This window comes from Physella acuta, unplaced genomic scaffold, assembly GCF_028476545.2.
Source record: "Physella acuta isolate Inbredline_101_S28 unplaced genomic scaffold, ASM2847654v3 ptg000434l, whole genome shotgun sequence".
In the NCBI taxonomy this organism is placed as follows: Eukaryota; Metazoa; Mollusca; class Gastropoda; family Physidae; genus Physella; species Physella acuta.
Genome location: NW_026731953.1, coordinates 1 through 72089, shown reverse-complemented (window position 1 = coordinate 72089; position 72089 = coordinate 1). Strand labels below are relative to the sequence as shown.

The following is a 72089-nucleotide window of genomic DNA, read 5'->3' as shown; positions in this document are numbered from 1 at the left end:
TGAATTATGGACTGATGAATGCCTGAACTCGTTTAAGCTCTTGAAAAAGGCTTTGACAGAGGCGCCGATATTGGGATACGCGGACTTTGACAAACCATTTCGGTTAGAAATCGACGCCAGCTCTAAAGGTCTGGGAGCTGTGCTATCACAACAACAAAAGCAAGGTTTCAGGGTTATTGCGTATGCCAGTCGAGCTCTGAAGGAATCAGAGAAGAACATGACAAATTACAGCGCCATGAAACTAGAACTTTTGACATTAAAATGGGCTGTGACTGAAAAATTCAGGGACTATCTATTAGGTGCTAAATGTGTGGTATACACTGACAATAACCCCTTGAGTCACCTAAAGACAGCAAAGTTGGGATCCATCGAACAGAGATGGGCAGCAGAATTGGCACTCTTTGACCTGCAGATAAAATATCGCCCGGGGCGGTCCAATGGCAATGCGGACGCTTTATCAAGGAATCCTTACGAGAGACCGGGTGATGAGGAAGAAACGCTGACAGGAATATGTGAGGTCAGAGCGTCAACAGATATCCCTCATGGGGTACAAGTGATGCAAAACGGGCAGACCGGGGTGGAGCACATATCCACAGAGCCCGGACATATGGACAGTAGTGATTTTAATTGCCTTAATCACAAAAAGATAAGAGATGCCCAGAGAACGGATAGTGGCTTACAACCGCTATTGAAATACGTCCAGGAACAAAAATTCCCAGGAAGAAGGGAAAGAGAACAATTTGGTCGAGAAACAAAGAAAATACTGAGTCAGTGGGACCGTCTCAGTATAAAGGATGGTGTTCTCATGCGGAGAATTCATGACCAAATTGATGGGACAATACACCAGGTGGTGGTGCCTGGACAGTTACGAGAAGAAGTGCTAAGGTTGGCACATGACAGGGCAGGACACCAGGGTCAGGACAGGACGCACAAAATATTACGACGGAGGTGTTACTGGCCCAATATGGAAATGGAGGTCAAACGCCATTGTGAGGCTTGTGTGAGGTGTCAGCATGCGAAAATGCCAGTTGTCAAAATGAGACAGCCATCAGGACACCTACTAGCGACAAAACCACTAGAGATGGTGGCTATGGACTTTACGTCGTTGGAGCAATCATCGAATGGGACGGAACATGTGTTGGTAATGACTGATGTATTCACCAAATGGACTGTGGCGGTGCCCACACGAGATCAGACTGCCAAAACAGTGGCAAAGGTCTTAATAGAACATTGGTTCATCAAATATGGCATACCAAGACAATTACACTCTGACCAAGGAAGGGCTTTCGAGTCAGAAGTAATTAACCAACTGTGCAGCCACTACGGGATCAACAAATCTAGAACAACCACATTTAATCCGAAAGGAAACGGACAGTGTGAACGGTTCAACCGCAGCATGCATGATTTGCTGCGTACCCTAGAACCTGAACAGAAAAAACGTTGGCCGGATTTTCTCCCAGAGTTGGTATATCTATACAACTGCACCCCCCATGCCACAACCGGCTTTTCGCCACACATGTTATTGTTCGGACAGGAGGCTCGACTCCCTCTTGACTTGTTCCTAGGAAAAAAGGAGAGTATGACTGGCTCATACACCGCACTGGAATATGTGAATGAACATATGAGAAGAATTAGAGAAATGTACAGGGTAGTACAGGAAAGACTAGAACATGAAGCACGGCGAAGGGAACCGCCGGTACAGACAAAGGACCCGCCACTCAAACTGAACGACAGGGTATTACTGCGTAGCCACCCGTTAGGCAGAAACAAAATCCACGATCTCTGGGGACAGGAGATATGGCAAGTCGTGGAGATGCCTAAAGTACCAGGTGGCCCCTTTAAGATAAGACCCATCGATCACGCCAAACCGGATCGGTGGGCGAATATTGCTCAATTAAAGAAATATTGGAATAGGCAAGAAGAGCAGTTACACACAGAGAAACCTAAGACAATTAGGGGACCGGAAGTTACAACGGAAATTCACATACCCATCCCGGAACCATATCACCATCAACAGAACAACCGCGATACACAAGTGGAGGATAACGGCAACAAAGAGGATCCCGTTCCTTCCAGAAGCAGAGAGACAGTAGACCATCAGATAAGTGGTCCGCGGAGAAGTTTGAGGAACAAAAGGAAGACGAAATTTTTTGTCAGCAACCATCAATTCTTTCATGGTCGCGCTGGTATGAGAACAGACGGTTCAAAAAGCTATAAAAGTGAACTGGTGAAGGCACCAAACGAAAAGGGTGGATGTGAATTCTAGAACTGTTTTGTGTCTCAGGAAGATGATGTAGACACAGTTGATATGTGAAATAGGTATAACTGTCAATCGTATACGGATGGGACGACGTGGACAGTGAGTGGAACAATAAAAATTTTTTTTACGATTGTGCGATTGACTTTGGAGGAGTGCACCTGCCAAGCGTTGTTTGTGGTTGAAAACACACAAAAAAAGGCAGGGGTGGATGTAACTAGGGTAGGCCTAGCTACTAGTTACAATCTGATGCAACTGATAACGAACGATAAGCCGCGACGCAGTATTACAGTCTGATGCAACTGATAGCAGGTGGCTTATTAAATCGGACTGATAACAATCTCAAAGCCAACGCGTGCTATTTTGGGAAACGGTACGAGGGGATTCAGACGGCCTGTCAACTTTGATTGATAGGATGCAGATGTTTTATTAATCGGACTGTACGTTAGAACTGCGCAACTAGTAGTCGGAGACATCGAGTACAAATATCGATTACGGATGAATACAAGTACGAATACGAGTACGAATACAAGGGATAAATAGGAGGGGACGGCTGAGCTCGCTCTCTTCCGATCGCTCGCTCTCTTCATCGCTCGCTTTAGATCAGTCAGTCTGTGTGACATATCAAGTTGGAGATAGAACGGGTTAGCCGTATTGTGTTAAGAAGGACGATAGACATGTGGATTCAGTTATATGAAGCCTAGTGAGGACTGTTAGGGGTCAGTTGATTCAGACTATTATTGTGAAGCATTCCTGTTGATTCATTGTGTTATTTTGAAACATTTCTTGATTCATGTAATAAAAGGATCAATAGCGAACCTGCATCTTCGAGTATTTCTACTGTAGTCGATGTTGTGTAGAATGAGTGGTTAAACTCGTTACATTTGGCACTACAGGCAAATAGTCTCGTAACATGTGGCGTTGCGAGCAGGGTAACTGTTCGCTCGTTACATATATATATATATCTTATATATAAAGTTCAATTCTGTATGTTTGTATGTAAAATGTTTGTCGTAGATTACAAAGGAATATAAGAAAAAACGAAAAAAATCGATACTTCGATGGATTTAAGTGATAGATTATTATAGTGCTCATGGTCTAAATTTATGAGTAAAAAATTACTATTGAAAGTCTTTAAAAACAATTTTCATTTTATATACTTAGAGTAATATTTTTTAATGATTAACATTACATTACATTAAATTTTTAAAAAAGTGTATCAACGTTTATAAAATTTCTAAAATTGTGTCTGAAATGTATTTGCATTTTGTCCTTTAGTTCTCATAACGTCCCTTGATTTGGAAAAGACAGTTACTTCCCTTTAAAAAACACATTAAATCGGGGGGAGAAACAATTTACTTTTTATTACTTTGTTTTGGTGTTAGGAAAAAAAAATTACATAATTAGCGGGGATTGATTAAGTGCAATGTCGTTGGTATTTTTAATACTGCCTTTTATTTATTAAACACAATGAACGTACTGTTTACTAATTATTTTTTTAAAATCAATAACAGTTAATAAGCCAGGTCCTACAAATCCTATATATTTCTTTCCATTTACGGATAAGCTTGGAGTATTACAATTTTGTTCACTAAATTGAAACAGGCGCGTCCGCCGGCGCCCCTCCACGGTTCGATTTGGCGCCCTGTGCTATCATTTGAGCGCTATGGTGCATAATTTCGTTTTCAACAGTGCGATAGACTATGAATAACAAAGATTACTGTAGTCTTTAAGTGAATCAAATCCGGCACCCCGACAGGGTGCTATTTGGCGCCCCGTTCCTTCCCGTGTTCGCTATGGTACCTACGTTCGCTTGAGTTCAAAAGTCTATGAATAAGTTGGGTACTATAGTCGTTTACTAAGTTGAATCGGGCGGTTACGCCGCACGTCGTGCTTGGTGCGATTTGGCGCCCCGGGCTAGACTGTGGACACTTTGAGTTTATCTTTGCGTTTGTGTTTTCTTTGTGTTTGAGTTTGGGTTTGCGTTTATGGTTGTGTTTGCGTTTGGATTTGAGTTTGGGTTTGTTTTCGTTTGCTTTTTTTCTTTGCGTTTGTGTTTTCGTTTGCTGTTTTTTTCTGTATCCGTTTGTATTTGTGTTTGTGTTATGTTTCCGTTTTTTTTTTGTGTGCTTTTGGTTTTGCTTGGTTGTGGTTGGGTTTGTGTTTGCTTTTGGCTTTGTTTACGTTTGCTTTTTTGTTTGCTTTACTGTTTGTGTTTTCTTTGTGTTAATGGTTGGGTTTGTCTTTGCGTTTATTTTTGTGTTTTCGTTTGTATTTGTTTTGTGTTAGTGTTATGATTGCGTTTTTTGTGTGTTTTGTGTTTTGGTTGGTTGTGGTTAGGGTGGGCAATACCGGGTAAATGCTGATTACTAAACACACAAGTTATGGTCCTTTACAGATAAGTTTTTCAGGGATGCCAGTGCATATAAATATATATATATTATATATATATATATATATATATATATATATATATATATATATAAATATATATATATATATATATATATATATATATATATATATATATATATATATATATATATATATATATATATATATATAATCAGTGGTATCTCAACGTACGAGTGCCTCGACCTACGGATGTTTTCGGTGGAGCTAAAGCTTACTTATAACATTCGAGCAAAATTTAAGATACGAGTAATATCAAGAGAGGGGTTTAACTATTCATGGAAAAGAGACATCCTAAAATAGTTGCAACTGATTGTGTTACGGAGATATTTAATGACATTAACCTAACTTTTTTCCAAATTATTCTGAAAGGGAGGAAAACACAATTCTCATTGGACAGGTTTATTTTAAAAGTAGGGAAACCGTGGCGAAACAAAAATATATAGTGCAATTGAAATTCAACTATTTTTTTGTTGAAGTTGAAGTTCCGTTAAGTTTAGAGATAAATACTGGCGTTAGAATGTAATGAGTAAGTACCAAAAGAGTTTACTATTAACAGTAAGCGAATGAAGTGAATCTCCTCCATCACACACTGGGCCTACATCACCACCAACATATTCAATAAGCTCAAGTCTGCTAATTTTCTAGGAAAATAAACTTTATCAATAAATCGGCAGCGATCTCCCCTAAAATTTCTCGAATATTCTTTTATAAAAAAAAACAGGGGACGGGAACTCGGGATATAGACAGGAATTTTAATCCATTTTAAATACTTAAACTTTTTAAAATAGAATAAAATCTCGTAGAAAAAAGAATTGCACACCTGTGAACGCCAAATAAAACGTGCATAATAGTGCGGAATATTATTAGTTTTCATTTACATTAGTTTTTTGAGAAATCGGAAATAGCGTAAATTAGTACTTCCAATCAACGGAAATTACTCAAAATTTGAAAGAAGGTAGAGAATTAGATCTTTTACTTGAAATTTCATTTTTCTATCTGAAATAGTACTCAAGTTATAGGCTTTTGAAAAATTCAAAGTAAAACAAGTACCACTTCCGGTTATCAGAAATCGCTCAAAAGTTTATACGGATCTACGATTTTGATAAAATATTTATATATGGAATTTCATCAACCTAGCTGTAACGGTACTCAAGTTATCGTGTTTACACACAGACAGACAGACAGACACACACACACACAGACAACGGACAGAATTGCAAAGTCCAGTTTTTACGACTCGATAACGCATAAAACGCCAAAATGTTTATATATTTGTATTTATAATTTTTGCCTGATTAAAATAAGTCCTCTATACTCCGGATGTGATGAAGAACTGAGGAGTAAAACGGTGAAAACTGTCAAAATTTCATGTTATTTTTGTGCACGATTACAATACTTTCTCTATTCTTCGTATATACGAGAAAGTAAAAAACCCATTAAAAACGTCTTAATAACATTCTTGTATGTAACGATTTACTAAAAGGGAGAAAATAATTTTTACTTTAAGTATATAATGATACACACCTATTTAAATAACAATAAAGAAAAACGTGAGTCACTATTTTATCTATTGGATTAATTTCAGAAGAGACCCAATTTTTTATTCAATTTATTCAATAACGGTTACAATAGTAGGCACGGAGTCCTTTTTCACATTGGCCGTTTAAAAATAAACAAATAAAACAACAATTTAATGACAGCATTTAGAAATAGCAAATGCGTAGTAAAGACATAGCAGTAACAATGCACTAAAAATGTAGAATAAAGAAATAATACTACATAGTTATAATGCAAAATGAGATAAAATAAGAATATAATTGATGAATGAGAAATGTTGCAATGAGTCAGAGAGGTCATTAATACAGTAATTGTTGTTTAAGTTTAGTTTTGAATATATTTTCAGATCTAGATAGTTTTATTTTATTAGGAAGATTGTTCCACAAATTAGAATCAGAGTAGGCGAAGCTATGTTTTTGGAAAAAAAGCTGTATATGGGATCGGTAAACTAAGCGACGATTTAATTTTGTGTTAAAAGAAAATAGGTCAGATAAGTAAGAGGGGGCTTTTTCTTGGAATATTTTATATAAAAAAATGCTTTAGTATATATTATCTTTTATTTAATGGAAGTATATTTTCTTTTTAGTTATTCAAATATTAGTGTATTATATATTTAAGAAAAATCATTTTTATTCTCCTGTTTAGTGCATTATTACATAAAAGCTTGTTATTAAGACGTTTTTTATGCATTTTTTTTCAACTGTTAATACAATAGTTTTATGACTAAAAGTTATTGCGCACCGAAATGAATATGATAATGCACGTATACAAGTGCGGAATATTAGTAGGTACTAATTTCAGAAAATGTTAATTAATTCATTAAACAAGTTAATTAAAAAGTCTTGTGACATTTAAGCGCAATTTCCTTATGTTATCTAAAAATAGCTCTGTTGTAGCGTAAATCAAGAGCAGGGTTAGTAAAACCATTGGTTAGTTATTAAAACGTTTTTTATTAATTTTTTTTCCAGTATTTTACATGTTTTATTTACAATAGAGTTACATGAATAAAAACCATTGCGCGCCTAGCTACCGAACGTGATGTCGCAGCCATTGAAGGTGATGGCGCAGCTATTGAACGTGATGACGCGTGTGGTGTGGTTGGATAAAAATGCCTACTAATTCGGTCCAAATTTTAATTAATTCAAAAACATTTTTGTGACCGAACGAAAGGATATTTTTAAAAACTTTCTTCGGCAATATTGTTCTAAATTATGGCAGGAATCGATTGGTACATGTTTCAAGTCGCTAAGTGGTCTGGTTGCCAAGATATGGGCCTAAAGCTGCATTTTTTCGAGGTTTTTCGGCTTTTCAGGGAAATTCATGAAAGAAACCCGGAATTTTTTTGGCCTATGTTCATCCTCGTAACTTGCTTAACATAATTGCTTTTGGAACTAGTCCTTGATATTGCTTCGTTGAGGAGGAGATACGACTTAAAGCTGCGGACACACATCCATCCATACATTCCCAGAAATGACGAGTTAATAAACGCAATTTTCCAGAATGGAAATTGAGCTAAAAAACTTAATAGACATTCAATTAAGTCAAATTTGATGTCAGATTGCATTGCCATCAGGTCTTAACTCTTGTGCCAAGTTTGAAACGAATCCGTCAGTTAGAAGTGCTCGAAATTTAAATCATCATCGTTCCTTTGTGACCCATAGGAGAGCAAATAGCTGCAATTACACATTTGCAGAGACTCGGTTTTGGGCTGCTCCCTTTATCTGTGCCCACGTGAGCATAGCGGTCTTTGCCTCTTCCTCTACCGTTTTTTCTCCGCGGTCTCTTTGGCCGACCAACTTTCCTTTTTCCCTGGAGATTCCAGTCCATAGCATGTTTTGCAATATTTTCTTTTCTTTTCTTTTTCTCTTCTTAGTGTGTGTCCAATCCAGTAATTTAAATAGTAGTGTATTATTATATCTTTATAGAAAATCATTTATTTTCTCCATTTTAGGGCATTATAATATAAAAGCTTATTAATAAAACGTTTTTAATGCATTTTTAGTACTTTAAAATGTATAGTTGAGTTGCATGACTAAAAACTATTACGCACCAAATGAACACGACATAGCGCATATACTAGTTCCCAATAGTAGGATAAGGCTACCTACTAATTTTAGAAAATGTTAATTAATTCGTAAAAAAGAATTGGTCATCCAATTAAATTAAAATGACTGTCATATTGCATTGTCATCGGGTCTTGACCCACGTGCCGAATTTCAGAGAAATTGGTTGGTTAGAAGTGCCGAATTTTAGCTCTCCCGTTTCTATCTAAGACAGATAGACCGACTTGGGAAACAAGTTAAATACAAGCTGGTAAAATCTAAATTAATTCTCTGCATTATCTTTTATTATATTATTAAAATAGCCGGCCAGGCCTGCACTGCTTTTCTGGAAAAACCTATCTGTAAAGGACCTTGACTTGTGTGTTTATTAAGCAGCATAATTATACCCGGCATTGCCCGGGTTTAAGAATATATTACTTTTCGAATTAACTCTTACCACAAAAACGAAAATCAAAACACGCAGCAAAAAAAGAAAAAGAACAACGCAAACATAACACAAACGCAAACACAAACCTAACCGCAAACATAGAAAACGCAAACGCAAATACTAATAGAAACACAAACGCAAACCAAAACGCAAACAATAGCTCAAAATAATAGTAACCTCTATCGCACTGTTTAGAACGAACGTATGCATCATAGCGCTCACAATATGGGCCAGGGCGCCAAATCGTACCCTGCCGGGGCGCCGGCGGATAAACCTGATTTAGTGAACGACTATAATATCCCCAGCTTGTCTGCAAAGATATAAATAAACATAGAGGATATTTATGAGCGGCTTCTAAACTGTTATTGATTAAAAATAATAATTAGTAAACAGTACGTTCAGTGTATAAAGTAAATAAAAGGTAGTATTTTAAATTTTCGTGCTTTACCTACCAAATTGCACTTATCGATACACGCAAATTATAATATATTAGTAATTTTTTTTCTAACACAAAAAACTAATAAAAGTATTAATTTCCGCGACGTAATGTTTTTTTAAGGGACGTAAAAAACAATGTTGTGATCTATCAAGGGAATTAATTAGCAATAAAGGGGAAAAAATGAAGTATTTTGTACACTATTTACATTTTTGTGAAGGACGATTTTCTTTGACTTAAGTTTTTTCCACGTGACGTCAATTAAAATATTTAGTTTGGAAAATAAATCTTCTTTTTACAAAACCATACACTTTATTCTTAAGCTATAAATTAAGATAATAAACACTTTAGGTGTATTACACTATGGCGATCAAGTCGAGTTTTTTTTTTTTTTATCTCTCTATTGTCAAGGGTCCGTCCACCCACTGTCCGCTGACACAGAGCCACAGAATCCGTTTGAGCTTTATAGATTAGAGAATATTTGTCATGTATAAATACATTTTTGTATTTAAAAAACACGTATCAAATACAACTGGGATGGCATTTTGGGTGCTGAAAAGGATTAATGGCATTTCAATTAATTTCAATAGGTAAAACTGCTTTGAGATACGAGCTCTTTGGCTATTTTGGTGTATATGTTATGTGAACAATTTTGGTGTAAATGTTATGTGAATATTTTTGGTGTATATGTTATTTGAACATTTTTGCATCTGTCAAACCAGGCAAAGAAGATGGCATCAAAAGCCCACCTGTTGATCTCTCTCACATGTCTGATGCTGATGATTGGCATTCTGTCTGGAGTCGGGGTCTACATATGGCAGAAGCACTTCAAGGACGAAGGAGGTGGACGCAGCGCTATCGTTTTTGGCAAGAACGAGAACATCCAGCTCGAGCTGACCAGAAGCGGGGTCGCCTTGAGCATGAAAGGTGATGTAGCAGACAAGCTGAGAGGTCAGCTGGCCATAGGCATGGACACGTCAGACGCGGTCAGCTGTCGTCATGAAGGGAAGGGGGGAGATGGTGGGCTTTGTATGGAGTGGAATTCGGGGTTGAAGCTCGAGATTGTATACAGATTCATCAGACTAGTGCGATATGATGTGGACTATGAATGTATGACCGTTACGTGGACGTCAACAGGAGACAAGCAAGAAACGCCTAAAGACTGCTATGACATGGCTGATTTCTACTGGTACGGTGGCTTTGAGCAGTCCTATCAGTTCTGGCCCATGAACAATCTAGAGATGAATTCGTCTCCATTCATCACTGGTGATACGTATGCCACGGATGCTTACGGCGGTGTTATAGAGGGCATTTTCCTGTCGTCTGCTGGAGTTGGCATCTATGTGGACGAGTTGTCCCCCTTGTACCTCGGGGTCAACGAAAAATCTTCGGAAATGTTGTGTCTCAGAGGGAAAGTCGGCAGCGACACTCCATTTTTCAGCATCCCAAAACCGTTTTTAAAATACGACGTCTGCCAGTCTCCAAACGTCCTTACGATGTGGCAAGGCATGTCCGAGTTATATTTTCCTAAGCCGCGAAGTGTCCCATCGGTCGACCTATTTCGCTCCCCCATCTGGTGCACATGGGCTACTTACAAGTCGGACATCAACGAGTCAACGGTTCTAGACTTTGCGGAACAAATTTCCGACCACGGATTCAACATCTCACAACTGGAGATCGACGACGACTGGACCCCACATTACGGAGACTTTAATTTTAGCACCAGCAAATTTCCTGATGCATCCGCCCTCATTGCGAAACTGAATGGAATGGGAATCCCTGTCACAGTTTGGATGCACCCTTTTTTCAACAATGACTCTGATGCTTTCCGTGAACTTTCTGGGGAAGGTTTTCTTATAAAAAATTTGAATTCGGACGATCCTCATTTGGTCAGTTGGTGGAAGGGGTCATTTGCGGGAGTCTTGGACTTTACCAACCCGAAAGCTGTCAGCTGGTATTTGGACAAAACTAAATACTTAAAGGACAAATACAACGTTGCGTCCTTCAAATTCGATGCCGGAGAAGTTCTTTGGATTCCAGGAACCTACAGGCTCAGCCAGTCTCTGGCCACGCCCAACTACATCACGAGACAATACAGCACCTTGACATTCATGGCTGACGACCAAAGACGCCAGGAATTGAGGGTGGGGTTTAGGAGTCAGGAGTCGAGTCTAATGGTTCGCATGCTGGACAGGGACAGCAACTGGAGCCACCGACTCGGCATCAAAACACTGATACCTTGTGCTCTGACCTTTGGGTTTATGGGCTACCCATTTGTTCTCCCGGACATGATTGGAGGCAACGCTTACGGAGGATTTCCAGACGCGGAGCTGTTTATCCGATGGCTGCAAGCCACGACTTTTATGCCCATCCTGCAGTTCTCCATCGTGCCGTGGATGTACAACGACACGTACGTGGATTTGGCTCGACAGTTGGTGAAGCTGCATGAAGACTACGCTGACAAGATCATCGAACTAGCCGAGAATGCGCGTAAGACAGGCGAACCGATCAACAGACCGCTGTGGTGGTTAGATCCATACGACGATCAGGCCCTGAGTACCGACACGGAGTTTCTTCTAGGGAGTGACGTCCTTGTGGCTCCGGTCCTTGACCAGGGGGCGGTGTCACGTGATATTTATCTCCCCGTGGGACGGTGGAAGGACGAGACGACGGGCAAGTTGTACGAGGGCAGGCAGTGGCTGAAGGACTACCCCGCGCCTCTAAATGTGTTGCCTTACTTCACACTGGTTAAATAACAGACTTGCAGTATGATTATGTTTACAAAAAATCATTCTGTTTTCTCCGTACCCCAGACCCCATCCCAGACCGAAAAGAAAGACATGTAGATAAGTTTTACATTAAAAAAAAATTACTACACCTATATTACTTTATTGAATCTATATGTATAATAAAACAAATAAAAAAAACCTTGGTCGCTCGTGAAATCTTTTACATATTTCAGCGACAAAAACTTTTACTAAAGAAAGCAAATACTCTTTATTTTCTTATTTTCAGTGCATTTAAAAGCTTGTTGCCATAAAGATTTTTATATGTGTTTTATTTTCTACTTTTTTTTTCTACTTTTTTTTAAACACTATCAGACAGCTCGGTTTAAAGCGTTTAGCAGTCTAGCTAGTTATCTTCTCTTTTGTTATTGGATATAGTAGTCTATCGATTAATTTAATTTTATCTCCCCTAGTGTCCAAACAATTTGTGCGCAAATTTCATTTTGCGCTTTTTTCTTTGTGCGCATTTTTTGTTTGCGCAAGTTTCTGTGTGCGCAACTTTCTGTTTGCGCTTTTTCCGTTGCGCATTTTTTGCGCTCTTTACCGTTGCGCATCTTTCTGGTCACTATAGAAAACAAATCCTATTGTTCTATAAAAATATAAGAACACTCAGAGAAAGGTTTCTGCTGGGAATTTATTTTGGAGAAGCTATGCCCCGGCAGGGTGCGATTTAGCGCCCTGAGCTCCCCACATCTGTTTTATAGAGCACAGTACGATAAAAAACATGGTGGCGCATGGCATAGGATAATTAAGCCGAACCAGGGGCAGCACCCGGCGCCCCTGAGGTAGTGTAGCGACGCCCCTGACACATGGGCTGTCGCCGAAGGGTGCTTACCACTACAAAGTGTGTCTACCTCACCATGACGGAGTGTGTTTACCTCACCATGACGGAGGGTGACTAAACTAAGGTAGAATCAAAACTTTTATATTTCAGGCAACGGGCGTCTGGTCTGTAGCGTGGACAAACCAGCGTCATAACAACTCAGATCCAGGTGTTTACATTCAAATAACGCAGGTTTTGAAAACAGCGTCAATCGTCTAAAAATACACAATTGGTAACGCATAGATGTAACCATGTTGAACTATTGCATCAGCCCCCAGCAGCGCACGGGACGGGATCGCTAGCTATAATCATTGCTCTTATCTAGCCTACGAGGGTGTTCTTAATGTAATTATTTTTTGAATGAAAATGATATCTACATTAGAGGCATCGGTGGTCTAGTGGTAGAATACTCGCCTGCCACGCGGGTGACCCGGGTTCGATTCCCGGTCGATGCAATTTTTTTTTTCGTGTTGGTATCATTGATACAAAATTATGCTTTGGTTTGCAACTAAACACTGATTACTTAGCTGACCAGATGTAAAAGCTTGTAAAATAATATTCCTTATTTAATCTAGACCTTGCTTACCATTCTATTTACTGTATCTCCCTTAGTATTCCAACCATCCATTTTAGATCACATTTGGAAAATTTAGGTTCAAAATCCTTGATCCACAGAAAGACTGAAATTCTGAACTAAATAAAACCTTGTAATAAGTGAAGTACAAATTCTTTTTCAAAACGGAAGTAAAATTGATAATCACACAAAAGTATAAAATAAAACTAATAAATCTAACGTTATAATAATAAGCTTATTAAATGCACTGAGAATGATAGTCCTCTCTTTAATAACATTGGTCGCTTGTAAATTTGTTACACATTTTAGCAGCAATGCTTTTCCTGAATGTAAAGTTATATTTCTGCGTTTAAAAAAAAAAAAAAACTTTATTAACATAAAGACTTCATTGACATTTTTTAAATTAAATATTTTTTAGTTGGAGCTAAAAAAGCATTTTTTTTTTGTCAGCAATGTAGTTAGCATTGTTGGTACCATTCTTTTATAGCTTTTTTTAAACATTCACTAGCTCTTTAAAAGGTTGAGATGGTTGTGAAGTACCTTGAGCTGGAAGGTGTGGTCTAGCAATAAAACACAAGCTAGTTAACCCAAAAATTTACAAGTTCTGCACATGTGTGAGATCAAAGGTTGTCTTCTCCAAGTGAGCCCCCACCCCCCTCTGATCTTAAGAGTGTTTCTAAACCTGTATCAGAGAGAGGGAAAGAATAGGCCATGGCTACCTAACTTACCAAGTCGAGATTTTTTAAGATGAAATTATCAATAGAATCTAAATATATTTTATGCCTAAACAGTCTTTCTCTGTCAGTCAGGCATGCAAATGTACATCATTCATGCCTGATGTTTACATTTTAAGCCTCCTCCCCCTCCCCCAATCAATATGACATTACAGCACCAATTTAAAGATTTTTTAAAATTTTTGTAATATGTGACAAAAAATAAAATAACTTATTTCAAAAGTTGTGAAAAACATTTAATTGATCAACATATATAAATATATATTTTTAAAAAATTGTAGATAAAAAGGAGGGCTTAGGGAATAATCACATTGACAAAAAAATGTTATAAAAAGAGAAACTTTTAAAACTAAAACTATAGGTGACCTTATATGATTTGACCATGCTGAAATATCAGATGTAAAATAATTGTTACAGTAATAGTTTTTAAAATAATGAATAGTGACAAGACAATGTGAACATGACGACGTGATGTTACACAAGAGATGTAACACAAGAGATGTGACACAAGAGATGTAACACAAGAGATGTGACGTAACACAAGAGATGTGATGTAACACAAGAGATGTGATGTTACACATGAGAAGAGATGTGACGTAACACAAGAGATGTGACGTAACACAAGAGATGTGACGTAACACAAGAGATGTGACGTAACACAAGAGATGTGACGTAACACAAGAGATGTGACGTAACACAAGAGATGTGACGTAACACAAGAGATGTGACGTAACACAAAAGATGTGACGTAACACAAAAGATGTGACGTAACACAAGAGATGTAACACAAGAGATGTGACGTAACACAAGAAATGTGATGTAACACAAGAGATGTGACGTAACACAAAAGATGTGACGTAACACAAAAGATGTGACGTAACACAAGAGATGTAACACAAGAGATGTGACGTAACACAAGAGATGTGACGTAACACAAGAGATGTGACGTAACACAAGAGATGTGACGTAACATAAGAGATGTGACGTAACACAAGAGATGTGACACAAGAGATGTGACGTAACACAAGAGATGTGACGTAACACAAGAGATGTGACATAACAAAAGAGATGTAACGTAACACAAGAGATGTGATGTAACACAAGAGATGTGACGTAACACAAGAGATGTGACGTGACACAAGAGATGTAACACAAGAGATGTGACGTAACACAAGAGATGTGACGTAACACAAGAGATGTAACACAAGAGATGTAACACAAGAGATGTGACACAAGAGATGTGACAATTGATGTGACGTAACACAAGAGATGAAACACAAGAGATGTAACACAAGAAATGTAACACAAGAGATGTGACGTAACACAAGAGATGTGACACAAGAGATGTGACACAATAGATGTGACGTAACACAAGAGATGTAACACAAGAGATGTAACACAAAAGATGTGACACAAGAGATGTGACACAAGAGATGTGATGTAACACAAGAGATGTGACACAAGAGATGTGATGTAACACAATAGATGTGACACAAGAGATGTAACACAAGAGATGTGACACAAGAGATGTGACGTAACACAAGAGATGTGACGTAACACAAGAGATGTGACGTAACACAAGAGATATGATGTAACACAAGAGATGTGACACAAGAGATGTAACACAAGAGATGTGACGTGACACAAGAGATGTGACGTAACACAAGAGATGTAACGTAACACAAGAGATGTGACGTAACACAAGAGATGTGATGTAACACAAGAGATGTAACACAAGATATGTGACGTAACACAAGAGATGTGATGTAACACAAGAGATGTAACACAAGAGATGTGACGTAACACAAGAAATGTGATGTAACACAAGAGATGTGACGTAACACAAAAGATGTGACGTAACAGAAGAGATGTAACACAAAAGATGTGACGTAACAGAAGAGATGTAACACAAGAGATACAGGTCAGTTAAAACAAACGTCTCACTCTGTTCAAGAAATCTAAGAAATCAAGGAAAACAAAAAGTTGTTGTTTTTAAACCACGTTTTTGGGTCAATTGGTTTTGACAAGCTATTAAGGCAAGCTTCAATTACCATTTCAATTTTTTTCTTGAGTTTACCACCAGTGACAATGTCAAAAATTTACTTTAATAATTAAAACAAAAATGTTGGCGCCATAAAATAAAAAAAATTAAAAATAACTTTAAGGCAAACTTTCAAGGCTTTTCTATTTTTCTATTTCTTTAAGGAAGCTATTAGCTAATGTCTAATTCTACCTTAGGTCTGCTCATTTTCTCATTAATGATTAAAATAGCCAATGTAATTTCAACTAATCTATTAATCTCAGGACTAATCTAATGGAAATCTTTATTCAACCTAACAGACCTAGTGTAGAAATAATATTGATCTATTTCCCAGAATTCTCTGGGTTTTGTCCCATACCTAGACGTCTTCCTTTCTAAAACTAAGTTAATCCTCCAAGAGGTCAGGACAGAAAATAATGTATACAAATGTAAAAGTGCGATCTAGAACACAATGGCTAGCAGCTAAAAACTGAGAATAGTCAAAAGTTGATGGCTAGCAACTAAAAACTGAGAATAGTCAAAAGTTGATGGCTAGCAGCTAAAAACTGAGAATAGTCAAAAGTTGATTGTTAGCAGCTAAAAACTGAGAATAGTCAAAAGTTGATGGCTAGCAGCTAAAAACTGAGAATAGTCAAAAGTTGATGGCTAGCAGCTAAAAACTGAGAATAGTCAAAAGTTGATGGCTAGCAGCTAAAAACTGAGAATAGTCAAAAGTTGATGGCTAGCAGCTAAAAACTGAGAATAGTCAAAAGTTGATGGCTAGCAGCTAAAAACTGAGAATAGTCAAAAGTTGATGGCTAGCAGCTAAAAACTGAGAATAGTCAAAAGTTGATGGCTAGCAGCTAAAAACTGAGAATAGTCAAAAGTTGATGGCTAGCAGCTAAAAACTGAGAATAGTCAAAAGTTGATGGCTAGCAGCTAAAAACTGAGAATAGTCAAAAGTTGATGGCTAGAGCAGCTAAAAACTGAGAATAGTCAAAAGTTGATGGCTAGCAGCTAAAAACTGAGAATAGTCAAAAGTTGATGGCTAGCAGCTAAAAACTGAGAATAGTCAAAAGTTGATGGCTAGAGCAGCTAAAAACTGAGAATAGTCAAAAGTTGATGGCTAGCAGCTAAAAACTGAGAATAGTCAAAAGTTGATGGCTAGCAGCTAAAAACTGAGAATAGTCAAAAGTTGATGGCTAGCAGCTAAAAACTGAGAATAGTCAAAAGTTGATGGCTAGCAGCTAAAAACTGAGAATAGTCAAAAGTTGATGGCTAGCAGCTAAAAACTGAGAATAGTCAAAAGTTGATGGCTAGCAGCTAAAAACTGAGAATAGTCAAAAGTTGATGGCTAGCAGATAAAAACTGAGAATAGTCAAAAGTTGATGGCTAGCAGCTAAAAACTGAGAATAGTCAAAAGTTGATGGCTAGCAGATAAAAACTGAGAATAGTCAAAAGTTGATGGCTAGCAGCTAAAAACTGAGAATAGTCAAAAGTTGATGGCTAGCAGCTAAAAACTGAGAATAGTCAAAAGTTGATGGCTAGCAGCTAAAAACTGAGAATAGTCAAAAGTTGAAGGTAAAAGAAAAGATGAATTTAGATTCAGATAAATAATCTTGAGCAAGTTTCTCTAGTTTAGGTTTGTTTACAAGAGAGAAAAAAATATAGCAAGACAAGAAATGAATGACATCAGCTGAATGACATGACATAAGCTGAATGACATGATAACATGGCATCAGGAGGTGGATGACACAAGGTGGGAGGTGACATCAGTAGGAGGATGACATGTTGAGCTAAATGACAGCAGGATGTGTATGACATGAGATGGCATCATGCAGTGCTAGACACAGATCACAGAATGTTGAAGGGAAAATTGAGCTGTGCTGAGGAACTGTACCAGTGGCATACAAGGGGAGTTTACTCAGTAGATACAAAGACCAAATGTACAGCTACCAAAAAATGGGGAATCCCCAAAAATGGTTTAAAAATGGATTTACATTCTATTACATGCACAGAAGAATGGTCAAGATTTCAAACAAGCTTTCAATCTAAATACATGTGTAGTGGATCAGAGGTAATGTCAGGGTATGAGGAAGATTTTGACCTAAGATATTTTTTTTTGAAACAAATCTTGACATTGTAGACTGAAGGATTTCTTGAAATAATAAAAGGAAATCTGGTAGATCTAAAGGGTACAGCAATATCAATTGTTTGGCTATTCAATATTAAATAAGTTATGAAAATAGAGACTGATGAGTCTTCTAATAGTGCCAAATAGAGTTAGCAGTAGTCAACCATGACTTTTATGGCAGTCATACATGACTTGTAGAAGTCACCTAAAGATGCCAAAATCATGCTCCTAGTGAAACTGGTAGAGTTCATTCAAATAACGACCCTGTTAGTCAGAGTGCCCTGTCAGAGGTTAATCCCATACAAAATGTTTGAGATATGTTTGTTGAATGCACATCTACAACTGTAAATTTGAACAACACATTTATAACAAACCCATATTTATAAAACACTTTGTAACTTGTATGTTGGGGTGAGCTAAACTTTGTAACTTGTATGTTGGGGTGAGCTGAACTTTGTAACTTGTGTGTTGGGGTGAGCTAAACTTTGTAACTTGTATGTTGGGGTGAGCTAAACTTTGTAACTTGTGTTTGGGGTGAGCTAAACTTTGTAACTTGTGTGTTAGGGTGAGCTAAACTTTGTAACTTGTGTGTTGGGGTGAGCTAAACTTTGTAACTTGTGTGTTGGGGTAAGCTAAACTTTGTAACTTGTGTGTTGGGGTAAGCTAAACTTTGTAACTTGTGTGTTGGGGTAAGCTAAACTTTGTAACTTGTGTGTTGGGGTGAGCTAAACTTTGTAACTTGTGTGTTGGGGTAAGCTAAACTTTGTAACTTGTGTGTTGGGGTAAGCTAAACTTTGTAACTTGTGTGTTGGGGTGAGCTAAACTTTGTAACTTGTGTGTTGGGGTGAGCTAAACTTTGTAACTTGTGTGTTGGGGTGAGCTAAACTTTGTAACTTGTGTGTTGGGGTGAGCTAAACTTTGTAACTTGTGTGTTGGGGTGAGCTATGACAAAGAACAAGGAAGTGGTGTTGTAAACAAAAGAAACCATTGGGAAGAAGAAAACAAAATCAGCTGTCAGCTACAGAGGTAAACAAACGTTTTATGTACAACATTCTTCACATCAACACAAGGGACACCAGTTAAAGCTGACAAAGTATCTCAAGATGTACGGATGCCCTCTCAGTCTACACTAATTTTCATTAAAGCTAGGAAGTAGATTATTGAATTATAATAGCTGATTCAAAACAGACTAAAATCAATATTTCAACTAATTATCATTTAGATTAAGACATTTCACATCCCATCTCTTATGAGGTTGTTTATTCAATGGATGATATAATAAATTAGTTCTATACATTGATTCACATGTCTGAGTAATATTTTAAAATTTACATTAAAAAATGACATATCAAAGCCTATGCCAGCTAAATTTCCAATTTAAATCAATGCTAAACAAATATTGGTCAACCATAATTTTTAAAGCCATAATAAAACTGGGTTATTTTGCGTTGCACTGATTTTAACTATATTTTGTTTACAATAGTCTCCCTTATTTCATACAACAATGTTTGATAAATACAAGGGGAGAGAAACATGTTTAACAATATTCAAAGTTGAATGTAAAATACATTTAAGAACCAGAGTGATCTTAATTTAGCTAAAACACTGACACAGGGTGTTGAAGAATATTTACACAGAGAAGAACAAACAAAAAAAAAACATGTTCATGAAAGACAATAAACATTTTATCTTCAAATTAACAACTCACCAGATTTTCAACAGGTGCTCTACGTCTATATTCTATAAAAAATTAAAGAGACTAGAAACTTCTATTTCTTTACTAGAACAGATCATGAGCTGAATTTTAAATATATCGAATTATTTACGGTTTGCTAAATTACAAAATAATTTGTTATAATAATAATATAAATTCATTGTGTAATATAATTGTTTTATATTTTAAAATACTAGTTTCAAATGTAAATAGATAAATGCATTTTCATACATACAATTTATATACATATATATTTATAAATATGTTGAAGTGAAAGAGGCAATAAATTATAAAACTTGGACAAGATTGGTGAAATAGAATATAGGTTCCAAGCCCTAAATTTAAAGAAGGGGGGGGGGGAAGGATAGTTTTAAAACTATGGAATACAAAGTAACTATGTACAAAAGAATTGAGTTGTTTAGCTGGAGTCATGTCAGACTATAGTCAATTAGTACAATTATTAATTAACTTAATTTGATGAGCAGAATGGTTTATCAAAATCATTAATATGAAAAGAAAATGATGTAATCTTAATATAAAATTGTTGAGATTGTTTATAAGTGTTTTTTTTTTAAACACAACAGAAAATAAGTTAACTAAAAGTATGAGGTTATGAAAAAAAAAACTGAGATTTTTTTGTTACTTTCCCCGAATTCCCTTCTATCTAGTAAAGGAATGCTAAAAATCTGAGGCGATATCTTTCATGATGCCCTATATACTGCTTCAACATTCAACAAAAATATTATCCTCCAGAAGTCAACTGCGCAAATAGTTAGACACCTACCCAAAAGTGTTACCTGTCACACCAGACAATGTCACACAACCCGCCTGCAGAAAGATTTGTGAGGACTAGAAGGGTTGGACAGAATAAAGCAACCACTAGTACAGAATCATACAGATCATATTGTAGTACCACAGAAGGAGCAGCTCAACACATCAAGCTGAATTGTTTACAGTTCAGGATGTTGTCCATTTAAAAAATTATCTCTGTTTATTTTAAGGAAGAAAAATTCAGCTTGGTGCATTGTTTTAGTTTTCATTCAGAAATGAATTATAAATTAAGTATTAAAGGGGGATAAATGGAAGGCTATATTTTATTTTTAAAAATCCAACATCAAAGAACAACCATATCAACTCCCGCATTCAACCAATTGAAACCTAAGACAGTCCATGCTGCTTGTGAGGTATGGAGGTACAAATCTACCAAACAAATCAAGGGACTGAAATTATAACTTTAACACTATTTTTTTCTAAACCTAGTTTGAAATATTGCTTGACACATTCTTTTCAATAATTCTATTAGATCAAAAACTATTTTTAGTTTAAATCCAATCTGCAGTACATATATACATAAGCTATTATACCATATTGACAAATATACATCACTCTGTACAGAAGTAAGCATCAATTACCTTGTATTACATTATTTACAATGTTTCATCACTGTTTTACAACAGATATTGACATAAAATGATGGAGATGGACAGGCTTAATTAGCCCAAATTAGCAACAAAAAAATCTATAAATGTTGAGTTAACAATGGTACAGAGATACAAAGTTAAACAGATACTTGACTTGTAAGTGAATTAAATAAAGAAAAGGACAATGTGGGGGACTGGATACATCAGACACAACACATAAATAATGAGCCATTGAGCAAAAAATTGGCATACAATACTTAAACATGAGGTGGCAGAAATAATGCCAGGTGCTAACCAGTGCTGGCACCACCACTGGCACCACCACTGACCAGCACTGGCACCACCACTGACCAGCACTGGCACCACCACTGACCAGCACTGGCACCACCACTGACCAGCACTGGCACCACCACTGACCAGCACTGGCACCACCACTGACCAGGGCCAACACTGCCACTGACCAGCGCCAACACTGGCACCACCACTGACCAACACTGGCACCAACACTGGCACCACTGACCAACACTGGCACCAACACTGACCAGCACTGGCACCACCACTGACCAGCACTGGCACCACCACTGACCAGCGCTGGCACCACTGACCAACACTGGCACCAACACTGGCACCACTGACCAACACTGGCACCAACACTGACCAGCACTGGCACCAACACTGACCAGCACTGGCACCAAAACTGACCAGCACTGGCACCAACACTGACCAACACTGGCACCAACACTGACCAGCACTGGCACCACCACTGACCAGCACTGGCACCAACACTGACCAGCGCTGGCACCACAGACCAACACTGGCACCAACACTGGCACCACCACTGGCACCAAAACTGACCAGCGCTGGCACCAACACTGACCAACACTGGCACCAACACTGACCAGCACTGGCGCCAACACTGACCAGCACTGGCGCCAACCTTGACCAGCACTGGCGCCAACACTGACCAGCACTGGCGCCAACACTGACCAGCGCTGGCACCAACACTGACCAGTGCTGGCACCAACACTGACCAGCGCTGGCACCAACACTGACCAGCGCTGGCACCACCACTGACCAGAGCTGACTAGCAACAACACTGCCACTGACCAGCATTGGCACCACCACTGACCAACAATCGTACCAAAAATGACCAAAGATGGCCACAACACTGACCAGCACTGGCACCATCACTGAACAACAATAGCAACGCCACCAACAGCAATGGCACCATCACTAATGAAACAACCGTACAAAAACAAACTAAACCATGCACCTAGATTACACCACAACTAGTTGACACAGGAAAATGTTCAGTTCATGATTATCACATTGAGAAGTGGCTTTATATATATACACATGTACCTGAGCTCAACAAAGCTCTGGCTGAATAAAAATAACAGGGAATGGAGAGGAGACAAAGATCTGGAGGTCAAAACACTTAGTTTTTAGGACTGAAAGACACATTTAGTGTACTGTAAATTCTGTTACAAACGGTACAAAAGCTAAGAAAGCAACAACTGCTAGCACAGTTTTAGAAATTTGGCAATACGGCTACACTGGTTAAACAAAATATTGGCTACAGCACCAACTACCATCAACAAGGCAAAACTACGGACAGCCGGGCAGAAAAAAAATATAATCACATGCCCTTTTCATAAAAACAGATCTATTTTTAGTAACTTACACTAGCTTTACATATTTACAAAGAAAATGATTCTTCACCATTTAAAAAAAAAAAAAATCGCTAAAAACTTTTGGCAATAATCACAGCTCTTGACATATATAATAATATAAAATAAAAACTTCCTTCTTTAAACAACAAGGAGAGCATACATCTTCAATAGCAGAACCAATGAGAATTTGGATGGTTAATAACAGCATTCAGATTTTTAAATCTTTCACACCAGTCAGCAACAATATTCATATAATATGAAGCCATCTAGATGGAAGTGACATCAAATCTCAACTTACAACGCTAATACATTGAAAAAAAATATATTAAAAATTTGGAATGATGAAATTTTTTTTTAAAAGAAACTATTCGTTATTTTTCACATTTTTGTGACCAAACTGCACAAAATCTGTGAAGACCACACTCTACTTTGACAACGCTGGTGTGAAATGACAGAATTTCATTACTCCATTTTGACAGCGCTGGTGTGAAATGAAGTTCCATTACTCCATTTTGACAGTACTGCACATTTTGACAGCACTGGCGTGAAATGAAGTTTCATTACTCCATTTTGACAGCACTGGCGTGAAATGAAGTTCCATTACTTCATTTTGACAGCACTGGCGTGAAATGAAGTTCCATTACTCCATTTTAACAGCACTGGCGTGAAATAAAGTTCCATTACTCCATTTTGACAGCACTGGAGTTGTCCCCAGTGTCCAGTTGACCGTGGCTGGCCACCATGTCCTTGACCAGAGCTTCCACATCTTTCTCCAGGTTCACGTCACCATCCCTGCGCACCTGGCTAGACACACCATCCCTGCGCACCTGGCTAGACGCACCAGGTGAGAGCGCCACCTGGTCCTCTGTTGCCTCCTCACCTGTACCATGCCCGCCCAGGGCACTGCCCTCACATTCTGTGTTGCCCTCAGCATCTGTTGGTTGGGTCTCGTCTGGGCACTGTGAGCTGGTTTCTGGGGGAGGGGGGGAGCTGCCACAGGTTGAAAAAAAAAATTATATGTAATCACAGATTCTTTAAATTGTCTTGAAAGGCATAATTGTACAACTAAAATGAGCTAGAATTGTTTAAACAAATATTTTGTACCAAAATGTAAAAAAAATTGCTTTTAAAAATCTGATATAGCTTTATGCAGGCAATATTTTAAAATATATAATTGTAATAAATAATCTATTTATTATTTGATATAAAACTCGCACTTTAAAAAACAGTAATGTATATGAACATAAAATGCAAATTTGATACAATGAAATAATAAATATAATATTCCAAATATTATCTCATCATAAGTTGTTAATGTATGAAATGAATTTTAATAAGCGTAAAAAGTAAACAAAGCCAAAGGGAAGCAACTGCCACCAAAATATCCTCGTAAACTTTCTTCTCACTAGCCAACACCAACAAAATGTCCTAGTCTAGCTTGATTGAACATGTTAAGTTAAATTTTTTAGTTTACAACATTTTATTAAATTTTTCTATAAATTATTTATTCAAATTAACTCTATGAATGCAAATAATGAGGTGTAATTCAAGATTAAAGAAAGTTTAATGTGCAGGTTCAAATAAGCTGGCCAATACATCAAGCAACTGTCTAGTCTACCAACTATTAGAGTCCCATTATGTATGAATAGCTATTTACTGAGCTTAAGAAAAAAAAGATTTTAAGCAAAAGTGTTTGGCTGATGACTAAATAAGAGAAAAATAAGAAGCGTCAAACAGAAGAAATAATGTCAGCAAACTTGAGTTGTTACACTACATTTGTAAGATAAAACATCCAGTCAAGCATACATGGATGTAAGCAGAAGCTGGTACCTCATGCCTTATACAGGAAGTCTTCACTGGGCTTTGGTAAACTGACTCGGCTACATGATGAAATAAATACTCACACATTACAGTGGTGGTGGTGGGGTTTCAAGAGATAAATACATTCAGTTACACATCTCACACTAACATTTGAAACTACATTAAGGTACAACTAATATTTCTCTCTGATTTGTAGCACCATACTGTTTTTTGAAGAGATTTTTAATCAATAGAGTAAACATTTTAGTCCCAGAGGTAATATGTACTGACTTGGATGATCAAAACTTCATTTAGGTGCAAGTAAAAAAGGCTTTCTATAGGAGATGATTTATCCTTCAGCTAAAGTTGGGACAAAGGTTATAGACATTTAACGACGCTGTGTCCGATAAAATTTTCTCTATTTAATTCGTTGTTTTTCAGAATCCAAGTTTTTAATCGTAAATCTAGGTCATGATAATGCTAGAGTTGCGATTTTTTGTTGTGTTTACTTCATGTTGTTTTCTTGTTAGGTTGATTTAGTATTTTATAAAACAGCATTTTTTTAACACTGCGGAAAGCCGTTAAGCAAACCGTATCTTAAAATTTACGTAGCCGCATTATAAAATTAACTGAAGTTAAAGTATTCATGCTAAGACTAATCTGATCCAGACATGACTTTTTTTTATACCAAACTTTAAATCTTTGATGGTAAACTACCAACATTGAAACATCTCATTCCAAAACACAGTATGGAAAATCACAATGGTAAACCAGTAGGACCAGAGGCAATCAAACACTATTAATAAGAAACACTGATATCACTAACTAAACGGGAAGCTCTCAAAGACTATCAAAGTACAACACTGAAGTTACACAATATCAAACACTGAAGTTATACAAGATCAAACACTGATGTTATACAACAATAAACACTGATGTTATACAACATCAAATACTGATGTTATACAATATCAAATACTGAAGTTATACAATATCAAATACTGATGTTATACAGCATCAAATACTGATGTTATACAACATCAAATACTGTTGACATCAAACACTGATGACATCAAACAATGATGCTACACAGCATCAAACACTGATGTAACTACTGATGTTACGAATGACAACACTTTACACTTATCAAACAATAAATCAAAAACTTTCTTCTTAAAACTTCAAGGGTGCATTTAACAATTTAAGTGAACGATGGTTCCATGACAAAGTAAAAAAAATTCATGGGATGATTTGTTGACAACAATACGAAATAAAGAAAAAAATACTGACATAAGATATGACAGTGAATCTCCACAAGAAACATCAGAAAAAAAATACTGACATAACAATGAGAGACCTGACAGGTAATCTGGACAAGAAACACGAGTACCACTGTTACCTACCCTTACTACCTGAATGAGCTGATACAGCTCTCTGTGTGAGCATGCAGGATTAAAGCAAACATTTGATGCCAGTTTGTGACAGGAGTTAACCCTTTTTATTTCAGTCAATATGTACACACTGCAGGTACATTGTTTTACTGGACATTCTAGCTCTCATCATTTACACAACTTTCAGCTCCTTGTGTTAGGGTGCGGGTTATGTTTTTTTTTTTAATCTTATACAATAGTTGTATGATTGTTAAATAATTTAAACATTGGACTGCATTTAAAGTTGAGATGATGCATGTAAAAAGTTATGACATAAAACAAATGTTTGTGAAATGGGTTTTAAAGCAAAAGCAATTAGTTCCCTTACAAGCTACAAGGCTCAGTTAGTTCCCCTTGTGAAATCCATTAGCATCCATGCAAGCATCAAACTCATGCTGATATTGTCTTAAGATAGCACCTGCAGTCTTAGACTCAATAGCGTCAAGATTTTAAGGAAAAAAGTTCCCTTGTTCGAATCTTTAGTCAGGAACTAGAGCATATCTTACCTGTCAGGTGCCTCACCCGATGGCTGAGCACTTCCTTCTTTACCGTCCAGAGATCGACGTTGGTAATGGGACCTTAACAAAAGAAAACATGAGACCAGATGTAATGGGACCTTGTTGGATTAAAGAGAAGATTAATGGGACCTTAACAAAAGAAAACATGAGACCAGATGTAATAGGACCTTGTTGGATTAAAGAGAAGATTAATGGGACCTTAACAAAAGAAAACATGAGACCAGATGTAATAGGACCTTGTTGGATTAAAGAGAAGATGGTAATGGGACTTTGACAAAAGAAAACATGAGACCAAATGTAATGGGACCTTGTTGGATTAAAGAGAAGATTAATGGGACTTTGACAAAAGAAAACATGAGACCAAATGTAATGGGACCCACATACCTAAACCTTTGCTGGATGATGACAGACTGGTTCCTTCCTTTCTTCAACCTCTCAGATTCCCTCCGTGTGGTTGCTCCACTATCCCCCCGCTTCTTGCGCTTGGCGTAGTAGCTTCTAAACTGGTTTTGGATGAGGACTGCAGCATGGCTCATTTTCTTGTAGTAGGCATACTGTTTAACATATTAGCATTAGACTAGGTCATGTTTGTAGTAGGCATACTGTTAAACATACTGGCATTAGACTAGGTCAAGTTTGTAGTGGGTGTTACATTATACTTGCATTAGACTAGGTCATGTTTGTAGTAGGTGTTGCATTATACTTGCATTAGGATAGGTTATGTTTGTAGTAGGTGTTGCATTATACTTGCATTAGGATAGGTTATGTTGGTAGTAGGTGTTACATTATACTTGCATTAGACTAGGTTATGTTTGTAGTAGGTGTTACATTATACTTGCATTAGACTAGGTTATGTTTGTAGTAGGTGTTACTTTATTCTTGCAGGAGACAAGAGCAGAACATTTTTTAGTCTTACAAAAATTCTAATTGTGCGAGGCTTTATATTCCTCATACTGAACACCCTATCCTAATATATAAAAGTCCATGTGCGCACTTCTCTCTCTCTGTCTCTCTCTCTCCGCAAAATATTTTCGCAGGGTATCACATCAGAATCTATAACGATATATGGAGAACTTGATACGGACTTTTGTTGAAAATAATATGGTAGATGTTTTAAAGGTATAACCAACATTTTTTTTAAAGAAGAAAAATAAAAAATAAAGGCATATTCGAATGTAGAAAAACAGTTTTAATTATGCAACAGGAAAAGTGTTTATAGTTGTGAAAAAGAACCCATGAAACAATGACGTCACTAATGTTTATACATTAACTAATGACGTCATCTGCCGAGTTTAGAATAAAAAGAAATAAACTATTTCATTCAAATTTGATTTAGATCTACGTACGCTATGAAATGTATACAATACAATTTTTCCGACCTAAACTTATAAAATTTATTTTACCTATTTAGATTCTAGATCTAGACCTAAATCTACGCAAAAACTAGACCTATACGCTAAGTCGCTACGATCTAGATTGAGACTATCTACTCTAGAATCTATTCCAAAAATAAATTTGATTTAGAGCTAGATCTATAGATCTACTCATCAAGATGTACGATATGAAATATATACAATTTTATCGGTCAAACTAATACAAATTACTTAAAAAACAACATAATGACCATTGAATAGCCAGATTTTTAACGCAAACATTTAAGTCACTTAATCAGTGTGTGCCTTTGTTATGTTAAATGTGTCGGATTTAGTTATTTCTTTGCTTTGTCACTAATATCGTTCAGCGTGTAGTAGAGCACATTGCGTTTTGACCAATAACTATTTCATAAATAATTGTTCTCAAACAAATACAACATTTTAAAATATATAGGCCTATAATTCACGTGAAACGGGTACCGATGGCTAGTATAATAATAGTCTACTTTGCCTAACTGTAACATTATTAGTGTTTAGTTAGCTTATTTTAAGGAAGTAAGATAAAGCCATAATTATACATTAATATCAATTACTCATACTGTATGGAACAAATAAAAAATGTATTCAAATTGATGCTTTCTCACCAAACAATAACGTTTTCACTATATTCAAGTAGAACCTGAAGTTGTCAAGTGCTATGTTGAGTTACAGTTTTAAATAGAACCTGATGTTGTGCTATGTTGAGTTACTCACGGTTTTAAGTAGAACCTGATGTTGTGCTATGTTGAGTTACTGACAGTTTTAAGTAGAACCTGATGTTGTGCTATGTTGAGTTACTGACAGTTTTAAGTAGAACCTGATGTTGTGCTATGTTGAGTTACTCACAGTTTTAAGTAGAACCTGATGTTGTGCTATGTTGAGTTACTCACAGTTTTAAGTAGAACCTGATGTTGTGCTATGTTGAGTTACTCACAGTTTTAAGTAGAACCTGATGTTGTGCTATGTTGAGTTACTCACAGTTTTAAGTAGAACCTGATGTTGTGCTATGTTGAGTTACTCACCGTTTTATATCTTCTGTAGTAGCTCTGGATCAAGATGGCAGCCTCAATCTCCTTCTGATGCTGTAGTTGTTGCTGCTGTTGCTGCTGCTTGTCTCTGTAATGTCTGTAAGCGTTCTGGATCACTTTGGCTGCTTCATACAGCTTTCTCTGCTCTTGGTCTGTTCACAGGAGTTGTACACACATTTAAACAGGCATCTACTAGCATTGCTTGTGGTATCCACACATCCAACACACACATTTCAACAGGCATCTACTAGCACTGCTTGTGGTAGCCACACTTCACACACACACATTTAAACAGTCATCTACTAGCACTGCTTGTGGTAGCCACACAACCCACACACACATTTCAACAGTCATCTACTAGCACTGCTTGTGGTATCCACACTTACCACACACACACATTTAAACAGTCAGCTACTAGCACTGCTTGTGGTAGCCACACAACCCACACACACATTTAAACAGGCACCTACTAGCACTGCTTGTGGAAGCCACACAACCCACACACACAGGCATCTACTAGCACTGCTTGTGGTAGCCACACTTACCACACACACATTTCAACAGCCATCTACTAGCACTGCTTGTGGTAGCCACACAACCCACACACACATTTCAACAGGCATCTACTAGCCTTTTGGTAGCCACACTTCCCACACACACATTTAAACAGTCAGCTAGTAGCACTGCTTGTGGTAGCCACACTTCCCACACACACATTTAAACTGTCATCCACTAGCACTGCTTGTGGTATCCACACTTACTACACACACATTTAAACAGTCATCTAGTAGCACTGCTTGTGATAGCCACACAACCCACATACATATTTTGAACTGCCACCTATTAGCATTCAAAGTTAGTAAAGAATGAGGACAAAATATAGCAGAATAAAACAGTAAAATTGAGCTAAAACCAAACTGTTTTAGTATCAATTGTTTGACACTACATTAATACCAGAGGGTAGTCTACTCCACCTACAACTATGCAGGGTCTGTATTGATCCACCATCATTAGCATACAGAAAGCTGTTTGAACATACCAGAGAGAGTGATTCATCCACCATCATTAGCATACAGAAAGCTGTTTGAACCTACCAGAGAGAGTGAGCTGGGAAAAGTCCTTCTCCATGTACGTGGTGGGAGCATTGAAGTATTCCGTGAACTCTGCCGTGGTGGGAGGTGGGGAGTCCAGGGTGAAACTGTACGGGCTGTACGGGCTGGGCAGGCAGGTCGAGTCTGGGCTTAGGCTGGATGCTGGGGTACCAAACTCTGGGTACCTGCACACAAGCAACACAGTATTTAACATGACATCAGGTGTAGCACACACTTGCCAATACAGGTGTACCAAACTCTGGGTACCTGCACACAAGCAACACAGTATTTAACATTACATCAGGTGTAGCATACACCTGCCTATACAGGTGTGACACCTGCCAATACAGGTGTACCAAACTCTGGATACCTGCACACAATCAATACAGAATTTAACATTATATCAGGTGTAACACACACCTGCCAATACAGGTGTGACACCTGCCAATACAGGGGTACCAAACTCTGGGTACCTGCACACAAGCAACACAGTATTTAACATGACAGCAGGTGTAGCACACACCTGACAATACAGGTGTACCAAACTCTGGGTACCTGCACACAAGCAACACAGTATTTAACATTACATCAGGAGTAAGTTACCTGCCAATACAGGTGTCACACCTACCAATACAGGTGTAATAAACATCTGCAACTACAGGTATAACAGACACCAGCCAATACAGGTGTTCCGAATTGCTGACAGAACAACAGTACAATTGAATGCTAACACCCTGAAAACAATTATTACAACAAAACACCCTGAAAACAATTATTACAATAATTGTCTATATGGGTGTACAATCTAATGCTAACACCCTGAAAAAAATGATTACAATACCTGTCTATACAAGTGTACAATTAAATGCTAACATCCTGTAAAGAGTTATTACAATACCTGCCTATACAGGTGTGCAATCTACTGCTAACCCCATGTAACGAGTGCTTACAATACCTGTACTCCTCAAAGGCCAGACTGTCAGTCATGGGTGTTGATATCCCTGAATCATCCCCAAAAGATGATGGCCTGGGTGAGCCTTGTGAGGGGAGAGAACTGTGAGACTCACTTCTGCCCCTGCCACTAGAACAGTCATCCACATCATCTCCCTTGGGTGGGGAAAGCTTGATCCTCTCAGGGATGGCAGCAATAATCTGGTTGGCTAGTGTCACCATTTGATGCTTGGATCCATCTGGTGATACACTTTAACTTAAATACTGCATTCACATTTATTTCAAGTAAACAAGTCTACCATTTGATGCTTGGACGCTTACACAAACAAGTTAAATGCTGCATTCACATTTATTTCAAGTAAACAAGTCTACCATTTGATGCTTGGACCCATCTGGTCACACAAACAAGTTTAATGCTGCATTCACATTTATTTCAAGTAAACAAGTCTACCATTTGATGCTTGGACCCATCTGGTCACACAAACAAGTTTAATGCTGCATTCACATTTATTTCAAGTAAACAAGTCTACCATTTGATGCTTGGACCCATCTGGTCACACAAACAAGTTAAATGCTGCATTCACATTTATTTCAAGTAAACAAGTCTACCATTTGATAATTTTACTTTAATCAATAAGCATATTATGCGTGTGCAAGGTTGGTAACCTTTAAGGCTGCTACCCCCTTCCCCCCCCCCCCCCCCCCCCCCATCACATTCTACCTTTTAAGACTCAAAAGCTGTGTTGGGTTCAATTTTTTGCCAACCATAGATGGGTACCTAACTCACATTAGGGAAAATAAAGGAGGTTGGGCATAGTGCTGACCACACTATCTCTTCATATGCTGAGGTCACAGAAACAAGTGAACTCTACTTCACTTGTCCTATAGACGGTCAGGTTTGAAAGGGAACTTTAATAGATGAGTAAAACTAACTTACCTTTATTGGCCTCCACTTCATCATCTGAAGAAAGTCTTTCAACATCTATAATTGGGCTTCCACCTCTTACAGACACCACCTCATCTGCATAAACAGGTAAATATATGTAGATTCATTCATAAGACATGTATTCAATCCACCATAAACAGGTAAATATTTGTAGATTCATTCATAAGACATGTATTCAATCCATCATAAACAGGTAAATATTTGTAGAGTCATTCATAAGACATGTATTAAATCCACCATAAACAGGTAAATATTTGTAGATTCATTCATAAGACATGTATTAAATCCACCATAAACAGGTAAATATTTGTAGATTCATTCATAAGACATGTATTAAATCCACCATAAACAGGTAAATATTTGTAGATTCATTCATAAGACATGTATTAAATCCACCATAAACAGGTAAATATTTGTAGATTCATTCATAAGACATGTATTAAATCCACCATAAACAGGTAAATATTTGTAGATTCATTCATAAGACATGTATTAAATCCACCATAAACAGGTAAATATTTGTAGATTCATTCATAAGACATGTATTAAATCCATCATAAACAGGTAAATATTTGTAGATTCATTCATAAGACATGTATTCAATCCACCATAAACAGGTAAATATTTGTAGATTCATTCATAAGACATATATTCAATCCATCATAAACAGGTAAGTATTTGTAGATTCATTCATAAGACATGTATTAAATCCACCATAAACAGGTAAATATTTGTAGATTCATTCATAAGACATGTATTAAATCCATCATAAACAGGTAAATATTTGTAGATTCATTCATAAGACATGTATTAAATCCATCATAAACAGGTAAATATTTGTAGATTCATTCATAAGACATGTATTCAATCCATCATAAACAGGTAAATATTTGTAGATTCATTCATAAGACATGTATTAAATCCAGCATAAACAGGTAAATATTTGTAGATTCATTCATAAGACATGTATTCAATCCATCATAAACAGGTAAATATTTGTAGATTCATTCATAAGACATGTATTAAATCCAGCATAAACAGGTAAATATTTGTAGATTCATTCATAAGACATGTATTCAATCCATCATAAACAGGTAAATATTTGTAGATTCATTCATAAGACATGTATTAAATCCAGCATAAACAGGTAAATATTTGTAGATTCATTCATAAGACATGTATTCAATCCATCATAAACAGGTAAATATTTGTAGATTCATTCATAAGACATGTATTAAATCCAGCATAAACAGGTAAATATTTGTAGATTCATTCATAAGACATGTATTCAATCCATCATAAACAGGTAAATATTTGTAGATTCATTCATAAGACATGTATTAAATCCAGCATAAACAGGTAAATATTTGTAGATTCATTCATAAGACATGTATTAAATCCACCATAAACAGGTAAATATTTGTAGATTCATTCATAAGACATGTATTAAATCCAGCATAAACAGGTAAATATTTGTAGATTCATTCATAAGACATGTATTAAATCCACCATAAACAGGTAAATATTTGTAGATTCATTCATAAGACATGTATTCAATCCATCATAAACAGGTAAATATTTGTAGATTCATTCATAAGACATGTATTAAATCCAGCATAAACAGGTAAATATTTGTAGATTCATTCATAAGACATGTATTAAATCCACCATAAACAGGTAAATATTTGTAGATTCATTCATAAGACATGTATTCAATCCATCATAAACAGGTAAATATTTGTAGATTCATTCATAAGACATGTATTAAATCCATCATAAACAGGTAAATATTTGTAGATTCATTCATAAGACATGTATTCAATCCATCATAAACAGGTAAATATTTGTAGATTCATTCATAAGACATGTATTAAATCCATCATAAACAGGTAAATATTTGTAGATTCATTCATAAGACATGTATTAAATCCACCATAAACAGGTAAATATTTGTAGATTCATTCATAAGACATGTATTCAATCCACCATAAACAGGTAAATATTTGTAGATTCATTCATAAGACATATATTCAATCCATCATAAACAGGTAAGTATTTGTAGATTCATTCATAAGACATGTATTAAATCCACCATAAACAGGTAAATATTTGTAGATTCATTCATAAGACATGTATTCAATCCATCATAAACAGGTAAATATTTGTAGATTCATTCATAAGACATGTATTCAATCCATCATAAACAGGTAAATATTTGTAGATTCATTCATAAGACATGTATTAAATCCACCATAAACAGGTAAATATTTGTAGATTCATTCATAAGACATGTATTCAATCCACCATAAACAGGTAAATATTTGTAGATTCATTCATAAGACATATATTCAATCCATCATAAACAGGTAAGTATTTGTAGATTCATTCATAAGACATGTATTAAATCCACCATAAACAGGTAAATATTTGTAGATTCATTCATAAGACATGTATTAAATCCATCATAAACAGGTAAATATTTGTAGATTCATTCATAAGACATGTATTCAATTCACCATAAATAGGGTAAATATTTGTAGATTCATTCATAAGACATGTATTAAATCCACCATAAATAGGGTAAATATTTGTAGATTCATTCATAAGACATGTATTAAATCCACCATAAACAGGTAAATATTTGTAGATTCATTCATAAGACATGTATTAAATCCATCATAAACAGGTAAATATTTGTAGATTCATTCATAAGACATGTATTAAATCCACCATAAACAGGTAAATATTGGTAGATTCATTCATAAGACATGTATTAAATCCACCATAAACAGGTAAATATTTGTAGATTCATTCATAAGACATGTATTAAATCCACCATAAACAGGTAAATATTTGTAGATTCATTCATAAGACATGTATTAAATCCACCATAAATAGGGTAAATATTTGTAGATTCATTCATAAGACATGTATTAAATCCACCATAAACAGGTAAATATTTGTAGATTCATTCATAAGACATGTATTAAATCCACCATAAACAGGTAAATATTTGTAGATTCATTCATAAGACATGTATTAAATCCACCATAAATAGGGTAAATATTTGTAGATTCATTCATAAGACATGTATTAAATCCACCATAAACAGGTAAATATTTGTAGATTCATTCATAAGACATGTATTAAATCCACCATAAATAGGGTAAATATTTGTAGATTCATTCATAAGACATGTATTAAATCCACCATAAACAGGTAAATATTTGTAGATTCATTCATAAGACATGTATTAAATCTACCATAAATTGTGTTAGACACTGATCCCAAATAAACAGATCTAACAAGTCCACATCTTAAACTTAACAATGTCTACAGCAAGTTTCAGAAAAACATAATTAATATTAAACAAACTGTTAGAGCAAACTACTTTGTAAACCAGAGGCATTCATAAGGTTATCATTTGAGTTACAAAGTAACCAGTAATTTAATGTGTATAATTTGATTAAAGATGTAAAAAATGTATTCTACAAATACAAATTGGTGAGACAACAAATAGGGGTAGTAGCAATTTTTTAAAATCATCACTCAAAAAAAAACACTTGCTCAACTACTGACCTGTGTCCATTTTGGACATGGAAGGTTCTCCTGTGTATCCAGTCGGCTCATCAATTTCATCCTCCAACAAGAGCCGGGGAGCAGGAGGGGCCACAAAGGCCATGTCGGGGCTAACTGGCAGCTGCGGCTCCGAGGTGGTCTCCCTTACAGGCAGGCCCATTGGCGAGCCCACAGAGGGGAGGGTGGCTTGGTCAATGTCTTGACCACTGGGGAGGATGTCAATAGAGTTTCTCTTGCTCAGGGTTCTGGTCTGTTGGCTGATCACCTGAAGTTAAGGAAGGCATTGTTTAACCTGGTTAAGGAAGGCATTGTTTAACCTGAAGTTAAGGAAGGCATTGTTTAACCTGGTTAAGGAAGGCATTGTTTAACCTCAAGTTAAGGAAGGCATTGTTTAACCTGAAGTTAAGGAAGGCATTGTTTAACCTGAAGTTAAGGAAGGCATTGTTTAACCTGAAGTTAAGGAAGGCATTGTTTAACCTGAAGTTAAGGAAGGCATTGTTTAACCTGAAGTTAAGGAAGGCATTGTTTAACCTGAAGTTAAGGAAGGCATTGTTTAACCTGAAGTTAAGGAAGGCATTGTTTAACCTGAAGTTAAGGAAGGCATTGTTTAACCTGAAGTTAAGGAAGGCATTGTTTAACCTGAAGTTAAGGAAGGCATTGATTAGCCGGCAGGTAACAGAAATTTATTATATGACAAATATTTTGTAACATTACGAGCTTGAAAATTCTGCAACTAAACATATTTTCCTGCTATAGCAGGTAAGCTACCCATAGACTCACCTGCTCACTATATCTACGAATCAGTTTTGGGCCTGGCCTGCCAGGCTTTGGGAAAGATGGTGGAGGAACATTCAACTCATCTTTAGACTCGGATTCATTTTTCCTCCTCTCACTGCTGGGCCGCCCCCCAACAGATGAACAGCTGACATCCATGTTTTGACTTGTTGAGTTGTGAAAATCTGGCTGCTCTTGACAAGCTTGGTCTTTCTTTGCTCGTTCAAGCTGCTCCACCTAGAATTAACATTTAGCTCTTTAACTCTGACTAAAAATCAATTACATGAGCTTCTATAACAAGAGTTCTGTTAGAAAAATGCTGTATCTAGATGTACTTATTTTAAGTTGTATTAGACTAAATAAAATGAGGCAACAGATATTGAAGGTGCGGTACCTGATTAGCCAGATTGTAATGTCCCTTTTGTCTAGCTAAAGTTAAGGGCAGGAGGCCATCTTTGTTGCACATTTTTAAAGGTGATGCATTCCAGTGGTACAAGGTGAGAGCAGCATCAATCTTGCCTAAAGCACACGCCCACATCTGATGGGGAGAATATAGCTTTGTTATCAAGGTTGAACCTAAAACTTATTGTGATTACAACTAGTGTCACATCGGCCCCGCAATAAATTTCAAATTAAATTTTTAGAGTAAGCTTATAAGTACTTTAGTAAATGTACTTTCTACACAGACTTACCAGTGGTGTGCATGCGTGACTGTCTACACTCTGAGCATCTACCTCAAACTCCAACGCCACGCAGCTGTTGTCCATTCTGATAGGATGATGGTGTTAAGTATTAGAAAAAAAAATATTTAAAAAAAAAACATTCTATTAAAATATTCTGAACATAATTTTTTCTTTAACATAACAGGACAAGACAAATTGGAAGATGAAACAGGATTACCTCCAGCGGATGAGGCAGGATATCAGCTTGGCAAAACCAAGCCCAGCTGCCAAATGTAAAAGGGTGAGGTTATGCTGCCCAGCCTTAGGGTAAAGATTTGTATCTGTCCAGGACTGATTCAACAAGGACTGGACCTGCTGGACCAATGCTGCCTCCAGGCTTTCTGGATCATCTGAGATGTGATCCTGGAACACAACAAACTGTGACATCCACAACTCACAACACAACAATATGTGACATATCCACAACTCACAACACAACAAACTGTGACATCCACAACTCACAACACAAACTGTGACATCCACAACTCACAACACAACAATATGTGGCATATCCACAACTCACAACACAACAAACACTGACATATCCACAACTCACAACACAACAAACTGTGACATCCACAACACAACAAACTGTGACATATCCACAACTCACAACACAACAAACTGTGACATATCCACAACTCACAACACAACAATATGTGACATATCCACAACTCACATCAAATATGCCATCTATGACATATCCATAACTCACAACACAACAAACATACCAGTCATTGAGATAATCCTTTTACCTTTAACAAGAAAAACACTAAGAAATTTACCTGAAAAACTGACTGTGAATTTATGAAGCGTCTTCTCAACTGATCTAGTCTTTCAACCAACAACAGTCTCAGCTGATTGGCTACAACAAACACATAAAGGTGGATGTAGTTAGTTTTTAAACTTTTCATCTGCTGAATCATTTAAGCTTGAACTGTACAAGTGACTTACCATCAATAGCAAACCATTCAGGATGTGTTGTACTTGTGTCTCTACACTCCTTATCACAGAATTCAAATACTTCACAGTTGGAGATGATAACACCATTGCGTGCCACTTGTAGAGTGGCGTACCCAGGGCAGTGATCTGTCACCAAATAATTAGTTCATGGTTACAACGGTCTATCATTATCTAGACTGCACTGACCAATTGTCTCCAACAGTATCTCTAAGTACTGTCAGTTTCCCAAGATTGAACAAGCACATGAGACTTACATTGAGATTGAACAAGCACATGAAGACTTACATTAAGATTGAACAAGCTCATGAGACTTACATTGAGATTGAACAAGCACATGAAGACTTAGATTGAGATTGAACAAGTTCATGAGACTTACATTGAGATTGAACAAGCACATGAAGACTTACATTGAGATTGAACAAGCACATGAGACTTACATTGAGATTGAACAAGCACATGAAGACTTACATTGAGATTGAACAAGCACATGAAGACTTACATTGAGATTGAACAAGTTCATGAGACTTACATTGAGATTGAACAAGCACATGAAGACTTACATTGAGATTGAACAAGCACATGAAGACTTACATTGAGATTGAACAAGTTCATGAGACTTACATTGAGATTGAACAAGCACATGAAGACTTACATTGAGATTGAACAAGCACATGAGACTTACATTGAGATTGAACAAGCACATGAAGACTTACATTGAGATTGAACAAGCACATGAAGACTTACATTGAGATTGAACAAGTTCATGAGACTTACATTGAGATTGAACAAGCACATGAAGACTTACATTGAGATTGAACAAGCACATGAAGACTTACATTGAGATTGAACAAGTTCATGAGACTTACATTGAGATTGAACAAGCACATGAAGACTTACATTGAGATTGAACAAGTTCATGAGACTTACATTGAGATTGAACAAGCACATGAAGACTTAGATTGAGATTGAACAAGTTCATGAGACTTACATTGAGATTGAACAAGCACATGAAGACTTAGATTGAGATTGAACAAGTTCATGAGACTTACACTGAGATTGAACAAGCACATGAAGACTTAGATTGAGATTGAACAAGCACATGAGACTTACATTGAGATTGAACAAGTTCATGAGACTTACAATGAGATTGAACAAGTTCATGAGACTTACACTGAGATTGAACAAGTTCATGAGACTTACACTGAGATTGAACAAGTTCATGAGACTTACACTGAGATTGAACAAGTTCATGAGACTTACACTGAGATTGAACAAGTTCATGAGACTTACACTGAGATTGAACAAGCACATGAAGACTTACATTGGGTGAAGCACCTGAGCAGGCCAGGCTGGAGCAAGATGGCTGGAATGTGTTCCCCATCAAAGACACAAGAATAGTTAGCATTCTCACTAAACCAAGGCCCTGCCACTAGGATTTTCGTGTTTGTCTGATCAAAGAAATTTCAAAGGTTTATAACAAGGGACAACATGATAAAAGTAAGTGTACAAAATTGCTTCTTCTTTATCTGCCAGTAGATTGTCAATCTAATATATAAAGCTCAATTCTGTATGTAATAAGTTTGTCGTTGACATACTTCAATGGATTTAAGTGTTAGATCCTTATGGTCTAAATTTATGAGTTAAAAAATTAATATTGAAAGTTTTGGGAAATAATTTTCATTTATCAAACTGAAAGTAATAATTTTCGGCATGTTCATTAAACACAAGTTTTTAAAAAATATCATCTTTTACAAAAATTCTAATTATGTCTTTATTTAGTCCTATAGCACTTACTTCCCTTTGATAAATTAGGAAAACACAATTACTTCCCTTTATAAAACCATTACATTAGTGGAAAAGAATTTACTTTTTATTACTTTGTTTTGGTGTTGGGAAAAAAAATAATTACATAATTAGCGGGGATTGATCAAGAGCAAATGTTGTAGGTATTTTACGGATAAGCTTGGAGTATTATAATTGTTCATTAAATTGAAACAGGCGCGTTCGTTTAAGTGAGTGCAAAAGACTATGAATAAGTTGGGGTACTATAGTCGTTTATTAAGCTAAAACAGGCGATTCCGCCCCGGGCTAGACTGTGAGCACTTTGCGTTTTTGTTCGCGTTAGTGTTTTCTTTGTGTTTAGGTTGGGTTTGCGTTAGTGGTTGCGGTTTGATTTGGTTCGTTTTTTGTTCTTTCTTTTTTTGTTTTTGTGTTTTTTTCTTTGGGTTTGTATTTGTGTTTTTGGTTGGTTTTGCGTTTGGATTTGGTTTGTTTTCGTTTGCTTTTTCGGTTTTTTTTTGTGTTGTTATTGGTTGGTATTGGTGTTTGTGGTTGGGTTTGTTGTTAGGTTTTTGTTTTCGTTTGCTTTTTTGTTTGTTTTTTCTTTGTGTTTGTATTGGTGTTTGTGGTTGTGTTTGTTGTTAGGTTTTTGTTTTCGTTTGTATTTGTAATTGTGTTAGCATTATGTTTGCGTTTTGTTGTTTTGGTTGGTTGTGGTTTGGGTGGGCAATGCCGGGTTTATGATGATTACTAAACACACAGGTAATGGTCTTTAACAGAAAGGTTTTTCACAGAAGCCAGAGAAGGGCCTGGCCGGGACTGCTAGTTAATATTATATTTCTGAATAAATAAAATAGACTTGAGCATAAGTGTTATAATTCAATAGGGTATTGTGTTTTAATATGAGTCAACATTTTAAACTCTCTGACTAGTGCATAGTCATCAAAAATTTCAGCTACCCCCTAGTGTGGGCTGGACAAAGTATGAACAAATACCTTTGTGTAAGTCCAAGTATCTTTGTATAAGCCCAAATACCTTTGTATAAGCCCAAATACCTTTGTATAAGCCCAAATACCTTTGTATATGCCCAAATACCTTTATATAAGCCCAAATAGGCCTACCTTTGTATAAGCCCACATACCTTTGTATAAGCCCAAATACCTTTGTATAAGCCCAAATACCTTTGTATTAGCCCAAATACCTTTGTATAAGCCCAAATACCTTTGTATATGCCCAAATACCTTTGTATAAGCCCAAATAGGCCTACCTTTGTATAAGCCCACATACCTTTGTATAAGCCCAAATAACTTTGTATAAGCCCACATACCTTTGTATAAGCCCAAATAACTTTGTATAAGCCCACATACCTTTGTATAAGCCCACATACCTTTGTATAAGCCCACATACATTTGTATAAGCCCACATACCTTTGTATAAGCCCAGTCTGGGCTAAAGTCTTTGATCACAGAGTTGAGTTCAGGGTCACTGTCCTGATTGTTATCACAGCTGAGATGGTGGGGATCTGAGGGGCCGGCCAGCATCATGGGGGAGTAAGACTGGGGCGGGGCCCCTGGGTGGAGGGGAGACAGGGGTGCGTGAGGCTGTGGAAGTCCTTGATTGGTCAGATGGAATCCCAAAGTATTATTAACACAGGTGAACAGGGGTACATTTTCTGGGGATTGAAAAGCAATAGCAATACATTCACAGTTTTACATAAAATAAACACCTATTTGATACTTTTCATATTTTAGAAAATAATATTTCCTACAAGTTGGTAGCATGTCATTAAATGATTTTCAAATATCAATGAATTGTTTGATTTTAAACAGACATCTAGTGATGTCTTTAAGTAACTTTTGATAGTAATGGTGGCACAATGGAGGACAAGGACCAACCAACCTGCTATAGTGCTCTGGGGCAGGCCACCACTGTCCTGAACATGCCCACCTTTGGGCTCTATACTCATCTCATTGCTGATGTGTGGCTGTTCTGAGATGTCTGATGGGGTGAAGGGGGAGCACCCAAGGTCAGACACATCATCAAGGTCGTTAAGGTCAAGGAGGTCATCTAGGTTGAGATCAGCGCTGGGCAGTGATGAAAAGCTGCCATCCAGGGTATCACAGGAGTTGGGGTTGGTCATCTGGAAGGCCAGAGTTGTTTGCTAATGAGAGCCTCACTCAGGCATACGCCATTAGTGTTTTAAGGAGTTACTTATTTAAACAATGTAATTAAAATTTAAAGATAGCAGAGGTTGAAAACAGAGTATCCACAATAACAGAACGGCACAATAACTAGATAAGACATCTCCCCTACCCCACCCTATCAAATTAACTCTAAACTTAATCCCAACACTAATCCAAACTATATGTATTCAATTACAGCAATGTTAGGGTTAAGTTTAGGATAGATTGGAAATACTCTGCTCGTAATAAGAATAGTTCACACTTTACTGGTTCCACAGCTTTAATGTAAAATATCTGATTCAACCAAACAGTGTTTCTCAATTTGACAGTAACATATTCTAAAGAGGGGGAAGTTCATCTAGGGGGTAATCATCGAGGCAACTACAAAGAGGGTAATGTACAAGACACTTGATAACCACTGTTTCAAAATGTATGTTATCAGTGTATATCAATTTAACTTGTAGTAACAGCTTCATCTGCATTTAACATTAGACCTACCATTTCTTTGACTGAGGAATTCAGGACTGAAGGTCCAGGATTTAAACTAGACTCACCATATCTTTGACTGAGGAACTGAAGGTCCAGCATTTAAAAATAGACTCACCATATCTTTGACTGAGGAATTCAGGCCTGAAGGTCCAGCCATCAGGTCGGGTGAGTGGATTGAATGTGGAAGGTGAGAGTGAACTTGATGACCTTGTGAGATGGCCTGCTGAAGGGAGAATACTGTGGAAGGTTCTGATGAGCCCCTCATCAATGCGCCAGAGAAGCTGGGCTGACATTGGTTAGACAGGAAGGAGCTGCTGTAGCTGGTGGTGTTGTTGCTGTGTGAGCTTTGACCAAAGGATGTTGGGGATGAGCTTTTGTTGTCCTGCTGCTCTTCTTTCTTCATCTCACTCAAGTTGTTGTCAAACTGCTGGCTATGTACAGAGAAAATTTGATGATCTACTTTCAAGGGGAAGGAACTGGCGTTTGTTCCTGAAGATGAGAATACAGAGTAGCCCTGCTGTTGGTGGTTGAGAGATGACACTGTCATGGGAGAGGTGTAAGTAAATTTTTGAGACAGGTTTTCGTTATGGTCAGACTGTGTAAACATTGCTGTTGTCATGGCTACCGGGACATCTGTAAAAGCTGAGTCCATGTTTTCCAAGGTATGGTGGGTGAAAGATTTCTGGGGCTGCGGGGCTCCAGGTGTTGTGTGATGCTGCTGAGCGCTGGATGAGATCCTGTTGAGAACCAGACCCCCACCGGGCCCCTGACTGGCCACAAAGACAAGGGCCTGGTTGCTTGGCAGGTTCAGGGACTGGCTGCTGTTGAAGCCAGCAAACCCAGGAGGAGGCTAGATGATCAAGACAAAATACATCACAAATTAACAGTTGTAGGTTGCTGATGTTACATACAAATAATAAGTAGTTGTAAAAAGCAAAAAAAAATTAGATAAAAATAACATGAAAATTTAATTTTTCATGGATCAATATTTATAGAGATATACCTGCTCATTACTGTGAGAGACTATGGTGGCACCTTGTAAACTTAGCACAAAACCTGGGCTGTCAGAGGATGAACTGTTAGAGGGCTTGAGGTGAAGGGTCAGCACTGGGGCTTGCTGCAGCTGTTGTTGCTGCTGTTGTTGTTGTTGCTGATGATGATGGAAACCAAAGTTTTAAACTCCACTTGAAGGTACACATTATTTCAATGAGGTGACAAAAACCATAACTAGAACAGCCTATCAATTAAAAAAACCTACCAATTTTAACTGGTGCTCATCTACACATAAGGAATGGCTTTGTTCACCAACTTGCTGGTACACCAGCTGCTGCTGTTGGTGAAAAGGATTCTGGACTCCTATGTTCTGATCAGTTTGAGATTCTTGGCTACCTAAATACTGCTGAAAATAGCAATAGTATGACCAGAATGAAAATCTTGCTGAAAATTAGTTATAGATTCAAAAAGTACATTTTAGGAAACTTTGTTCCATAACAAGCAAAAAGTGGTCATTGTATAGACTTGTGGACTGCCACACACCTACAGCTGAGGATATAAAGGACTACTTTTGTTTGCATCTCTTCTTTGATTGCTAGAATTAGACTATACTATTTCTATGGTAATACTCAATGACTCTAGAAAACAGTTTTACTATGAAAATAGTTCCTAAGTTAAAAAACTTTTAAAAACCTTACATCTCTTGTGACTGCTAATGGTGAAGTTGTAGTCATGATGAGTGTGTTATCCGCTGGAGATTGGGGTATAGGGGGGATCTCTTGGTTGATGAATGGAGCAGTGGTCCCGTGGCTGGTGTAGATGGGGGTGACACTGGACAACAGCTGGGGTACAGCACAAGACAGGCTCTCTGTACCAGGTGCTTGGCTGGACGAGGCTGTACTGGCTATGACAACATCAGATCCTATGGTGAGAAACCGTGGGGTATTTGCCGAGCTTGCCACATTCTTGTTGACAAAGCCAGCTACATGTAGATTTTGTGGAATATTATGGGATGAATGAAAGTTTTGACCATGGGAGGAGGTTAGGATTGTATGGGTAGTGGGATTGACCTTCTGTATAAGGTTAGAGCCAGTTAGGGAATGGATATTTGGAATATTGCCTTGGTTAGGTTGCTGCTGCTGCTGAGAGTGAAGCAGCTGAGTTGCGAGCAAGGCTGGGTGCTGTGTGGTAACCCTGACCTGACCCCCAGCACTCTGGGTCTGCTGGGGGTGAAAGGATGTAGAGTCCAGTTTAGCACCAGGCTGGGTTTCCATGGTTACAAACTGCTTACGTGCTGGCCTTTTAACAGCAGGGGAGGAAGATACTGTGGTAGAGGAGGATGAGGAACTGGACACAACAGACGTGACAGGAGCAGGCGCCAGAGGTCGAGTTCCACGAGGCAACCCTTGAGGTACTTTATTATTCTCTTGAGCTGGCAGCAGCAAAGGAAGAATTTCTTCCAACATTTTTTCTACCTGTTCATTCCATAAAAAATATTGTTTTAGTAACAGCATTTCATTTAAGTATACTTCAGTAGTAAAAACAAGAACCAGTATAAATTCATTGGGAGGTGATATTAAGCTCAGTGATAGAACATGTAAGACATCAGCACTACCTATACATTAAATATTTGTCTAAATAACCTTTTACCTTTTGATCCTCTTCAACGTCATGCTCTGTCCCCTGAGCAACTTGTGACACTGAAAATGCACATCTGGTTTTTTATAAACAATATACTACAATAAGTGGTTTCTTGGATCAATTTTAAAGGTAAATGAATTTCAAATTAATTTATGGACCTTTCATGAGAAATGTTGAACTGGAGCTGTCATATAATGTTGGAAAACAGAAGTTAATCAAACTGACAATAAAGTCAATTACAATCAACTTTTGCTGTAATTGTCCTTAAATTGTAAGCAACATCTATTTTTTAACACTTGTTATATTCAACCTCTACAGCAAACCCTTCTGAATGAATCATAACATGCACAATGTATAGGTATAGGAAGATTCTCAATTGAGCCACTAGTCATGTCAATGGATGTGATAAAAACTTACACATGGGCCTTAGCTGATCAACCAACTCTTCTTTTGTCCAGTCCTTTTGCTGCAGTTCATAAGACAGTGAGGGTATTGGTGGCTTGGCTGATTCAGGGTATGGCACATTCAAGTAGTGAATAAGGACAATGTTGGGGTTCTTCAAAGTTAAAAAAAAAGAATATCTGTAAGTCTTTTTAAATCAATTGGTTTCTTTATTTTTAACTATTTTAAATTTTGAAAACTCTTTGATAAATGCATACTAAAGTACCTGCAAGAGCCAATAGCATCTTCTGTGAAAGGTTGGCAGTATAGCTGAGTGCACATAGGATCCATATATACACTAAAATCAGATAAACAGGTATTGTTACAAAAAAGTTTAAAAACAACTTATTTCTATGCACATCTACTCAGTTCAAGCTCAGTACAGTAATAGGCTAGATGCTTGAGGTCTCCCAGCAATGGGATCTAGTAAATCAAAGGCAGCTGGGCATAATGTTGGCAACACCATCTCTTTATACACAGCTGCCGCCAAAACTATAAACTCTGTATTTCAAGAGTCTAGTGAACCTTAAGGGATTTTTCCTTTTTTTAATTCTAGAAAGTTAAGAAAGTATAAACAAAGAGTGGATATGAGAGAGTACCTCTAGCCCTTGAACTTTGAGCTTCATATGGTCTTCTCTGATAGTGCTCCCATTCTTTCTCTTCTTCCAGCAGTATCCATCTCTCCTGTAGAACACAACTTTCCTGTTGTACAACAACATCGAACCACTGGCAGGCCTGGAAACAGAAAATTCTCTCACCTTCACAATTACAGCCATCATTTCATTAACATGGGGGAGTAGTTGCAACTTTAAGTGCAGTGAGACCTCCCATAATTAGGAAATGTAGTTCAACCAACACATTTAACTGCGATACAGGTCAGATATAAATTATTGTACTGAATATAGATCATGCCTGATGCATGCATAACAAAATCAATATTTCACAAGTGTACACTTAAAATTAAATGTACCTTATTTTCTGAGGCAACACAAGCCACTCTTTATGGCGATCAAATGCAATCAAAACAGACGCAATTTCCTAAATGAAGGATTAATGGTTTTAAAAAAACTTTAGAACAATAAAACATCCAAATAAAAAGGACACTTCCAACTTTGACGGTCCATGAAAAATCATGGTGTTTTAAGAAACATCAAACAAGGCAGCATTAAAATAAAGATAGAATATATTTAATAAAAAACAAATCCCAACTAACTTCGTTGGTATTCCATCTATGCCGCACACAGACAAATTCCTCAGCAGGGGTAATTTTCTGAAGCTGCTCTGGAAGTTTGATATTTACCATTCCTGCTATAAAAAAAACATCATTAATATGTCTTAGGGTAAACGTCAACATTAAAGTTTCATGCATTTTCATAAATCTATTTTTACCACATTAATGATCTTCACTAGATCTACATGTTGGACAAGCATCACAACAGCTACTAAAATACAGGAGAGTTACAGTGAATTTAGACATACTATCAGAGTCATCTACAGGCTCTGGGGTTCCATCACGCTGGTCCATTTTTGAGGAAGTTGATGGAGCCTCATCCAGCTCCTCCATTGTTCCTCTGCCCAGCTATTTTAGTTAATCAGCCATCGCTGATTATATATATTTTAATTTCAAGTTGAAAATCATTGTAAAAAGCTCTGTCGAAGAAAAGTAGTAGATTATAATGTCATGGACCATGGAATTCTAGATTTAGTAGTTCCTTAAAATATTCCTATGGATCATGGAAGGTTAGCTGTTGGGCTAGCTTTAAGCAAGGCATGAAGTGTTGGGATTGTTATTTGAGTTTACTTAGTTAAACTCAACTAGATCTAGATCTACTTACTTATAGTAATAGATCTAGATCTAGTCTAATACGGAAGAGTACTATTAGAGTAAGTTATTAAAAATGTTAGGCCTAGGCTATTAAGGCCAAGGCTATTCCCAGTCGGCTGTCATTTCATGCTAAATACGACTGTGAATAATATCTTAAAATAATAAAAGCATTTATTGTGACTGGGGAATGAGGTATAGATTAAGAGAGCAGTGCTATTTTTATTTTGTTGTAAAAAAGTTATTACAATTAAAGTTTAGCTTTTAGGCTCATATCAGGCATATCTGCTACAGGCTACGTAGGTCATAGATGATCAATTATGCACTCTAAATCTATACTATTCTATACACTAGAATAATAGATCTAGTAATTTTTAAATAAATAATACTAATTAAGCATCAGTTTGGTAAAGGTTAGTTGGTTGTTCACATTGCTATTGACTTATCAATTATCATTAAAAATTCACATTATCACATAGAATAAATATCAGGTGAAATAGGATGTCCTTTTTCATCAGCTAATAATTCAGTTTCCATCACACTTTTGTATTTTTTCTCTTTTTTTTTTTTTTTTTTTTTTTTTGCGGATATGCCAACAATTACGTCACAAAAAAAAGTAACAAAAGTAACCCTTCGATGAGTAACTTAACTTAAGTAACTGAAAAAATATATTGATATTAAGATTGAGAGGCATACATTAAGACTCAGTCATAGCGATAGGGCATCTGATGGATTTGAACCCACACCTTCTGGCACGTCAACCACTCCCAATGACCGCTCGACCACACGTCTTCATGCCTAATTAGGTATTTTTAACATTAAATGTATCAAAAACGGTCACGTGAATACGACTGTGAATAGCCCCAATACGGCTATTCACAGTCGACTGTGAATAGACACTTCGGGCTATTAATATTATGATTATGGTTGTGTTGTCTAGACTAGTTGGATATGGTATGTGTTCTATTCTAAGTACTAGATCTAGATTAGATCTAGATCTAAGTTGTCTGTTATATTTTTTTAATGTTGCAGTCTACTCTTGTCTTATAAAAGTCTTATTTTATTTTTAGTAAAGGTGAATGGTCCAATAGATCAGAAAAGATCAATATGATTTTTAGAGCTAACGTTAATCAAAACAGATTCTAGAACTATTTATTAGATTTATATTATAAGAATGAAAGCTACAGGTGAGAATGTAATACCACAATTAATAACAAAACCTATTTTTCAGAGGCCTAGGCCTACCTGTGTAATTCGATTATATTAGCAGGCTGAATGCGCATGTACCACCGGAAGAAAGTTGTTTATTTTTTATTTTGTAGCACAGTTTTGGTTCATTCTATTTTATTTTGTTAAAGGTAGCGGTGTATATAATGATAATGGCATAAATTCGTATATCTTGTTTTATGAGTAATGCATACTTAAGTAATTTATACCACATTGCGTAAATAAAAATGACATTAGTATTACAATAAATACTCCCTCTATAAAATAAATAAAAACAAACTACAAGGGGAGCGCACCTGATTTTCTTTCTACTAGATCTAGATCTCTACATCAAAATGTAAAGTAAAGGTTCTTACATTGTTGACAAAAGGCTCTTTCCTGTAGACTGCTATAGATCTAGTCGCATAGATTATATTTTAGATAAACTGCCTACAGATTACAGATATCCGAACTATAGATCTAGTTGAACTAGATCTATATTTGATTTGCGATGACATCTGTTGACCAATATGCTTTACCTGCAACAGTTTCTCTTCTTGGTATTTACCAACTTAGTAAGTGTAACTTGACTTACTGTAACTATTGAAGGTAATCTATCGTTTTACGGTTTTGGGTACGTAAAATCGCCCTCGGCTAGTAATGTACGAAAAGGTTACCTCGTTGTCAAGGCTTTAATAGAAGTATAGGCCTATAGTATATTGTGATTTTTGTCAAATATTAGGCCTAGGCCTATAGAATATACTTGAATATAGATAAATGAATAATAAACCTAAATTTATAGCTAAATATTAAAATATTAATATATCAATATAGGCAAGAAATTAACTTTAAACAGCAGTGTTTGCGAGCAGGATTTGCGGCCATCTGTAAGTTAGAGTGGCTGCCCCTGAATCTTGCGCTATAAGTTTACAATTAAAAAAAAAATAAACACGATGGCTGCTATAGTAAATGAGCATAGTTTCATCTGTTGCAAACATCGCTAGTCTTCATTTATTGACATTTATTACTGAAAAGTTTAATTCAATTGTTTGAAAACAGGTACATAAATGAAACAAGGAAACATTTTTGTATTATTCAAAACATAAATCCTCCTCAAAATGTGAAATAATTATTAAAATTTAAGGAGTCACCTGTTTTTCACATTATTAGTCGTGGGCGATTTTACGTACCTAAAACAATAGATTACCAGTAAGAATAATTATTAATTAGGGCCTAATGGCTAATAATTATTAATATTTATTATTTATATATATTAGCATTAGGCCCAATATAATTGAAAATATTTGAATATAATAATCCTATAAAATCTAGCCTGCCTAAATTAATATTTTTATTTTAGTCAGTTTTGTTAGTCACTTTTTAAGTTTTTTTTTAAGGTTGTATCTATTACTATTTGGACCCGGCCATGACTGCTAATAGGACCCAGGACCTTATAATCCTTATACTTATATAGCCTCGAACGCTATTCGGACCAGGCATGTTAAGATTCAGTTAAATAATAAGTCTTTTTTGTTGTTGTGATTTTTTAGCGCAATTTCCATTCTGGAGAATTGCGTTTATTAACCCGTCATTTCTGGATGGATGGATGGATGGATGGATGGATGAATGTGTGTCCGCAGCTTTAAGTCGTATCTCCTCCTCAACGAAGCAATATCGATGACTAGTTTCAAAAGCAATTATGTTAAGCAAGTTACGAGGATGAACATAGGCCATAAAAATTCCGGGTTTCTTTCATGGATTTCCCAGAAAAGCCAAAAAATCTCGAAAAAAAGCAGTTTTTGGCCCATATCTCGGCAACCAGACCACTTAGCGACTTGAAACATGTACCAATCGATTCCTGTCATAATTTAGAACAATATTGCCGAAGAAAGTTTTCAAAAATATTCTCTCGTTCGGTCACAAATTTTAAAATTACATAAACACCTACAAACCGATTGTTCTTCTAGCTTGAACGCACCCCAACATTATACGTCAGAGCTATTTTTAGATAACATAAGGAAATTGCGCACAAATGTCACTAGACTTTTTTAATTAACTTGTTGTTCTTGTAATTCCATATATCAAGAGCTTTCTTTTAAATACCCAATGCCTTTTCGTACAAATATCATGTGGAACGGGAGTCTTATGGCCTATGGTATGAACTTCTCTGACCAGCAAGTGTTGAGCTCACACGTACAAATGTAGTGTTGTTTTTTTTTTCTGTAATATGAAATTTGATTTTTTAGACCTATTACTTCAAATAAAAAAAAATTCAATTGTATAAAATAGCTGAATATAGGGGACAGTCGACAGCTCCCAGGCCAGTTTCTTGAACACTAATATCTCGCATGCGTGGTAGTACGCTATAATAGAAGCAGTTTATAACAAACTCACAATGACCCCAAAATACGTTTTTCTTCTTGCTGGGTTGGGGGGGGGGGGGGGAATAAAAGTGATGTCATTGATAATTTCAAATAGCTATGGTTTTGTTATGACGCACAGTGTTTCTTCCAGACTTTCTTCTCAGGGGGGGGGGGGGGGCACACTTAAAATGTTATGGGGGTGGGGGGGGGGGGGGGCGGACACTGTATATATTTTCTATATGAATGTCATTTCGTTCGGGGGGGGGGGTGGTTAGAAGAAACACTGATGATGTATGCTATATGCCTACACTATTCATATCTAAACCAATGTGAACTCACAGTGACCCTAGCTAGACCGTGTTGGTATTTTTCTTGTGCTGACAAGACAACGCGAGCAGGTGATCATAGGAGCAACAACGTTTAGAATTAGGGTGTTTAATAATCTAAATCTAGAAAAGATATGGAATTTAAAAAAAAAAAAAATATGCAAAGCAACTATTGAGACAGAACTTTGTTGAATATTTTTCTTCAGGCACAAAACTAAGTGCATAAGATGTACCAGGATCAAGCGAAGGGAAATCCCAGTTTAGAGATGTTCTGAATGATGAACTTTTTACCAGTGGGAAGCACGACCTTCTCCACTCGGCCGTGACAACTTATGTTAAGAATCCAATTTTTAATGATTTTGTATATAGAGCTATATATAAAGTATTTAGAAATAGGAAGACCTAACACTAGCAAATCCACAATACTAATTAACACACACAATAAAACACAACAAAATACTAGCAAATCCACAAGAAAATTCAAATAAACATAAAAGGTATAATTTAAATACAGGTTATTCGTGTGTGTAACTATAGACCAAACTGAATGCCGGGTCCGAATAGCGGCCATAGGGACCCTGGTCCTAAAAGGGACCCTGGTCCTAATAGGGACCCTGGTCCTTATTTTAATTTTCTAGATCTAGAATCTAACTCTATAGTCTATAGTATGAAATACTTAACACAGTTTTACGGTTGTTTTAAAATACCCCTACATTGTTATATTTTACTATATAGATCTAGGTCAAAAAACTATATACTATATGCCATTGTCATTAGCAAACAATTTCAGCATGCCTGATATTTTATCCACCAGCTGTTCGTTTTGTTTCTGCTGTTGTAAAATCCAGACAAAAATTTCAAGTGCAAGTGCCAGATACAGTTGGTCCACCAGAATTTATTAGGACTCATAGGGCACAGTAAGTAAATAATGATGAATAGGTCTGTTAAAAAATAACTAGATCTAAATGTTAAATTATAAGCCTAAATGTATTCTAAACATTTTTAGATCAAATAGTAATAGATCTAGTAGAACAGCAGTTAAGCCTATAATTCAACATAAAAGTAAGATTAACAAATAGAATATTAAACTAGTTTTTTTTTTCTATACCTAAAATGATGTAGCAATCCATTAGTCAAATAAATTGTGTTGTTTTAAATTCTGTCTTAAGTGCGCTTACATGTCTTATGTAAAGAAATTAAAAGCATACTGACATAATATAGCTATAGAAGAAATTAACTGAACATGAGTTGTTTTTTACACAGTCAAAATACTCTTGAGTATTTCACTACATCCCTTGTTTGTTTATGGATTGCTGCAGTTTTCTTCCATCCAGGTAAATTTATTTTGTTTTCTTCAATTGTTTTGTTGTCACGCTTGTGCAGGTGATTAAAATAATGTGTCAAATACAAATTTAAAAAAAAAAATTCTTTCTTCGACTAGTGCCAGCATCACTAGCATACCTTGGATATTTGGTTGGAAGGGAACAATACTTCTGGGGTTATATACAGGAGGCAAATAACAGGTGTGTATCTTCTAATGTTGTAGGGTATCCAGCAGTTAGGTGTGGACTAGGATTTAAACAATAACATTGATCTAGTTAATATCTTCAGCATACCTAAAACATAAGAATTTTAAATAAAAAACAATTTTAAAAAAAAATATTCCAATGCATTTAATATTTATTACATTAGCATTCAAACTGGTATTATAATTGTTACCAGATATCTAACAGCCGATCCCAAGTTAGCAGATAAATTTTATCCATTTTTCAGAAATAAAAAATTTGTTTAAAAAAAATATATTTTTTGCAAAAATTGTAGTAAATTCATGCTAAAAAAACTTTTCTGCCTTTCATTATTCTAGGATACCAGGCTTCTATGTTGGTATTAAATTCCTGACGGCTCTCTTTGCGATGTGTATAGTTGGTGTTTTACACAAGCTACTGCGCTATTATTTTTACTTTGATTTTTGGCAAAAATGTCTTTTTTTTGCTGGTGTCTCAAATGATGAACTGTAAATGGTTATTTGTTACATTTTTATAACTTTTCTCATTGTGCATTATTGTTAATACCAATACATTCTAGGCATGTTATTTACACAAGATTATAATTTAAATAAAATAATGCCTTACAAATATGTATATATATGTGTGTTTTATATATCTTATATATATTTTTGTATGGATAACACTAATAAGCCCGTATGACTAAATATTGGGACTTAAAAAATGTAATAAAGTTCTATTTGATTTGAGATGAGCCTTATATACCTTTTTTTTTTTAAATTTGAAATTTAAGTCATAGTTTCTTTATTAAAATATTAAGCTTATATTTGTACCTTCAGTATTAACATGAGTTGAAGGGTTAATAAGGCAGTGTCACAAACCCATTTTTAACAGGGTAGTCAGAACTCAGCGCCCCCACTGCCTCGCAATAAGACAGCTGTTTTATGTTAAGTTACAGCCATTATTGACAGTGCTTGTATATAATTGTATATTGACATATACATATATACACATATGCACAGATAAACACACAAACATGCATGTACACACATCAAAGTACACATGCACCAAGGTGACACATATAGGAGCCTACACAGATAAGTGCATCTCCAATGCAATGATAGTTAAATTTAAATCTAATTTGTTAATTAGTCATTTAGATTTAATTAAAGTTAATTAAATAAATTGTCAAAATGGAATATTTCCAATATAGAGAACTTTAACTATCACACACATGCTGCTGACAAATCCTTGAACCAAACCCCTGGCAGATAGTTTTAGATCTACATACTAGGACATAGGTTCTCTAACATTTTCCAGTAGCAACAGCTTTTGTAAAAGCTAAGTGACCTTCGACCCCTAGATGAAAGTGTGGTTCAGCATTAGACTTAGGTTGTTGGATGAAACTGGTAGTTGCTGACAAAATCCTACCTACATCACTAGATGTAATTTGTACCAGTGACAAAATCCTACCTACATCACTAGATGTAATTTGTACCAGTGACAAAATCCTACCTACATCACTAGATGTAATTTGTACCAGTGACAAAATCCTACCTACATCACTAGATGTAATTTGTACCAGTGACAAAATCCTACCTACATCACTAGATGTAATTTGTACCAGTGACAAAATCCTACCTACATCACTAGATGTAATTTGTACCAGTGACAAAATCCTACCTACATCACTAGATGTAATTTGTACCAGTGACAAAATCCTACCTACATCACTAGATGTAATTTGTACCAGTGACAAAATCCTACCTACATCACTAGATGTAATTTGTACCAGTGACAAAATCCTACCTACATCACTAGATGTAATTTGTACCAGTGACAAAATCCTACCTACATCACTAGATGTAATTTGTACCAGTGACAAAATCCTACCTGCATTACTAGATGTAATTTGTAAACCCTTGTATAATTTTGTTAAGCTGCTTGTCTTGTATGTTCATGTGCTTTCACCTACTGATTTGCTTATGAATACTGATGTAATTTTCAGAGCCTAATTATTTTGAACTACCAACACCCCTACCTCCAACTTTAAGCTTTACAATTAGATGTACTGTATGCCAACAGAAATATACATGTAGACAGTTTAACTTTATAGTATAGCCATATCTACTCATTATTTACTTTCAGAAATATTCTACATTATTAGATAAAAAGGGAAAGAACTCTTTTGAACCTTATGGTCAACAGGAAGTAGAGATCACCTGTTTCAGTGACTTTGGTATGTGAATGGATAGTGTGGTCAGCATTATGCCCAGCCCCCTTTTACTTGTGAGTCATCAAGAGTTGAAGAATTTGAGACAAAAACCTGCAACACTTTGAACAAATCTTTGACAGTGTTGACAATGTCTGTCAGTCCGTCAGTTTGTGACCACTTTGTAACCCAGTGCTCACCCATCTTTTGTGGGACTAAATCTTTCACAAATCCAACGGCAATGTAACAATGTTTAAATTTCCCTGCAATTTTTTGTAAGCTAGTCATTAAGATTTAAGTAAAGTTTATTTAATATAAATGACAAAATGGAAATAACAAAGTGGTAGAGGCTACTTAAAATATCACCACACATGTTGCTACAAATGTATGAAAACAATAGCAGAGATATTTAGATCTAAATCTAATCTACATACTGGGATCGAGACATGGGAGCAGAGAGAGGGCATAATCGTTTGAGTGAACAGATTTGTATCTCACGCTACGATGTTTTCAGGGTTTGGATCTTGTCTACAACTATCATCGACCCATCTTTCTGCGTGTATTACTTAGTGGCGTCACTAGGTCGGGTGTCACACGGTGAGTTAACAGAGCCTCTGTCAGAGGTTATTATCTCCCCCCCCCCCCCCCGCTCTCCAACAACGTTGCATTTTCGGTTTGGTGTTAGCCCTCTACTGCTAATTTATTAATTAAACATGACAAAACATTGTTTTGGCAATTTATATTTTTCGATTTGGATTCACCACTAAAATGATGCCCCCCCTCCCGCCCCCCCCCCCCCCCCCCCCCAGTGTGATGCTACTTATGGATGTTACGACAGTCAGCGTTTTTGGCAAAACTCGAAGGTTAGAGCCATCAATCCTCTTTGTGGGCTGACGGGCACGTACGACATAAGTTAATCACTTTAACAAAACAACACTATCTCTGTAGCGAATCGTTCCTCCATGTTGTTCTTATATCACCCTGACTGGAGGTGTAGGGTTAGTTACCCACAACACCCTCAGTGGTGTCTTGTGTTGTGGGGTTAGTTCCCAGATCTGAAAGGTGTCTGGTGGTGTAGGAGTTAGTTTCCCACAACACCCGAACGGTGTCTGGTGGTGTAGTGTTAGTTTCCTACAACACCCTGAATGGTGTCTGGTGATGTAGGGCTAGTTTTCCACAACACCCTAAATGGTGTATGTCTAGTTTCCCACAACACCCTGACTGGTGTCTGGTGGTGTAGGGTTAGTTTCCTCACTTTTTCTCATTACCACACTGTATTGGAAGAAAGCTTTGGTGGCGTTGTAACCTCTCTGTACATGAAAAAAAAACAATTTTTGTTATGCTATCAAATTAACATAATTAAATTAAACAAATTAAATTGTATCAAATTAACATCGTTAAGTAATCAAATTAATATAGTTAACAAATGCCTGATAGAAGTAATTTAGATTTTTCCCTCTTAGTACACTAACTGACAGAACATTCGCGCATGTGTCTTGACGTGTTTGTGTCATAGGTTGAAAAGGTAGGGTAAAATCTAATGGCGATTGTATTAAAAAGTCAGATACGCTCTTTACATAGACATGAAGTTGCTACAGAAACAGTTAACTCGATTTTTACAAGCTTTTATTTAGTTTGCAACGTTTGTTTGTGGGTTTGTGGCAAATCTTGTAACTCAATTTTGACCCTATTCTAATGCAGCGATTTCGTTCAAACTTTCCAGATACATTCCACTTTCAAGTCAATACATTAAAAGTCTAGCTATTTAAAAAAAAATTATATGTTTAATTAGTCATTAAAAATTAATTTAAAAGTTTCGAAAATAAGTGGAGATAACAAAATTAAATTAACACACTCAATAGCAGAAGGGGAGATAACTAGCTAGACGCTATCAACCGACCAACCTTGCGAGCTGTGGTTCACGGGAATGTTTCCAATCGCGTATACGATCGATCTAGTGAAAGCTATTAGGGGCAGGTAATAAAGTTTTTGAATGATTTGAAACTAAGGGGGGGGGGGTACAAAAAGTAATTAAGAACTTGCTGTCGTCTTATGGTTAAGGACGGCCGCTTTCACGGAGCAGATAATCTTGAAGATCTTCTTTCTTTCAGATATCGCGAGCTACTAATGGTCTTTTAAAGCAAATGTTTTTAGTCGTGTCGAGTTCATAAAGTAGGAATCACCAAAAAGTAGAAAATAAAACAAATATAAAAAAAACCTTTATAGCAACAAGCTTATTAAATGCACCGAAAATAAGAAAATAAAACTAATTTGCTTTATTTCATAAAAAAATTTGGCCGCTGATGAGATCTTTTACATATCTTAGCGACAAAATTTTTAATGAAAGAAAGCAGATTTTTAAAAATTTTCTCATTTTCAGTGCATTTAAAAGCTTGTTGTTATAAAGATTTTTTAATATTTGTTTTATTACCTGTTGATGTCTCAATAGAAGTCTAATCAATAGCAATTAATTTATTCAAACCATTCAAACGTGTTGTGGCTACAACATGTAACATGTCGGTTCAAACCTGGACTAGATATACGGAGGTCATTGATTGCTAATTATAATATTAATAATTTGGCATTATCAGAGTTCGCTGATTTGGGATTTCAATACATGAGACTCCGCCCGTGTAAAGTGTAAAATTACACCAAAACAAACTTACCGCAACAACAAACTGTCTGTCGGCCTCCTCGAGTTCATAGTCTGATGTCCCCACGTGACCTGTGTTGATACCCACCGTCCTATCCACGTCATCTTCCTGCAAGATTTCAAGAAGTTTGTCTACAACATCACTAACGATGTACAGCTGAGGAAGTCTGTAGACCTCAAGCAAACTGGACACTGCACGGAACCAGGAAAACACTACTTTATCTGCCTTATTCACTGGCAGGTTCGAAGTGTAACGTCACTTCAGAGAAGTTATGGAGCTTCTTAAACACTTATTCTGTCTGACAGTATGTAGGCGTGTACATGATATTGTTTGCTAAAAAGCATAAAGTTAGTTTCAAAACGTAGTCTACTTTAGGGCAAATGGTTAATCACATACATTTAAAAAAAAAAAAACGATGTTCGTATTTGTCTGGTCCTTACAGTAACTTACACTGAAGAACCCAATTATTTTCTTTATATTTAATTGTGAATATGACAGTTATCTTATCGTTGCTCTTATCCCCAATTTTCCAAAACCGATTGTATCAGTGACTTAACCAACACAAATAAAATAACATTCCTAAACCAGTTTTATGCCCAAACTAACAAAAAAAAGTGTCAGTTAAAGTTTTATAGTTTACCCATTCACAAAACAGTGACCCAGCAGTTCTGTAGCCTTAACTGTAGGTCAGAGGCGTAGCGACCCTTCCCGGCGCCCGGGGACAAATTTGCGATTTGCACCCCCCCCCCCACTCGAACTTTTCATTTGCACCCCCCTCAAACTTTCGATTTGCACCCCCCTTCGAACTTTTCATTTGCACTCCCCCCTCAAACTTTCAATTTGGCGCCCCCCTTTAGGTCGGCGCCCGGGGACATATGCCCCCCCCCCGCCCCCCCCCCCTCGCTACGCCTCTGCTGTAGGTTAGAGTTAAAGATAACCCAACAGTGCCCAGTAGTTCTGTAGCCTACACTGAATGTTAAATATCACCCCTACATAAACAGTGACCCAGCAGTCCTGTATGTTTCAACTTACTTACGTTGACAAAAACATATTTCAAATTGGTGAGCAGCGTGTGTTGTAGTGCCGACAAAAATCCGAAGAACGAACGTATCTCTCGTCTGCCGAACCCCTGGAACCGAGTCTGAAAAAATAAGTCGTGGCTTTTTACATGCTCTGGCACTAAAGTTATTTTTAAAACTTTAACTGTGTGGGTTCTAGACGCGACCAGAATTGTATCTCTCTAACCTGCATACGAATGCCTTGCTCCTCAATAAAATGAACAAGTTCCATAAATGCTATCTGCAACGAAAGATTTATAATTATTGAGCCATCTTTAGTGTTGACAAAAGGAAAGCGTCCATTTTTCACTTATCAGGAAATACCTTTTAAAATCACGTGGTTTCTCTCTAATGACGTCTTTTACGAATGTCCCTCACAGACACATGTTGGTCATTATTAAGTACCACGTGACCCAGCAACAGAGGCGTAGCGACCCTTCCCGGCGCCCGGGGACAAACTTTCAATATGGCGCATCCCTCGGGAGTAAATGTTCCATTTGCTGCACCCCCCCCCCCCTCAACTTTTCGATTTGCACCCCCTTAAACTGCAAAAATGCAGCTAAATCGACATTTTAATTTGTTTTTACAACCCATTTTGGCGCCCTCTAAGGTCGGCGACCGGGAACATATGCCCCCCCCCCCCCAATCGCTACGCCTCTGCCCAGCAAGTACTAAATGAGTCAGACCCCCCCCCCCCCCCCCCCGACAAACGTACCCGGCCATTCTTGTCCTTGTCGATCATGTCAAACGCCGCGTCAACATCCACGTCATCACCAAACAGCAGCTGACTGTATTCTGGCGGGAAGTCTTCTGTCTGTTGGTCAGAGGTAACATCACATAATACACTTACATATGGTCAGAGGTAACATCACATAATACACTTACATATGGTCAGAGGTAACATCACATAATACACTTACATATGGTCAGAGGTAACATCACATAATACACTTACATATGGTAAGTACAGGTAACCTCACATAATACACTTACATATGGTCAGAGGTAACCTCACATAATACACTTACATATGGTCAGAGGTAACCTCACATAATACACTTACATATGGTCAGAGGTAACCTCACATAATACACTTACATATGGTCAGAGGTAACCTCACATAATACACTTACATATGGTCAGAGGTAACCTCACATAATACACTTACATATGGTCAGAGGTAACCTCACATAATACACTTACATATGGTCAGAGGTAACCTCACATAATACACTTACATATGGTCAGAGGTAACCTCACATAATACACTTACATATGGTCAGAGGTAACCTCACATAATACACTTACATATGGTCAGAGGTAACTTCACATAATACACTTACATATGGTCAGAGGTAACCTCACATAATACACTTACATATGGTCAGAGGTAACCTCACATAATACACTTACATATGGTCAGAGGTAACCTCACATAATACACTTACATATGGTCAGAGGTAACCTCACATAATACACTTACATATGGTAAGTACAGGTAACCTCACATAATACACTTACATATGGTCAGAGGTAACCTCACATAATACACTTACATATGGTAAGTACAGGTAACCTCACATAATACACTTACATATGGTCAGAGGTAACCTCACATAATACACTTACATATGGTCAGAGGTAACCTCACATAATACACTTACATATGGTAAGTTCAGGTAACCTCATATAATACACTTACATATGGTAAGTACAGGTAACCTCACATAATACACTTACATATGGTAAGTACAGGTAACCTCACATAATACACTTACATATGGTAAGTACAGGTAACCTCACATAATACACTTACATATGGTAAGTACAGGTAACCTCATATAATACACTTACATATGGTAAGTACAGGTAACCTCACATAATACACTTACTTATGGTAAGTACAGTTAATCTCACATAATACACTTACATATGGTAAGTACAGGTAACCTCAGATAATACACTTACATATGGTAAGTACAGGTAACCTCACATAATACACTTACATATGGTAAGTACAGGAAACCTCACATAATACACTTACATATGGTGAGTACAGGTAACCTCACATAATACGCTTACATATGGTAAGTACAGGTAACCTCACATAATACACTTACATATGGTCAGAGGTAACCTCAGATAATACACTTACATATGGTAAGTACAGGTAACCTCACATAATACACTTACATATGATCAGAGGTAACCTCACATAATACGCTTACATATGGTAAGTACAGGTAACCTCACATAATACACTTACATATGGTAAGTACAGGTAACCTCACATAATACACTTACATATGGTAAGTAAAGCTAAATACAGATGTGCTATTACCCATATATACATGGAAAAAAAGAGTTACTCAGCTTTAAGATTATATATTTAAAAAGCGAAGACCAAATAATTCGATAAGAAAACACTATATATTAATTGTAGAGAAATCTCACATAATACACATTTCTCCTGAAATCTCATATAATACACAATTGTCCTGAAATCTCACATAATACACATTTGTCCTGAAATCTCACATAATACACATTTGTCCTGAAATCTCACATATTAAATAGACTTACATCATTTAAGGCGTTCTCTAATTCCGTCTTGTCGATAAACTCATGCTCGTCTATATTGTGTTTGTCCAGGACCTGGTTATATATATATATATATATATATATATATATATATATATATATATATATATATATATATATATATATATATATATATATATATATATATAACAGTTTAGTTATAATTTACTAAGCAGATAAAATTTGATTTTTTAAAATTAGCCTTTGTCAATGGTTGAAAATTCTTCGCCATTTCCGTTATTTTTGCTTTTAGTGTTTTAAAATAAAATTCTCTGTAAATATATTTTTATTTTCTATTTGCACCTTGATTGTTATTATAATTAGCTACAGGCAATTAGTGAAATCGTATTGACCTTCACATCAGTTAATGTGTAATGATCATTGATTAAATCATTTGTAGTTGATTACTTAATGTGTAGGCTTCATAATGTTACTTTAATCAACTGTAATCAATTAGTTAATGAGTAGGCTACTAGCCTTCATATTGATAATTTAATCAGCTTTAGTTAATGAGTTAATGAGTAGGCTACTAACCCATATTGTTACTTTAATCAGCTGTAGTTAATTAGTTAATGAGTAGGCTACTGACCTTCATGAAAGCCTCAACAGCTCTCACGAGCTTCTGATGTTCCATTTCCGCTTTCTGCTGGATTTTCTTTTTTCTGCACTTATCACTGTTGTACCCATTGTGTAAGAAAAGGGAAAACATTCATAAAGTGTAACATAATTTAGTAATTTAGCTGCTCTTTCAATCATAGAACACTCTACGGACTAAAAACTCTATAACCTCAATGATAGAACACTCTCTTAAAACTCTATAACCTCCATCATATAACACTCTTAAAACTCTATAACCTCCATCATATAACACTCTTAAAACTCTATAACCTCCATCATATAACACTCTTAAAACTCTATAACCTCCATCATAGAACACTCACGTAAACAGTTTTGTTCTAGCCGAGGGTTCCGATGGTACAAGGGAACCTTTCCGCCTCTCTAGACTGTACCTCATAACTTCCTTCTCAGTGTCGTCGTACTAGTAGGGCAATGTAAGATCAATAATTATTTGTTTTCAAACTCTTTCAAATTTTGAATAAACGTTTGCCGTTATTTAGGTGATGTATATATATATATATATATATATATATATATATATATATATATATATATATATATATATATATATATATATATATATATATATATATATATATATCTTATCCTGTTCCTGTCCAAGACATGAGGGGCAGATGAAGTAGAGTTCATCTTTTTTAATGAGCTTGCCATACAGGGGGATAGTGTGGTCAGCACTATTCCCAGCAGCCATTGTTTCCTGAACGATAGTCAGGTACCCATAAGAACTGAGTGGGGCTCATGCACGACCTACAGACTCGAGCACTGTACCCGAACTTAAGACTTTCTGGCTCGCAGTCGTAAGCTCAACTATTCCACCACTCAGCCTATAGGCCTATATATATCCTATACAATTTTGTATTGCAAAATTGAGGTTTAAGAAAATTATTTAGGTTGCAGTCGTTATTAAAGAAATGAGCATTTTAAAAGTTACGTTTAAGTTTAAATAGTTTTTTTTTTAAATCGCTAAATATTGTTGAACTAAAAACCAAAAAATAAAGGTAAACGAATAATTCTGACCAATAAGAATCCGAGTGTTTTGTCATTTCGTGGCATAAATCTCTGGGACATGATGAAGGGGAGATCATGCAATGACTTCATCTTCTGTAGGAAGGAGTGCTCTTTGCCCATGGACAGATACCAACCTGACAGGTAGGCAGTGGTTTTACTTTCGTTTCTTATCAGATGTTGTATACTTAGTACGGCATAGTAGTACGTGTGGTGATTTAGTCAATTTTAGTGTGTAAGGTGATTTAGTCAATGACTTATTTTAGTGTGTAAGGTAATTTAGACATTGTGTTATTTTAGTGTGTAAGGTAATTTAGACATTCTTGTGGTGAAGTCAGTGAGTTTTTAAGTAAAATAGAACTAAAGAAAGTATGAAGCAAAACATGTAATCGTTTCAGCAGTAACTATTTTTGTGTAATGTGTGTCTAAATATAGCTGTTGCTTACATGCACGACGATTTGCCGTCAAAACAATGTGTAAGTGTCTAAATATAGCTGTAGGTTATATGTATGAAGCTTTACCGCCAAAAAAATGTGTCTAAATATAGCTGTTGGTTATATGTATGTTGCTTTACCGTCAAAACAATCCGTGTCTAAATATAGCTGTTGGTTATATGTATGAAGCTTTACCGTCAAAACAATACGTGTCTAAATATAGCTGTTGGTTATATGTATGAAGCTTTACCGTCAAAACAATGTGTCTAAATATAGCTGTTGGTTAAATGTATGAAGCTTTACCGTCAAAACAATGTGACTAAATATAGCTGTTGTTTATATGTATGAAGCTTTACCGTCAAAACAATGTGTCTAAATATAGCTGTTGGTTATATGTATGAAGCTTTACCGTCAAAACAATCCGTGTCTAAATATAGCTGTTGGTTAAATGTATGAAGCTTTACCGTCAAAACAATGTGACTAAATATAGCTGTTGTTTATATGTATGAAGCTTTACCGTCAAAACAATGTGTCTAAATATAGCTGTTGGTTAAATTATGAAGCTTTACCTCAAAACAATGTGACTAAATATAGCTGTTGTTTATATGTATGAAGCTTTACCGTCAAAACAATGTGTCTAAATATAGCTGTTGGTTATATGTATGAAGCTTTACCGTCAAAACAATCCGTGTCTAAATATAGCTGTTGGTTAAATGTATGAAGCTTTACAGTCAAAACAATACGTGTCTAAATATAGCTGTTGGTTATATGTACGAGGCTTTACCGTCAAAACAATGTGTCTAAATATAGCTGTTGGTTATATGTATGAAGCTTTACCGTCAAAACAATGTGTAAGTGTCTAAATATAGCTGTTGGTTATATGTATGAAGCTTTACCGTCAAAACAATGTGTCTAAATATAGCTGTTGGTTATATGTATGAAGCTTTACCGTCAAAACAATGTGTCTAAATATAGCTGTTGGATATATGTATGAAGCTTTACCGTCAAAACAATCCGTGTCTAAATATAGCTGTTGGTTATATGTATTAAGCTTTACCGTCAAAACAATGTGTCTAAATATAGCTGTTAGTTATATGTATGAAGCTTTACCGTCAAAACAATCCGTGTCTAAATATAGCTGTTGGTTATATGTATGAAGCTTTACCGTCAAAACAATCCGTGTCTAAATATAGCTGTTGGTTATATGTATGAAGCTTTACCGTCAAAACAATGTGTCTAAATATAGCTGTTGGTTATATGTATGAAGCTTTACCGTCAAAACAATCCGTGTCTAAATATAGCTGTTGGTTATATGTATGAAGCTTTACCGTCAAAACAATCCGTGTCTAAATATAGCTGTTGGTTATATGTATGAAGCTTTACCGTCAAAACAATCCGTGTCTAAATATAGCTGTTGGTTATATGTACGAGGCTTTACCGTCAAAACAACCCGAGTCTAAATATAGCTGTTGGTTATATGTATGAAGCTTTACCGTCAAAACAATGTGTCTAAATATAGCTGTTGGTTATATGTATGAAACTTTACCGTCAAAACAATGTCTAAATATAGCTGTTGGTTATATGTATGAAGCTTTACCGTCAAAACAATCCGTGTCTAAATATAGCTGTTGGTTATATGTATGAAGCTTTACCGTCAAAACAATCCGTGTCTAAATATAGCTGTTGGTTATATGTATGAAGCTTTACCGTCAAAACAATGTGTCTAAATATAGCTGTTGGTTATATGTATGAAGCTTTACCGTCAAAACAATCCGTGTCTAAATATAGCTGTTGGTTATATGTATGAAGCTTTACCGTCAAAACAATCCGTGTCTAAATATAGCTGTTGGTTATATGTACGAGGCTTTACCGTCAAAACAATGTGTCTAAATATAGCTGTTGGTTATATGTATGAAGCTTTACCGTCAAAACAATGTGTCTAAATATAGCTGTTGGTTATATGTATGAAGCTTTACCGTCAAAACAATCCGTGTCTAAATATAGCTGTTGGTTATATGTACGAGGCTTTACCGTCAAAACAATGTTTCTAAATATAGCTGTTGGTTATATGTATGAAGCTTTACCGTCAAAACAATCCGTGTCTAAATATAGCTGTTGGTTATATGTACGAGGCTTTACCGTCAAAACAATCTATATATATATAATTCTCCTCTTCGAGCCGTTAGAAAACAAGCTGCAAACGCTCTCCCTACCTCCCCACCCCTACATGGTTTTAGTGAGCTGTGTTCACTCTAAATGTTTACAAGCAGAGCCAACGATTTTAAACGTGGGGGGGGGGGGGGGGGGGTGGGGTGGGGGAGGAAGGGGGGTGGGTTATGGTCCTTAACGAGCTACTTATAGTGTTTTAAAGACATATTTTCAGTGGCAGCATTGGTACTGTCGAATTCACAAATTATGAATTACTGAAAAGTAGAAAAAAACAACTAAATAGCGGCGTATGTTATGCCGCGGGCCGGCTCGTGTGTCTAAATATAGCTGTTGGTTATATGTATGAAGCTTTACCGTCAAAACAATACGTGTCTAAATATAGCTATTGGTTAAATGTACGAGGCTTTACCGTCAAAACAATGTGTCTAAATATAGCTGTTGGTTATATATGTATGAAGCTTTATCGTCAAAACAATGTGTCTAAATATAGCTGTTGGTTATATATGTATGAAGCTTTACCGTCAAAACAATGTGTCTAAATATAGCTGTTGGTTATATATGTATGAAGCTTTACCGTCAAAACAATGTGTCTAAATATAGCTGTTGCTTATATGCTCGAAGCTTTACCGTCAAAACAATGGATGGGGTAGTTACACAACACTCCGCCATCAACGTATGTGTCTAACTCTCCGTGGTTGTCATAGCGACGAGGTGAGAACACGCCTGTTTATAAACAACATATATGTTAGCTAATTTACCAGCACACGTGTAAGCTAATTTATCAACACACGTGTAAGCTTATTTACCAGCACACGTGTAAGGTAATTTACCAGCACACGTGTAAGGTAATTTACCAACACACGTGTAAGCTAATTTATCAACACACGTGTAAGGTAATTTACCAGCACACGTGTAAGGTAATTTATCAGCACACGTTTAATGTAATTTACCAACACACGTGTAAGATAATTTACCAACACACGTGTAAGGTAATTTACCAACACACGTGTAAGGTAATTTACCAACACACGTGTAAGGTAATTTATCAACACACATGTAAGGTAATTTACCAGCACACGTGTAAGGTAATTTACCAACACACGTGTAAGGTAATTTATCAACACACGTGTAAGGTAATTTACCAGCACACGTGTAAGGTAATTTATCAGCACACGTTTAATGTAATTTACCAACAATGTTAGCTAATTAACAAAAAAAAAACAACCTCAAAATTAATAACCAACTCAACCTTTAACCAAGTAATTTAGATCGTAATCAAACCGCAAGCATGTAGGTTAATGACCATGACTGTTAACAAAACCACAAATCCGTATGGCGTTTAAATATTACAGCTGTCTGCTGTACGCCAATGGTGGTCACAAGAGGTAAAATAAAGAGAGAGCATGTTTCTGGGTGTTTTCAAAAAGTAAGTCGTTTTGCCGCCGAATTATGTTTTGCTTTTGGGACTTCGTGGTCAAGCTGTAGAGCACATGTTCAATATTTTAAAAGTCTCGTGTTCGATTATCGATCGTGTCAATAAGACTGAGCCCACTCAGATCTAATGAGTACCTGAGTAAACCTGAGTGAAGTAATGAGGCTAGTCATTGTGCTGATCACACAACACCTTTCACTCCATACAAACAAAGAATTCTGCACCAGATGCTCATGTATCAGTATCGTACTCACATTTTCTAATGTTTTTTTGTTTCGTTTTTTTCACCCTCAATAAAGACGCGATGGTCAGACTATGTAGAAACATGCACGGCAGGTATAAACCTAGGGTGAGTAAAACAGATCTACCTGGTATAGCCATGGACATGCGCAGAGCTTCTCTTATCGGCATGTCCGGTGTGGTCTTGGGATGGCAGTACTCAACCCGCATGTGATTAAGGTTGGTGACAACCACACACAGCTCCATTTGTTTTTCTCTGTACAGCTGGTAGAAAGGGTTGTGTCGAAAGGGAGGCAAAGTTTGTATCAGTTTCCGTCTTTAGGGGGTCGGGGGGGGGGTCGGTTCAATCAGTCGTCAGTGAAATAGCTTATAGAGTCGCATGTCCTGCTTCTAAATTGTTTTCTGTTGGCACACTTGTTTCATGACTGTTTCTATCTTATGGAGGGAGAAAGTATTCTTAGCCACACCGACGTTGTTCCAAACTATTTAGAACGAATTAAATTTTCTTTCAAAGAATATGTTCTTAGTTTTGTTGTTGTGTGAAATTAATTCTTGTACTGCTTAAGAGGAAGTGTAAAGGCTTAACTAACATAATTCAACGTCCGATCAGCACCATGATGGCTGGTGGGAATCTTACAGTCACACTACCTTTGTACCTACATACTGACGTCATTAAGAGATATGACGGAAGTCTGGGCCCAAACATTAAACTTACGTCATAAAACGTCATGTCCGGGTCGTGTTTGACCCAAATGTTAAACTTACGTCATAAAACGTCATGTCCGGGTCCTGTTTGGCCGACTTGGCTTTGATCTTCTCGCCAAACCAGGTGAGAATCTTTTTCCCAGGATTCCATCCGAACTTCCGCATCAGATTTGGCAGAAGACTCAGGTAACCGCAAGAGTGATCTGTTCAAATTAATTATATGTTTTAGGTAACGGCAAGAATAATCTAGTCAAAAAAATATTATACGTTTTAGGTAACGGCAAGAATAATCTAGTCAAAAAATTATTATATGTTTTGGGTAACGGCAAGAATAATCTAGTCAAATTAATTATACGTTTTAGGTAACGGCAAGAATAATCTAGTCAAATTAATTATACGTTTTAGGTAACCTTTGTGATGAAGTGTCCTACCGAAACGTTTTATATAACAGCAAGGAGGATTGGTTGAAATCAAACTACTAAGATAAATATTTTGGGTAACTGCGTTTTTAATATTGTAATAAATAAGGTAAGTGAAACAATGTTAAGTTAATAACAAACTTGACCGTGAAAAAACTATGTTTATGGTAAGCGAAATAATACAATTTAAAAATCTAATATATCCATATATTAGAATCTGCTAAGAATTCACTCTAAGAAAACTCAAGTCATATACTTGAATCACAATCTTTTCGTCATAGCCAACAAATTTGGTTCTGCTTTAATAATTTTGAGTTAATTACTGTTTTTAACTCTCATCTTTAATAGAAAAAGCTATTTTTTTCTTTAAAATCGTCTACATTTATCAATTTAATTTGAGAGATAAAACATAAATGGTTATTGTTTTTTTTTTAAAATTGTATTTCGTATCGAATTTGAAAACTAAAGTAATCAAAACAATTTTAGTTTATACAAGTTGATACGAACCCAAAAAGACGCTTTTAATGTCGAGGGATAAAAACCCTTCCACGTCATCAGCTGTGTAACCCAGGGCAACCAGAGCAGCAGTGATCGCCCCTGCGCTGCTCCCTGCAACTCGTTTGATTTCCCCCAACATTTGAAGCTCTTCTAAATACTTTTAAACGTGGAAACATTTCAATTAAAACATGCGATGGAAGCTCTTCTAAATAAACTAGGCATGCTGCCCAGCTTCGCTTAGGCCAGGGGTTCTCAACCTTTTTTTACTCTAGAGCACATTCTAAAATATCGGTAGGGTGGCGGGCACCACCTATTTTAAATCGACAAACTCCTTCCAGAGGCGTAGCGACCCTTCCCGTCACCCGGGGACAAAACTTTCGATTTGCACCTCCCCCCCCCCCCCGCCCCATGGCGCCCGCGGGCACGGGGTTGGGAACCCCTGGCTTAGGCTTTCGAAAACATTGAGAATTTGAATGCTTAATTAATTCGCCCATATAAGGCGCCGGTCAGTCGAGGTCAGTTTTGACCCCCTCATCGTAGACTTTTCGGCCAACCGGCCCCCGTGTTCTGTCGCCCCAAGGCAAGATCCTGCCAAATTTGAAGCGCCTGCGGCGCCGGGAAGTGCCCTATCGGGCACCCGACAACTTAGCTTTATAGATCATCTAGATCTAGATGTAGAATCTCTAGATCTATATGATCTAGAATCTCTAGATCTAGATGATCTAGAATATCTAGATCTAGATCAATATCTAGATCTAGAATCTCTAGATCTAGAATCCAAATAGATAAAAAAAAATTTAAGTTTAGGCCGAGAAAATCGTATTGTATACATTTCATAGCGTACATAGATCTAGCTCTAAATCATATTTGAATGAAATAGTTCACTTTTTAAAATTCTAATCTCGGAAGATGACGTCATCAGTTTCGTGCTCTTTTTTTAGTGTAAACAATAAGCGACGTCATTGTTAATTGCGTTCTTGCCCCAAGTTTAAATACTGTTCCGGTTGCATAAATAATACTGTTTCTATACATTCGAATACGCGTTTATTTTTTATTTTTCTTCTTTAAATAAAATTGTTGTTATACATTTAAAACATCTAACATATTATTTTCAACAAAAGTCCGTATAAAAGTATCCATATATCGCTGCCGATTCTGACGTGATGTCCGGCGAAAATATTTTGCGGACAGACAGAGAGAAGAGCGCACACAGCCTTTTATATATTAGGATATGAAAACTTTTCATGGTAAATTAAAACACGCAATGGGGGCTCTTCTAAAAACTTTAAAAATATAAATATTTAAATTAAAACAGGAAAACTGAAGCTATTGTAAACATTTTCCCACGTGGACAAACATCTAAGCCAAATTAAAAAGACTTCACGAAGCAGCTCTTCTAAATGCATGAAAAAATTCGGAGCCAATTAAAATACGACTAATTAATGGACGTTTACCTGATTCATTTAAAACGTAAAAAAAATAGGACATTTACAACAGGCCACTTCATCGGTTCTCTATCTGATTCAACAAGGTTTCCATACAACAATAAAACCATCCATGAGTTTTTTTTGTCTCAAGCGATTCACACCGTAAAACTGCTAGAGTAGTTACATTTGTTTAGCTGTTAGTGACACATTCGTCACACTGACAGACGGCGTGTCACACTTGTCACAATACGCGTCAGACCGGCTGTCTAGATTGTTTTGGTAACGTTCATTAAAGACAATCAGAAACGTCAGAGACTACTTGGTTGGTGTGTGAGTTCAGGTGTGTGAGTTCAGGTGTGTGAGTTCAGGTGTGTGAGTACAGGTGTGTGAGTTTAGGTGTGTGAGTTTAGGTGTGTGAGTTCAGGTGTGTGAGTTCAGGTGTGTGAGTTCAGGTGTGTGAGTTCTGGTGTGTGAGTTCAAGTGTTTGAGTTCAGGTGTGTGAGTTCAGGTGTGTGAGTTCAGGTGTGTGAGTTCAGGTGTGTGAGTTCAGGTGTGTGAGTTCAGGTGTGTGAGTTCAGGTGTGTGAGTTCAGGTGTGTGAGCGTCAAGGTCGCAATGTGTGACGTAAAGAAAGGACTTTAGGGGTGAGCGAGGTCGCAATGTGTGACGTAACGAAAGGATGTCATGGGTGAGCTTTGAGACAGTGTTTTGTTCTGCCCACTTACGGTGGACCCTCACGTTACAGAACAGTGCTGTCCTGTTGTATCATTTATCATGATAGCAAATGATGCGAGTATTGTTTCTTTTGGAAACATACCTCTTTTAAACTTAGGTAAGCAATTGTATTGCTATATAGAAGAAACACAGTCACTATACCAGGAATTCGGGCTATCACTTGTGGGTCCAGAAAAATAAAAACCAACGCGAATATGAATTACAAAAGTCAGTTGTTGTTTATTGCCCCAAAGGATTATTGTTTCTATGTACGTATGTCTATCTCTATCCTTATATATCCTCAACCTCTATCCTTATATCCTTATATATATATATATATTTATTTATACATACATATATATATATATATATATATATATATATATATATATATATATATATATATATATATATATATATATATATATATATATATATATATACACACATATATATATATATATATACATATATATATATATATATATATATATATATATATATATATATATATATATATATATATATATATATATATATATATATATATATATACACACATATATATATATATATATATAATATATATATATATATATATATATATATATTATATATATATATATATATATATATATATATATATATATATATATATAATAAATATATATACATATACATATACATATATATATATATATATATATATATATATATATATATATATATATATATATATATATATATATATATATATATATATATATATATATATATATATATTCGTGTGTGTATGTATATGTATATTTATTCAGTAATTGGCGTGTATCTTACCTTTAAGCAGCCCACGTACGCCAGTCCCTTATTGCCACCCCCCTCAAAAACCA

General features: G+C 36.4%; 4 protein-coding genes and 1 non-coding gene across 8 annotated transcripts in view; 3 read left to right on the top strand and 2 right to left on the bottom strand.

Annotated features, from left to right (window-relative positions):
* The window catches only part of LOC131942938 (myogenesis-regulating glycosidase-like), a 24277-nt gene extending 12177 nt beyond the window's left edge, over positions 1-12100 (top strand). Inside the window, exon 2 of the mRNA XM_059302907.1 lies at positions 9878-12100. Coding sequence (XP_059158890.1) covers positions 9878-11911 — 2034 coding nt within the window. The 3' untranslated portion in view covers positions 11912-12100. The remainder of the gene's footprint in view (positions 1-9877) is intronic.
* A 1048-nt stretch (positions 12101-13148) lies between these two features.
* Trnag-gcc (transfer RNA glycine (anticodon GCC)) lies at positions 13149-13219 on the top strand. The gene has a single exon. It is a non-coding gene; the product is annotated as a tRNA-Gly (tRNA).
* A 10467-nt stretch (positions 13220-23686) lies between these two features.
* Positions 23687-48873, bottom strand: LOC131942944 (calmodulin-binding transcription activator 1-like). The gene is given in 29 exon segments (XM_059302912.1): positions 23687-24024; positions 26771-26842; positions 27167-27336; positions 29217-29374; positions 30317-30498; positions 31269-31520; positions 32198-32285; positions 35790-36054; positions 36570-36800; positions 36958-37101; positions 37256-37331; positions 37464-37648; positions 38071-38150; positions 38240-38374; positions 39570-39696; positions 41455-41699; positions 41927-42167; positions 42815-43549; positions 43703-43849; positions 43958-44098; positions 44391-45167; positions 45343-45392; positions 45751-45889; positions 46001-46072; positions 46374-46509; positions 46745-46812; positions 46988-47082; positions 47254-47424; positions 48842-48873. Coding segments are annotated over 28 exon segments (5406 nt in total). The 5' UTR covers positions 47339-47424; positions 48842-48873; the 3' UTR covers positions 23687-23714.
* Positions 48874-48904: 31 nt separating this feature from the next.
* LOC131942942 (leukotriene C4 synthase) lies at positions 48905-53745 on the top strand. 4 transcript variants are annotated; one of them, XR_009386828.1, is made up of 5 exons: positions 48905-48954; positions 52306-52408; positions 52755-52825; positions 52933-53014; positions 53356-53745. XR_009386828.1 is itself a non-coding variant. In XM_059302911.1 (5 exons), the coding sequence occupies exons 1-5, from the start codon at positions 49314-49316 to the stop codon at positions 53507-53509; spliced, it is 474 nt and encodes a 157-aa protein (XP_059158894.1). In that variant the 5' UTR covers positions 49167-49313; the 3' UTR covers positions 53510-53745. The 4 variants fall into 4 exon arrangements, 1 of the variants encoding a protein (XP_059158894.1); XR_009386830.1 differs by lacking the exon at positions 48905-48954 and adding an exon at positions 49140-49160; XM_059302911.1 differs by lacking the exon at positions 48905-48954 and adding an exon at positions 49167-49377.
* Positions 53746-56102: 2357 nt separating this feature from the next.
* LOC131942947 (uncharacterized) lies at positions 56103-72084 on the bottom strand (the record flags this gene model as incomplete). The annotated part of the gene is made up of 14 exons (XM_059302918.1): positions 56103-56518; positions 57875-57970; positions 58899-59003; positions 59108-59161; positions 59636-59734; positions 61504-61575; positions 62111-62195; positions 62463-62560; positions 63178-63302; positions 66396-66491; positions 67569-67704; positions 68206-68348; positions 69072-69219; positions 72037-72084. Coding segments are annotated over 14 exons (1416 nt in total), but the record flags the coding sequence as incomplete, so codon positions are not given.
* Between the last annotated feature and the right edge of the window lie 5 nt (positions 72085-72089).

What these genes read in the sequence shown, in the direction of transcription:
- LOC131942942 (XM_059302911.1), top strand. Translation starts at nt 49,314, where the DNA reads ATGACATCTGTTGACCAATATGCTTTACCTGCAACAGTTTCTCTTCTT. An exon ending in TCTTGGTATTTACCAACTTA is followed by an intron (nt 49,378 to 52,305) that starts GTAAGTGTAACT and finishes TTTATCCACCAG; the next exon opens with CTGTTCGTTTTGTTTCTGCT. An exon ending in ATTAGGACTCATAGGGCACA is followed by an intron (nt 52,409 to 52,754) that starts GTAAGTAAATAA and finishes TTTTTTACACAG; the next exon opens with TCAAAATACTCTTGAGTATT.